We start from the raw sequence: 72089 nt of genomic DNA on the forward strand, positions 1-72089 counted from the left end.
TTCTAAGTGACCCCAAACTTTTAACCGGTAGTGTATATATAAAATTAGAAACAGAAAAACATACTTACAAGTCAAAGAGAACAGGATCCCTGCTGTGTGAATTCTCCCATCACTGAAACGGAAGGGAGGGGGAAAAGCTAACATTCACATAGAATTCAGATCACATCTTTGGCTGTAACCCCGATCTCAACTGTTAGTAATTTATAACAGCGCTCAATAGCCCTCTCTACTGTTTCCAATTTGTAGGGTGTTAGACTGTTATTATCTACATACCACACTACACAAAATAATGAATTGTTCAGTGCAGTATTAGCTAGTCTTTTCTCTCATGCTACAGTACTTTCAATTATGCAATATGCTGCACATACACATAAAATATGACATTGTCATAAGTCATTTTATCTACTTGAACAGTGAGAGGGTCTGCGTCAATATGCAGCCTCAGGTTTGGAGTTCATGGGATTCTCAAGGTCACCTGTAGGCTATGTGGAGTTTTCTGTGTTAAAGTGTAACATGCATTTCCCAATGAGAGCCAACCTTATCTTTGTACCCCCCCCCCCCCCCCCCGCCAACACACACACACACACTCACTCCACCCCCAAATAAACAAAAAGAAAACATCACCATAAGGCTCGCTTATACTTTCTCTCAACACCTTCAATTTCAGTGAGATTGCACCCACGTGTCTGGGAATTTGTGTGGACTGGAGTCCTCTACAAGCCGTACACAATCAAGCTCAAACTCATTATCATAGATCAAACTCACTGCGGCATTTTTGACGAGAGCCTCTCGATGCATGAGGGGGCCGCAGTCTGGTGATTCACGACCTGACAAATCTTTTGTGCACCGGCGACTCCGCAATGTCTCAACGCATATTTCTTCATGTCTGCTGAGCTGATATCTTTGTTTACCTCCACGCTGACAAAGTGCAGCAATATCTTAATAGTTAAACCTTATCTGTGTGGAAACCCATGCCGGACTATCAATATGCTTCACAGGTGTTGTGTTGTAGACTGAAGTTGATTTATGTCAGCACATTTCAAAGCAAACTGCTGATTGTTTCCCATGCGTATAGCCTATAAGAAAACATACTTTGTGAATAATAACTGGAACAACAGAGCAAAAAAACTATGTTTTTTCAAGGAAAACATTCAAATAAGGATGTTATAGGATGTTCTGTAGGCTCCATGACCATCTACAATAGAATAAAAACAGTGCACGGCATTTTTCTCAGAGAAGCTACTAGCATCATATGTAGGCTTATCTTTCATAAAGCAATATAAGATTGCAGCCGACACAAATACTGTTTTTTGAAAGCTGCAGCATGGTTATGTTCACCATCATGCTCCGAGTAAAGTGACTATTATTGCACTACAATGGAGAATTGACTGGCTGCTGTGTTTTGGAAAGGTCTCACTAAGGTCCTCTGAGAGAGGATCGAGGGCAAATGGTCTCAAATAATGCTGAAGGGCTAAAACAATGGCAGTAATAACCAGTGTCAGTGTGCTGTAACAACACTGAGATAAAAGTAAGGGGGAAAGTTGCCCTTTTGGGACACTTTTCTGCGTTGTGCATGCTAAACGCAAGCGACTCCTTCCCTAATCCTCACTAAGCAGAATTTAGTCGCTTAATTAAAATAAACATAGAAAAGAAATCATCTCTATAATCTCCGTGTTCTGAAGCCCATTAAAGACATTTTACCTTGTCCTGACATGATGTTAGAATAGTCTATGATGCGTGGAATCAATTTGCAGCAGAAGGCTACAGCAGAGGGAAAAAGACACTCGTCAGCATCGGCCAGGCAAGGGCTGCAGAGCATGGGCTCAGAATCGCACATGGGAGATGGGGAACTAGGCTACAGCCTTGCGGCGCCGACCCAACCAGACGTGCCAACAGGTGACTTCAGGACAGAACAGTTCATTTTGAGAAGGCCTTCAGCTGAGTAGGTGAGAATGAAACCCAATCAGTGCACTGATCACCATGGCAAATGCAGCGCATACATCACCATGTCAAATAAAACGGCCGCGGTGACTCGAGCGGGCAGATAACATGGTCGCATGCGGGACACTGAATAGCCACTAACTATGACAGTTATTAAAAGGGATCTGGGCAGCATCGGCTGCGCAGGAGCGCTTGATAAATGGTGCTTGATTGCGCCAATCATTTGATGGCCTCTCCTAGGCTACATCCACAGTTGCAACACAGGCAGTGAATGAGACAGAGTAGAGAAACTGTTTACTTGCACTGTGCACAGTTTAATATTAAATTAGGATTAAATGACAAAACAGAGACACTAATGACATTCTTATCATCCCTGCAAAGGCAAGTGAGTTATACTGCAGCAAGAAGTCTATGAGATGTGCAGATTTTCACAATGACTCAATCCAAATTAACACTAGACAGCCCTAGTAAGACATGCATTTCTTAATTCCCTGTTCTTATCAACCTTTCTGCAAAGAGGTCCATGGGGCAATATGATGATAAGGTCACACTGGTAGGAAATGGCAATACGGAGGCAATGTGCCTATGAAATAATCTCTGCAGGGAGACATGCAAAAAATGCATAATGATATCTTGAAAAGTTTTGGGCTTCTCTTGGCAAGGGACCAGGGAGAATGGCATAAAAAAGTCCTCAGTAGTCCTAAAGATGACATGGCTTTGATATCTGGGACAGGTCGCACCTTAATCTGATATGAAAACAAAGCCTGTCAAAACAACTGATAGTGGCAGTCCCCAGATTCTCTGCAGCAAAGATTTCTTGAAAAAAAAAAAAGAATGTCAAAAAGCTGCACACAAAAAAAGTCCTCAACGTAGAGAAGGCTGGATTTGAGACACCTGTTTTAGATTTATTCAGAACCGCCGTTTGAGTGAATGGAAAGCTCCGCTCACAGAGGTCAGTCCTCTTCTTTCCATTCACCTCCCTCCTCCACCTACTCTTTCATTCATTCATGCAGCATCCAAGGCCCCTGTAGTCGTATGAAAGGACGGCCAATACTGGCAATATATGGCAACAGTGAAGCAATCAGACACGCGCAAACACACACACACACACACACACACACACACACACACACACACAAGGACACACATACACTGCCACGTCTAATTAGTTTAAATAATGCATTTACATCATCATTACTCTGCAGCAGATGTAATGGAATATTTAGTGTATATCCAATGAATTGGGCGGTAAATCTTAATGGATTTAGGCTGACATTTGACAAGCTTGAGCCAAGCACACAGCCTCTGTGGTGAAGGAGATTGAGCACAGTCTGACAGAATCCTTTCAAAGTATGCATTCCTCTGCCAGGCTACCAGTAGCGTTTTCTTTAGTGTAAAGTCATTGGTATGGACGCACTAAGTGTGCACTGCAGTGAAGTTGTGGACTGTGGAGCAGTATGACCTCTCCAGCATGCTCCAATAGGGGAAATTAATGACAACGCGAGAGAGATTTGACCTCACTCGGTCGTAACGGAGCCAGCGCCAGCCTCTGCCGTTACATGCGTTTCTGTCCCCCGCTCGCCAGATGTTGCTGAGTGTGAAATTGAGGCTTTGAATAATACCCTTTGTCTTCATTACCGCCTGTCACTCTTGATTTAGACTCAGAACAAATGGCCCTCAGTCTCCACCTCGGACTGGCACTTAACATCACTCACGTGAGCCATGAATAGACCTCTTTCTCCGAATCCACCGGCACTGCTATAATGTCTCATAGTGGTGTAATTATGCACCAAAGGGGAGCTCACTGGAAAAGCCTTTCAGTAATTTCTGAGGTCCACTTGTTCAGAGGTTATTTAACAAAATCTCCAATATAATGATACATAATTAAAAATCACACTGGACAGAATATTAAATATATATTTATATACAGTATATATACGAAAAAGCAACTATATTGACTCTGTGTGCGGATTTACTTTGGCACCAAAAGAGAATGCAGCAGAACACATTCAGTGCCAGTGTTGGAGCAAACCCATTTTCAAGGCCCCTTGGCATTGCTATTGGCAAGCGTGGCGACTTGGCATATTAAGGAATGCTTCTCGCTGTCTCTAGGCCCCGTCGTCAGGACAGGTATGTGCACTTTGATTACGAAGCCCCACACTTGGGACAGATGGGACAGGCATTGCATTGATTTCTGCGATCACTTTGGGGTAATTATGCAGAGATAAAGCTGAATAGGCTCCGGCGGGACCTCCTTGAAATGCTTTCAGTTGTGCTGCCGTATGATCGCAATTCCCCCGGCGAGGAGAGTGCTCTGCACCGCTGCGCACACCGCCATTGGAGAGGAAAGGAGGGGGACAAAAACGTGGTGAGTCAGAAGGCTCGGCGCGTTATTAAATATGTGCGTATAGGGGGAACGCCTTGGAATGCAAAGGAGTCAGAGTTACATTCCGCCGCATCGATACCTTGCAAAGTTTTAGGTTGTGTCTTTGGCAAGAGGCCAGAGGGTACGGAGACAAACCCCCTCGTGGCCCAAAAAACGGTGTTGGCTTTTCGACTATGAAAACAAAGCCTGTCAGAGCAGCTGATACCAGCCATCCCTGAATACTCAGACGAAAAGGGAAAAATATCAACCTTAAAACAAACAGGCAGCACAAATACACTAACACAACTAAAATGGCTTCATGTGTGATTTCTTGTAAAAAAAAATCAAAATAGGTGTCTCCTTGTGTGTGTGATTGTCCTGAAATGGTCTGGTTCAACGCAGTAGACTGACGTGTGTGTGTGTGCGTGTGCGTGTGTGCTCCCTCTACTCCTTTTTAGTTTAAGGGGAATCAATCAATACGCTTGGAGGGACGTGGGATTGCCGCATTGTGAGTGTCGTGTGGGAACGGCTTCCGAGGCGCATGCGGCAGCAGCAGCTGTGGCGGTGGTGTCGGTGGAGCGTCGTCACTGAGGAGGAAGAAAGCCGTCGTGCTACGCTGAACCTGTCACGGCGAGCCTGATGAGGTCTGTCTTGCTGACAACAGCCCAGATTACCTTTGGTCAACCTTCAGTGTGCTTACTGAGATGTCACCAGAGGCAATTTGCTGTTACCAGCCATAAAGGTGACAGCGAAGCTTGGGGATGAACACACCAGAGACTGCATCTTCCTTGCTCTACCAGCAGATGTTGTATAATATACAAACAGCAACAAACAAACACTTCGAGAGAATAGCGTGTTTATTCCCAGTTATAAGGTATCAGTACTTATGTATACTTCCATTGGCATTTACACGCCAATGACTGTTCATTGGAAACTCGCATGCTGGTAAATTGTATATTTCTCCTTCAAAGTACTTGGATGAAAGCATTTTGTGAATATACAATGCAATATATAACTGCAAATCAGCAGAACTTCTTGCAGTTAACAACCTTGCTGTAATTGAGTTAACGCCCAATTAGATTGCATGGCAGTACTCCTTGGGGAACATGCATCTGAACATATGGAAGCAGACAAACTATATGTGATGTTCAATCACATTGGGGGCGAGTGTGCAAGTTGCAGTATGTGTAGCAGCAGAAAAAAAGACCAGAGAGGCTTTCTGTTATAGAGAGACACGTTTAGTAAAGACTCAAAAGCGTTTCGGAGATGTGGATGCATAAGTAGCTGCCTTACTCTTGATGATGTCCAGCAGAAACTTGAGAGCTGATCTACTGGACTCAGAGACTGAGCAGATTTGCACTCTGTTCCCCCTGTCTTGTTTGAGCTGTAAATGGCTGTGAAATGCACGCGGATGCTGGATGTCGTCCTGCTGTTCCTCTACATCTTTCATGTTCCCCTACAAGCCTATCCGTGTCCGTGAGACTCTTAAGGCCTGATTTGCATACGCTCCGAGGCTGCCATGCATATTTTAGTCATACTTGTGTTCTCTCTCTGTAGTTTATCATCTACAAAACACATTTTTAAATGTCTGCTGTCCAACCAGTCGATGTGTACAAGTCAAATGATGCAGAAGACATACATCAGTAAGGTAATGTCAACACCTGAGGCATTCATTAATTGTTGGTAATATATAAGAATATGGATTAACCTGATTGGTGCCATTTTGGATGCTTCTATACATCTGCCTCTCAAGGACAGAGAGTGTGTGTGTGTGAATGTGTGGAATAAATTGCATTACCAGACTTTTGGCTGCTGTGCGTAGGTTCCACATGGCTGGGAGCGATGGCAGTGCAGCACTTATCCTCGAGAGTTTTGTTAGAAGGTCGTCGCTGTCCAAGCTTCGCATCACAGCTGGGCATGGGTCAGCCTGAGGGGAGGAAAGGGGTCGTGGGCGGGTTGGGTGTGCCTCTGATGCACTGAGGAAGATTATGTTTACCCATTAATTAACACACAAAATTAGTGCTGGTCACTGTTAGTCTCCATCTCTCTCCGCTTCGCCCAGGTCAGGGCTGCATAGGGGTTGCATGTTTGTTACCATATATACACTCTGTGTAATATAGTTTCACTATTATTCATTTCACATTTGTTTTGATTGTACTATATACAGTATGTTGGATATATACAGATGAACACATCTGTCGGACCATCTAGCAAACTCAAGATATCAGTGTGTTACTGGTTTTCATATGTCGACTTAAACACTGTCCAATGATAATCATAGGGTTGGACATTACCATTAAGCAAATAGTTGGATATGAAAATGGTGTACTGTTGCATTAATTCATTAATGCTTTGTTGTGAGAACACGTACACACTATATCATGCTCTATGATATCATGCTACCTTGCTCTGAACACTGGAGGGCATTTGGCGCCACAGTGGCGAAGGTGAACCTGAAATGATGCAGTTGGTCCATCAGTCGGAGTTTTTCTTTGGACCATGCTAAACCTTTCCACCAATCTGCATGGAAATTGGGCCTGTATTTTTTGAGTAATCCTGCACACAGACAGAAGGACAGACAAATCACACGAAAAAACACTAAATGCCAAGATGTTAGCATGACTTCAGTGACTACTGTGCAATGGTGCATGGATCCCGCATGTCTTGTAGGCAGACAGACCCCAATATTATAATAAAATGATTGCTTTATTTTGTCTTTCAGCTGTCAACCAGTATATTCTTTCACAAATAACATGTTTGCCAGTAGCATACAAATCTACTGAAATTATTTTTCTGTTCAGAAGGGGATAGTTGTAGTGCCCTCAGGCCATAAATAGCCTACCAGCTGGATAAGAGCTAGGCAGTCCCAAAAGACCTTTAAAGTCGTCTGTTTGTCCACTGAGTGGCTGGGAGAATGAAGAGCAGCGGACAGGTAAAGTCTGGACAGCACAGTGCGAGAGTGGGTGAGATGCAGCTGACCTGGCACAATCCTCCCCACTGACGTTGATGAATGTTGCCCAGCGAGTGGCGGCTGATATTCCCTAATGAGATGCATTTTGTACTTAGCTGCACCAAGGTTGGGGCACTGAGAGAAGAGACAGAGAGAGGGGGGGGGGGATGAGAAGAAAGAAGAAACAAACTGCACAAGGCCACAGTGGAGAAAGAGAAAGAAAGACACACACACACGCACACACAGATGGGAGAGGATGGAAATCTGACCTCCAGAGCACAGCAGCAGACCAAGTCAGAGAAAAGGAGGAGGAGGAAGAGGCCTTGGTTACCTTGGGAGATGTGTCAAGTGGTCACTACATTTGATTCCATTATTAGTCTACCCACACCTTCCATACACCCATCCACACACACACACACACACACACACAATATATATTGTCTAAACTTTCCAAACAGCTGTTTTATGGATTAGCAGCATTTTATTAAATCAAAGTTTTCTTGGGATAGATCATCTCCAAACAAGCTCCTGTGGCATGATCAGTCAGAGACTTTCTAATGAGAGAGACAGCACTCAAAAAATCCTCCATAGAAATGCATGGGGTTAGTTTGTAACGCCAGTTGTCACTTATTACACGGCTCTTTACAAGACAAGTAGAACGCTCCATTGGCTTGAATGGGATTTCCCAAAGTTCTACGGTAAAATATATTCATGTAATTACCGCTGCAAACATATAATTACCGCTGTCAATGGCAACGAGTTTTGTGCTTCTGATACGTCTTTCATATCACTACGCAAGGACTGGAACTTCATTCAAAAGTGAAAGCAGACGGTTGATCAGCTGTGTTCTAAAGAATGTTTGATTCAAATTCAGCGTGTGTTGATGCGAACTATTTGTTTCTCAGCAAATGCCTTGATGAACGGTAACAAATAGGCTAGGCTATGTAGGCTAAAGTCATATCGTGGGGAGTTTATTATTTCGTTTTGGCAAGTAGCCGAGTAATAAGCGGGATAATGTATAGAACGCCGGTCATTACTGGGAAAATAAGTCCCTTCAGGGCGAAACAAGACCGGTGCACCTTGTCGGGACTTATTTTCCCAGTAATGACCAGCGTTCTATACATTATCCCTTACATATCCCACCCCTTCCGTGGCAAAACGTTGACATATGAATACATTGAGCCAAGCATGTGTTGTGTTGTGAATACATTGAGCCAATCATGTGTTGTGATCACGCCGCTGGAGCAAGTTGGTCCTGTGAAGCCTTGTGCACACCCATTTCTGCCGAAATAGATGCCCGATAAGTGCCCAAAAAGTGTTGCAATATGGCCGCCGAGTGGAGGGACTTGCCTAAAAGGACTTTGTCTGAGTTGGCAAATCTACAGTATAAGATAAGTGCATTTTGTTTTTATATTAAGGTTTTTATTTATGTGATGTTCTGGTCATACATGATTAAAACCTGGAATGTAAAATGTAGTCAATTATTCATTTTGCCATTATGCTCAGATATGGCCTTCAAAACACCAACTAATCCAACTCCTGCATAGACACACAAAGCTGAGGGAGTCAGATGGTCCTTCAATGCCTTCTTGTGGCCATTCCTCATATCTTTCCCTCCGTGGGTTCCAGCACTATAAACCAGGATGCCCCTTAATGCAGAGTGCTTTTCTGCCATATATGTCATGTACTGTTCTACAGTATGTGGTATGTTCGTGTCATGTATTGTTTTGTGTAGTAGACACTGTTTAGTATACTTAAGGTGTTCTGTGTGCACCTGTTTGACTAGTGCAATTCAATGAAGAATGATAATATTCCATGTACTAGTATACTAGTGTGTCATGTATTTTCAGTGAAGCACATCCAAGCTCACTTTGAGTTTGCGCTCAACACACAAACTACACACAATCACACTATTACTCTCTCTATAGAGAAGGATTCATGACAGATTCATTCAGCAGTTACATATTGCTTGCAGGTACGGCTCATAGACTTGCAGGTTAAAAGAAAATTACCCCTCAAGTGGCATAACTAGCAGTCATTCATCATGTGTGCACAAAAGCCACACAATCAGCAGGCGTGCAGAAAGGACAGTGGCCTGGGCCTACAGTATGCATATGCTTGAATCAATCTTTATCATGAGTGGGATATCCTCCTCATCACACACACACACACACACACTGCATGCCATTTGATGGTCGGAAAATGAGTTCCTTCGCAGATAGCCACCATTGCTTGACCGCCGGCGTGAAATGCCAGTGCCTCAGTTAAGTGCTTCACGCTCTACATTCTTTCAAACAGTGGAAAAAATAACATTAATCAAAATACAATGATAAATCACCAGATGCCTGCAATCAGGAAAATAGTCTCTCTCTCTATCTCTCTCACGCACACTTTTTGTTAGTATCTGTATGTTCATGAGTGTTTTAAAAAATGCAATTAAAAAGAAACAGTCATTTGAGTTTTCTGATTGATTCACTATGCTGCCAGTGGCTCTGGAGAAAAGCACACTAACTAACTAACTAAAACAGAATGGGGGATGGTGAAATACACCATTAAACCTCAGTCTACTGGTTTACTGAGAATTTAATAACACCACTGGTCGATGAGAATCAGGGTCAATATTAAAACTTTGTTTTATGTATTGCGCCAAAGTGCATTCAACCTCCCCATCCCCCTTTTCCTCCTCCTCCTCACCATCATCATCTGTAAGGTGCGGAGAGTGCTGATGGTTAGTGCAGGTCAGACTTTGAGTCAGAGTTAGAGGCTGACAGCACAGCAAAAAAATCACTGCAGACAAAGGAAAAGCATCAGTTCAAAAAGAAGGTAGCTGAAAAGCGCCGTTATGACCTAGGCTCCCACTGGTCAAAGCACCACATAAAGCTTCAACAGAGAAATGTATTCATCTTTAATGTTGATCAGAAAGCTGGTGTCTAGGGGTCATGATATGGACTACTGGCTGGATGCATAGAAGGATAAAAGCTGGTAGTGAACTAAGAGAGGTTGACGAATGTTCAAAAGATGTTAAAGGGAAGAAAGCAGAAAAGCGGCTTCAGCATCATGCCCCCTCTTCTTCCTGCTTCCTGTTTGCACTCATGCATTTCAGATCGCAGTTCACATTACTCTCACGCACTTACGTTTGTCCTCTTTAATTCTGGTTATGGCCTTTGAGCCAGGCCATAACATTTGTTATGGCATTTCTCCTTATGACTGGGGTAACTATTAGAGCGACATATGCCAATGTAAGTATGGCTCTATTGTCTATTGCAGAGTCACATTATGGACATAAGCAATTGCCATGACAACACTGTCAATGTGTTTCAGCGGGGCTATACTGGACGCACAACTGAAATGTGCCGTTAGCGGAGCGCAACAATTAGCTTCCACCATAATCAATGGAACTGGCAACATCAGACATGAGTGTGCAGCACATATTTTGGAAAAAAATGTATTCCGCCAAAGCAACGCATCAGTCCCTCATTGTAGCCTGGCTGTTTCAAAAGGGGACAAAGATAGATGGCAGCATTCTCATTAGTTTTCATCATTAACCTCAGACCCTGCAGTGAGTCATGTTTTTTTGTTTCATATCACCGGACAGTGTCTTTTTGATTTAGGCCAGCGAATGTATCAAAGCTAGGAGGTGCCAAGCTGTCAGGTTAGTGCTATGATGGGTGCACGCAAGTGGAAATTTGACCAGACTGTCGTAATTTCAGTCAACTTTGATGTGAGTCAAAGCTGACCAGTGCAGGTGGCCCAGCGGCTGATATTCTTTCCTTTTTATCTATTTATTTTGTGTCTTTGCTAAAATGTCACAAGTGTTCATTTCCATTGTCATTAAAAAATAACAGTTGCTGGATTTGCATGTGATGGTAAATACACCGAGTTTAAAAATATAGTCAAGAGATATTGGCCACGATAACTCTTGAAAATAAAACCACACAGCCCATGGCTAGAAATTATGAGCCCCTTGACATATTCCAACCTCTATAGAGTTTAAATCTGAACTAATCTTTACTTCTATACGGCCTGACCTGTCAGAGAACTGCTCTAAAGCCCTCTCAATATATTACCCTTCTCTCTTTTTTAAAACACACACACACACAAACAAACAAATGCGTACACACACACACACTTGCCATACTTCCTCTGTGGAAATCACAAGCATCCCTGTAGTGCAACTACAAAAGATCTGAAAACCTGTAATAGATTTCCTTGAGCTGCTGGACCCACCAGGAGGCCCGGGGAGGCTAAACTGCATTTCCCACTCCTCAAACACAGCACTGACACCACTGTATATCCTCTCTTATTTATCGAGTCCATGAATCAGTCAGGGGATGGGTGTAAAATAGAGCATTATGTTTTAGGAGGAGAGTGATGCAGAGGATCAGAGCTCGAGAGGTGCCAAATATTTTATTGCCCTAAGCATAAGTAAACAGTGGCGTGTTCCAGGCCGTAATGCTTCGCAAGGAAATGCGACATGAGATAAAGAAACAAGCACTACTTGCTGCTCTGTGTGTGTGTGTGTATGGCACAGCCAAACCCACTCCAGATATTATTCCTCGTAAATCCCACAGCAGCCACACTTCACATATAATGAGGCTTGTTTGCACAGGGTGTCTGAGCTGCCGCTTCCTTCAAGTCTCTCTCTCTCCATGTCTTTCACTATCTCTCTCTCTCTCTCTTTCTCTCTCGCTCTCTCTCTCTCTCTCTCCCCCTCTCTGTACTCCTGCAGATCAATGGATCTCGCCTAGGGCACAGGCCTTTACGCTAAAAACAATTGCTCGGCGAGTTCTCCTCGATGAGAATTCCCCCAGCAGCCACAGCTCTCTCGCTCTCTCTCATTCTCCCCTTCACCAAAATAAATCAGCGGTGCCATCCTCAAAATCAAAAGAGCGCATCATTACCTCCATGAGCTGCCGGCATCTGTTGCCTGTTGACCGTGTGTCCTCACATCTCCCGTGTCGGCTTTCCAATCCTAAACATGCAGTTGACACTCACACACTCTCTTTCACATACACACAGACTTATACAGAAACACAAACACGATGCCATCATTGTGCTGTCAAAAGCGAAGTATGCCGAAGTATGCTCTCTCTCTCTCTCTCTCACACACACACACACACTCACACACACATCAAATAGAATTAACCAGTCTCTTCATTTCTAAGCACAATTCAATCAGAACAACAGGTTCTGCTGTTTTCCCTGGTATTTAAAAGAAAAGGACCTAACAACACACACACACGCTCCCACCTAAGAGTAGATCAGGATATTGATTAGTGCATGCTTAGGAAAGGGCCCTGATGTGTTAGACTCGGGGAACCGTTTAGTATGCAGCACCTGCGGTGCGTACTGACTCCGGCACGTTCGTTCTGGTGTGCTGGCTTATCAGCGCGCCACGCACTGGAGCACACCAGCGACCAGCTAAAGGATTTCGCCAAGAGCCTGGAGCGCAGCTACCCTCTGGAGCGCACAGTGGTGGTGGTGGTGGTGGTGGAGGGAGGGACATTTACAGGCGACGCGCCCAGGTTTACAAACACACATAAGTGTGTGTCTGTGAATGAGTGATTGTATGCAAGGCACTGACTTGCAAAGCAGCCCATTTACCTTCCATTTACCATTGATGTACAAATGAAAGAAGGTAGCAACCTAGTCAGTGAGCATGCAGCAGATGGGGGAAAGTGGAGGTTGTAGATTGAATTGGTCGGAGATGCCATATGGTGAAAGACCCCAAAACTGATGGGACTATACAATCCAACAGGACAGTATGCTGAAAGAATTGACCCAGTAGAAATGAGCTCAAATAACCTCAGTGGTGTCAAGGTTTCAACCAATAACCGACGAAATGCGCGTTTAGGAGAGTTTTATTTGCACGGGAGGGAGGGGAAGGGAGTAGCGAACTAGCATTCTGTTTTGTTTGAACATCAACAGAAGTGACGTATCTATCGCTGATACAACCTTTAAGATAGACATGCCAGCACCATACGTAATATACCAGCAACGAGCCCAGCAGCCATAGGTTGGGATACTTCCTGAAATTTACAGCAATGAGATTTCGCCTCAATCGTGTGGTCTGATGAGCTCTTTCAAGTTTGGAGTAAAAATCAGAGCCCTTGCTGAGCATAATAAGCCTATTACAATACAGTCTCCCAGGAGGCTCCACAACAGCCTGATCTTCCCCGAGCAGCGGGACTGGGATTTGGGGAGTCGGGGGGGTAGATGGGCTGACTCTCTAGACTTGGGTTCAAACTGGGGTCAATGAAGAGGCCTTCAGGCGCTCTCTGAGGCTACCCGTCGCGCAACTTTCTGCCTGTCGGCCGACCCCAGACGTTTGTACGGGCATGCCCTCTGTCTGCACCAACGTCCAGTCGGAGGAGAAATGGATCGCTTCAGTGCTTCTGACGCTTACACTCCCGAGCACGTTGCGGTACTTGGCACGCTCGGAAGCCGGCTTTTAGCGCCATAGAGATTAACCTGTGTGACAATTAGCCGTGGGCTTGTCTCGGCCCGACTGAGGTCACCTCCCGGCCCCTCCTTCAGCAAATGGATGGCACAACACGCAGCAGGGCGACAGACGGCAAAGGCCTCACCCTCATTACCACGCCTGCGGAATCGGCAATGGCAGACATTTAATTGCTGGAACAAGGTCCAGATGGAGTGGATGGATAACTCTTAATTAGTCCGCTGAGGTACAACAAAGTTTCTGCAGAATGTCAGACAGCCTGGCCTCTGCCATTGTCACTAATACAGATGTCATTTAAAGCTACAGGAAGTAGTTTTCAGTGAAAAAGGTAGTGAGCTACAGGAAAAGCTTGCCAATAGAAGCTTACCAGCAAGCTAATTGTCTTCTGTTGATATAGTTGATGCAATGTCCTGAGGTAAAAGCTTTTACTATTCTCAAGGGTAGTCTGTACTGCACCATGGAACATCAAGCCTGGCTTGGGTGCTTTGGGGGATGGGGGTCAGGTGTGTTACCATTAAGACTTGTTTATAAAAACATGCTGATGCTTTATTGTGTGGTCTCATGAAATACATACAGCTTTCTGAAAAATATCATGAGGGGCTCTTTCTCCTCCATACATAAATAATTGAAAACAGTGATCTTTGACAATTGCCACTCAACAAAGTTTCTAGATTATTTGTAATATAAAACTAGATGTACCGCAGAGCGGTACAAAATATGACCGCCGCCCAGTCCAGCACATTTTTTCCACAAAAATAAATCACGCTGAAAGGCCTATATGATTCTAACTGTCTCACTAAATTGCATTATCCACACTCAATTCTCACTGATATCTGCTAGACAACAAGTACCAAAACATGATTAGTTCATAGATTTTACATGTAAAATTCATTTTATACAACCCCACCTCCATCTTGCCTGTTCATAATTCTGAGAAATTCTTGATTGTTTGTGTTATGTTTATGTTATGTGTGTGGGTGTGTGTGTGTGTGTGTGGGTGTGTGTGTGTGTGTGTGTATGCGTGCTTGTGTGTGTGCCTGCGTATGTGCCTGTGCATGCAAGCGTACATATGTCTACTGTGTGAGTATGTGTCATACGTATGATTACTGTGAATGTATGTGTGTGTGTGTGTGTATCTGTTTGTGCACATGTGTGCACATGAAATGGGTTAACATGACCCCTGGAGGCAAACATACGGAAAAAAATGGTCATCCTAGGCCCTACAGTTCTCAAGATATTCACAGAGAACTGTGTCTGCCCTACCCTCCTTTTGGGGGGTCCAGTCCAGCGGGGGGGCTACAGATCAAAACGAAAAATGACGGTTCCATGCTATTCATGTGGGGGTACATGCCCACCAAGTTTTGTGTACCCCGGTCTTTCAGTGTCCCGGGAATCCTTGTTGTTGTACGTCACTAAATGTACACATAAATTATTTTATTGTAAGGCCCCCCATGAACGAAAGTACACAAAACTTGGCATGCATTCGGAGGGTGTCATAATGATCCTACACTTTTAATTTCGTGCAGTTTTGACCTTGTCAGCCAGAGATATTGTGATGAAAACACCTAATTTTTTGCTTTTTAATTTTTAACTAGGTGGCGCTATACATGAAATAAGTGGTAATGGGATGGGTTGACATGCCCCCTTAAGACCAACATACATAAAAAAGGTGGACCTCCTAGGCCCTACGGTTCTCGAGATATTCACAGAAAACTGTCTCCGGCCACCTACAGGCCAGTTGGTGTCTAGTAACATAAATTAATTTATTGTGTGGCCCCCCATGAACAGAATTCCACGAAACTTGGCGTGCATACAGAGGGTGTCATATTGATCCTACACTTCCAATTTCGTGCAGTTTTGACTATGTTAGGTCACAGATACCTGCGATTACAACACCTCATTTTTACTTTTTTGTGTTTAACTAGGTGGCGCTATACATGAAATGAGTGGTTATGGAATGGGTTGATATGGCCCCTTGAGATCAACATACAAAAAACAAATGGTCCTCCTAAACCCTACGGTTTTCGAGATATTCACAGAAAACTGTGTCTGCCCTACCCTCCTTTCGGGGGGTCCAGTCCAGCGGGGGGGCTACAGATCAAAACGAAAAACGATGGTTCCATGCTATCCATGTGGGGTTACATGCCCACCAAGTTTCGTGTACCCCGGTCTTTCAGTGTCCCGGGAATCATTGACGGAAATTTGGGCTGCGCGGCGGTCATAAATAAGAAATAAGTCCATAGTACAAGTGGTTGACTCAACATTACCAAAGAATTCCTGTCAAACTATGAATTATAAACAAATAACTGAACTTCTATGAACATTATTATAGCTTGCATGGTAAATCTTTAAAAAGACCTGCAGTGAGTGCATTATATATAATCCTCAAGCTAGATGGAGGCCAAATCTTTTTCTGCATTAAACACTTCTGGTCTTGTGTCTGTGTTTCTTCATAGCAAGTGTGTGTGTGCGTGTGTGTGTGTAACTCTACACCATCATCTGAGTCACTCTGTGTGTGTGTTTGTGAGTCATACAGTAAAACTTTATCGCTTCTGAGCAAAAGAAATCTGTGGAAAACAGTGGTGCCTTTTTTCTGCTTCCTTTCCATTTCTCCAGTTTGAATGATGGCTGTAGGTATAACACTACTCAGCTGAGTGCTGAGCACCAAGAACATGCACAGAGGCTGTGTGAAGACCAGTTCTTGGGACAACTGATGTGTTTACTACCTGTGAGAGCGCGACCGAGCATAAACAATACTTTAAGAGGCTGATTAGGCTCGAAGCCAGCTGGTCACTCACAAGGGAGGACATTTGCATCAGCAAGCTAAAAACAGAAGCAATTTCCATCCTAAACGAGTCTACAGAGAACCCACCAAAAAAGGACCCCTGTAATTGGACCTCTTACTGCTAACAATTTACACTGAATGGGGGAAAATATTACACACAACTCTTGAGATAAAGCTCGCTTGGATACACATTATTCTAGATGTTTCTATATGTGTATAAAAGCATAGCAAATTACTATCTGGCAGGTGTGCGCCAGGTTGTTTAGCATGGGCAGTTATAAATCGAGCGTGACACATTCACAGTGCCACACATAGTGCTACTTGACAAGCTATAGGGCTGCCACATGAAGCAGGCTAAAGAATATCAGAGCACCATAGCAACCAAACCCTTCTCTGGCAATTAGGCTCCATACAGACCTGTGGCTGCAAGGGTGCTGCACATAAAGGTTGGATGTTAGTCTCACATTGTGCGCTTTGCTTTGACAATTGAACACTCATTGGTTTACTTAGTCTATTTCCGATCAGATCAGTTTTGGATTAAATGGGATGGAAGAACAGAATTGACAGATGCCTTCCCACTCCAAATTTGGTTCAGCTTAAGAACACAAACCATGCCACCTAGTGGAGAAGAACAAGCAAAACAACCTACATTCTAGTCAAATCCAGCCAAGAGAGTGGAGGCGAGACTGAATTCACAAGAAAATCACATTGTTTGAAATATTTATGGCTTTAATATGTTGATAGCACCTAGCTGTCCTCTTCAGATCCTAGCCCTTTGTCAAGGACACGCCATCAATAGTAAAAAACAGCAGTCTGCATCCACAGAGGTCCTAGCCTGCATTGAGTCATGCAGCCATTACCATCAGCTACGAGCGAGTCCACACACACAGCTCCCTCGTCATTAACCTGACCCAGTGACTTTGAAGCAGAGAAGTGGTCTTAAGAGGCCATCAGGACTGCAAGGCCCCCAAGGCCGCTTGATCGGTCATAAATGCCTGCTGTGAGGAATTGTCTGTGCATTGTTTTTGAGGGCTGTTCGGCGTGTTAGGAGTCTAGTGAGGCAATGTAGCGGGATGAAGTTTTTGTTAGAGGATTAGAAAAGTAAAAGCCCTTGGTGTGTTTTGGTCCAATTCATTTCCTAAGATTGCCGATTTCATATCACTCTTGGGCTTTGGAAGTCGGCATTAGCAAAGCCAACAGTGTAGGGCCAGTGAGACGGTTCATCAACCATAAGGTCTTTGGAAACGCTACAATACGGAAAGCAGTAATTTACCCTGCTAAATTTGAAAGTTTTACTCCTGAAAATTGGATATGGCCAGATGCACTCTCATAATCACCCCTGGAGGCCCCATCTCAAGCCCTCTCATCTCTGAACAACCTGTTAGGAAGCACAGCCGTACATGGAGCATTTGTGCACTTCAGCCTGGGAACAACACAGCAGTAGATTATTAGGTGTGTGAAGGACGGTGACTTGAGTGACTGGTGTATTGAACTCCGAGGCAACATATGGCGCTTTTCACCTTCAAGAGTTTTCTCTCCCTCAGTAATCTACCACAGAAGCCCCCCCAACAGGCTTGGTATAAGCTAAGGCTTGAGCCTAAAATGACATGAGAACAACCACACTTAAGGTATTCAACCATTCAGTTTCTTTTAGTGACTGACTAGGAGCTCTGTGATGTACATTTTACAACAAAGCAAAATAAATAAATAAATTGCACAGTATTGTATGGGCTCAGGTGTGCAAAATGCTACCACAAGTATTTCCCCTCACCCTTATGAACACACATACACACACACACACACACACACACACACACACACGCATACTCCCCCATCACAGCAGATTTGATCCAGTGTTTTATAAAAAAGTGATAGTGTTTTATAAAAAAAGTGTTGAAAATAGCATTTCCTGCATAGTCAGCTTGACCTTGGGAGGAGAAAAGACAGCTGGGAAATACATTAAGGCATTATCCGGCGTCTTGTTTCAGCTTGCCCATCAACGGAACTGCCACAAGCGGCTTGTTCCAGCAAACGATCTGAGCCAAATGTTCTTTTAACTATGAATCAGTGTCACGGTGTCACCATTCAAGCCCATTTTCATTTGGAAGGAGTCGGATATCTGCTGCTACTGCATGTCACAGTCTCCACCATTAGACCCCTGTTATGGAGTACTGAAAGCTTTACAAAGTGTAACTACATCCTTAAATGTGTTTTTAATCTGTCAACTTCATAGGACTAAACTGTGACGAAACACACAAATGCAGGTGTCAAGTAGAGGTTCACACACAGTGGGAAACCCTACTGTTTGGGCCTTTAAGGAGCAGGAGCAGGAGACCCCCCCCCCCCCCCGATAATACTAATAGGGGGCTCTCTGGGAGCCCTGTGTCAGTGCTGGGCCCTTAGAGTCGTCCTAACCCTAACAGGAGCTCCTGCCAGCACCAAGCTTAATTCAAGCCACACTAGCTATCCTTTTATACTTTTTGTGGGTTGGTAAAACAAGTGTGAGCTTTTGTTGTTGTTGGGATTCATATCCTTAACTTTTGTGAATTAGTATGATGATCAAACTAGAAAACTAGCCTACCTGAACACACACACACAGATCAAATCCCAAAATTATACGGACTGACTTGTGAATGTTGACCGTGTATGTGCAAGTTTTAAGTAGGGAGACCTGTGGGTCTCCAGCTTTTTACAACCACCATCCATACAGATAACCAGCCTACTGAAGAATAGAACAGAACTGCAAAAGAGATTAACTATTGCTTTAATCCACAGAAACAAATTGTCATTGCTTTAAGCCAACATAAATGAGTAAGATGCATTGAAGCCTTGTCCAATTGATTATTTACAAATTAAATGAAACACTGCCTATTATCTCCTAGAAGCAACATGTTTTAGTCATTGAAAATTTAACACTAACATTATGCAAGCAATTCCAACGCACCATACACAGAAAAAAACTGTTAAACACTAATAGAAAACTATTCTTTCTAAATCCAATACATGCAAACAAAACTTCAACATGCTATTCTTAGTACCTCTTACCGAAGTACCTATTGATTTTCGTAACAGGTAGGTAAATATTAAACATCACCAGGAAGTACTGGCCCAACTCTTCCATCCAGATGAGGTCCAAGGAGATTTTGCCCTCCGGGCTCCTGTAACGGATAACATAGGACTCGCCCCTATAGTCGTAGTCCCTGGAGTCCAACCCTCTGGACAGCATGATGGGGACCGGAGAGCATATGCACCAGAAGGGAGTCTGAGACTCGTCCAGCACCGTGACACTCATCACACAGCAATGCTACACACAAACACGCACAGACAAATACACATGTACACACACATTCAGACAGACACAGACAGGCAGGCAGGCAGACACACAGACAGAGACACAGACAGACAGACAGACAACACATACACACACAATCACACAAAAACACTAAGGGTTAAAACAGGGCTTTGTTTAGTACTGTGTGCCGAAAGTAAATCGACAAATTTACACATTTGTTTATGATTCCAAAAAATATAGCAATTAAAAGATGTGGCAACTAGTATCCCACAATATTAATTGCCACTTGCCACTAACAACTAGGACCAAAATGACCAGATGTACAGTATGTGAGGTGCAGACACTACGGAGCCTCTTCACCAATAAGGTAAACAGAACTTTCACTAGTTCGCCCAGCAGAATGCTTGATTTTGAGCACTGATAATGAGCGTGTTTGGCTAAGTAGCTGTCCATGGTCCTGAAACGTCTTAGCGGGGACAGTGAGGGGAATGGAGAGGAGGTGGGAAACTTTGCTGGACTGTAGTACGTGTGGACAGGTAAAAAGGGTTTAAAGAAAACCAAGGTCCATGGGTTTGTCTCAAACGCAGTTTAAAGCAGCACTAAAGAACATTTGCTATCGGAGTCCCTCTACAGTTGAGAAGCGCAATAATAAATGAATTAAATGTGGGTCATTCCACGTCAGTTCAACCAGGGCCCACGCACTTAGGTCTCAAAAAATTCTGAAAAAATTACCAGGTGTATCTATGTTACCCAAGAGACACACTGTAAAATTACTCTTATGTAAGATCAATACTTTCCAAGATGCAGCCAGTTTTACAGGGGGAGGGGGGTGCTGGTACATAAATAGGAATAGTATGTTACACCCAGGATTGGAATTTCACCATTCTGGGGGCAAGGCCACCTGGCCTTCAGTTGGGCATATTTGGTGGGGGGCACAAAGGCCACATGTCAGGGCACCAAGGCCAAAGTTAACTATACTATAGTAGGCTATAAAAATGATCAAAGTTTTATTTAGCCTATTCACTGCAGTAGACCTGCATCACTGTATGAAACATTACAAAAACATGAAACATGACATATTACATAGAACTGTAAATCATCTGATCATCTAATATTTACAGATATCTAGGCTATATATAACATTTATTTTATATTTGGCCTGTTATAAAATCATGTATTGAACAATTCAACCACAGCTCAGCTTTAAGAAACTCAAATAGCCTAGATGCATGCTTAGCATTTTGTGATCATTAGGCTAAGGCTACTTTCACAAACTCAGTCAGCTGTCCTCTGATTTACCAATATCTAGGTGATATTTGTAACATTTGTTTTGTATTTGGCCCGTTATGAAATCATGTGGAACAATTTAAACACATTGTAAAACTTAAAGCCCAAATTTGGAGACATCCATGCATGTCGAAATTTACTGCAAATTCAAAACTGGATTACTCTGGAACGGCTAACTGTACAGGGGACTGCTTTACACCTTTGTGTTCGGTAAGGTCTGCTGTTTATTCTGATATATGGTTTGTCGTGTGTTAAAAGAAGGGTTCGTGAAGTATTCCACCGAGATGAATGGGTTGGGAGATCATGGGACGCAAAACCTTCAGTAGAATGTATGATTAAATTGAATTATATTATTTACTTTTCTCGCGAACCGTTCAACTCAGCAATTATCGGGTAACATCGTTTAAAAGCTGAGAAAAAGCTCTTTCATGTGATACTTGTGATGTCTGTGTGATGAATAGGCTACTTCGCGAGTAGTTCAACGGAGATGAATGAGTGAATTTGGACGCACTTTCTTTCTTGCACTGTCACTTTCTCCACTGCGTAAAAGACTAAATTAATTTGCGCTGTGAATGCTAAGATTATTTTGACAGGCCACTTGCTAAATAAAAATCGCTATTAGTAGGACGCAAAGCAGAATATTGAAAGAAGGGGGCACCAAGGCCACCGTGGCCTGTAAACCTCTGATTTTCAAAGGGGCCTCACGGCCAACGCAAGGGGCTACGACGGCCATGGCCGTCGTGGCCGCCGTGAAATTCCTACCCTGGGTTGCGGCCATGAAAAATTTGCTAAATCTTCAAATGGGAAAATTTGGACTCTCTTGGAAAATATGTTCATTTTGAATTTGATGCCAGCAACATGTCTCAAAAAAGTTGGGACAGGGAATGTTTATCACTGTGGTGCTTCACCACTTCATTTAACAACATTCTGTAAACATTTAGGAACTAAACTAATTGCTCAACAGTATGGGGTATTCATGTTTTTCATTCCATGATACACTGGTCTTTCAAGGTCTTCCCTGAAAGAGACACTGCCTGTATGGCATTGTTGTATATGTGCTCAAAACCTGTATACATCATTCAGAATTGATTGTGCCTTGCCAGATGCACAACATGCTGTATGCACTAATGCACATTCCAAAGTGCTTGTCCCAAGGAGAAGTACAACCTTTATTTACCTATGTAGAAAACGTTATGAATTGCATCCACACATCAGCAGCCTTTTAACTGTGTTACTCACGAACGTCTTATGTGAGGCACTCAATGAGACCTATACACTACCAAGACAATCTTAATAACCCCCCCCCCCCCCGTTGTCCAAGTCAGCTACCGCCACAAATTTAATCCAATTCTGTGGGAAACACTGGATCACTATCACTAAGTTTAGTTATTGAATGACTAGCACACTATAAAGCACACAGGTTAAGTTGTTAAAGTCTTTTAATCATTTTATGTATTTTAATTATTACTTTTTAAACATCTTTAAGCTATTACTCATTATTGCTTTTATGTACTATTACCTTGTGTGTTTTATGTTTTCTTTTTTATTCTTATTGATTTCTTTTTTTCTTTATGTAAAGCACACTGAATGACCTCTGTCAGGGTATCTGCACACTTTTCAAGACATCTAATTGAAAAAAAGACTATACCACGGCAAAAAGATTCATACGACAACTTAAAACTGTTTTATGCAATAGTTTTTTTTCCTACTAATTTTAACCCCCACCCAATTTTGGATGTCTACAGAAGTTACCAAATATATTTTGACGAAAGAAAAATAATTGTGTGAATTACCTTCACAGCTATAAACGCCCATTTTTAGGGTCTGGGCTGCTTGCTTTTGAAGCTGGCTGTACATATTTGGTTGTGCTTACTGGCTGAGGGTGACTGTTCTTCACCTGTGTCTGTAGTAGCCTAGGCTACTTGCCAAAGACATGTGCACTGGACTGGATTACCTTCAATATTTTAGAAAAGTTAGACTAAGCTATTTAAATATTTTAATAGGCCTACTTTATATAATTTACTATGTGCATCTATTGTCCCATATGCAGCACAGCAAATTAAAGTTAATCCACTACTTTACATTTTGCATACCAGTTGTATCTAAACCAACCAAAGCTTGACTGAAACATCGTAAAACCATTGACTTGTTTTAAATTAATTAAGAGACAGGTCCTCCTCGCATGATCCTGCTGAAAACTGCTGGTTTCATCTCAAGCACGCACATATTATGAACGCATGTTTTTTTTTTATGTAGCCAGTCGCCGACATTCAAAAAATATGCGGTTATATTTCACAACTTTTGCGAAGTAGGCCTACTGGGAAACGCTGGCAAGCAAGCTGCTGACAAATATTACAGGTATTATAACTTAGACAGATATTTTCTTCCCTAGGCTAGGCCAGCAACACACTCTGGAAAGATGCAAACAGATCAACTTAACATGTACAGCAAATTATCAGACGAGTGACAGAAGCACTGCACATAATTTGACCAGCAGTCTTCGCGTCCATAGTTTGTGAAACGATTCTGTGTCTGAGCAAAGATTCTAGATGCCCAGCGCAACTCCAAAAAGGAGGACAAATGCGCGTCCGGCTTGAGGCTGTGCCGGACGCCGGAGAGGGCTTTTAAAATCCATATGTCTGGCCTAAATTCGAACGTATGGCCGTATGGTTAACTGGCTTACCAACTCTTTCTCCCGCTCACATAGGCTACCTGCGTATCTCAGGCCTCGGCTACGCCACGAAAATGTCAGGCATATTTGTACATACTGTATTATTACCGTTTTCACATCTTTAACCACACCCGTGAAAAATATCTTCACTCTGCAACCACTACACTTCCTCCCGTAGTCACTTGCGCAATTGCGTTTTAAATACACAAAACGGGATGGAGACATTTCACTCACTCTCTTGCACTCACTGGCGGTCCCATACGCAAATTTAATACCTCCCTTTCGAAAATTCAAGACATCCCAGACAATTTAAGACTTTTTTAGGCCTTAAAACCTGAAAGGATCCGCAGGAACCCTGCTCTGTGTATGAAATCCTATATAAATAAACTTTAAAAAACATCATTACAGCGGCCATACCTCCACAGACCCTTCCAGTCCCTCTGATCTCCACTTCAAGCTGAACTTGTCAGCAAAGGCCGTGTGCTGTGACCTCTTCTCCCTTGAGATGGCCTCCAGGACTACATAATTATTCTTTATGTCTTCTACCAGGAAACAAAACATAGAGAGAATGTCATGTCCAGGTCTCAGGAGACACAGCACCTTTCATACCGCTCTCTAGAAACAAATTGGGAGAACAATGTAAGAATATAGCACCCTCTACTGTCAAAATGGTTTACTACAAGCCTACATTTATTAATTGCATTTAGATTTTCAATTGATACAATGTAATTCATGTTAAAGCCATCTTATCTAAACAGAGATATTTTTATATTATATATATATTATTTAAACTAAAGGGTAAGTCCTATATGAAACAATGAACACAAATATTTAAATTAAATGGAGTTAAATCTGCCAAACCCACTTTAAGTAGCTTTGATCTTCTGGACTCTTTATTATGTAAAATTGAATTCTGCTTTTTTTTCACAAGGCTTGAAAAAAGTAGAGACAAGCAGCTAAAATGCTGACATGCATAAAGAAACAACAAACTGTTGTACGTAGACACTATAATATATTTTCAACAACACCCTGAAGCTGGCACTTACCAGAGCTCACTTGTTAATCACAAACAAAAACACACAATGGTACTCAATATTAGCCTAGAAATCTAGGCGCACACTAGCGGCAGCAAATGTAATTTGCAGCCAGGGTAGTCTAGCAACTCTCCGTTGGCTTGCGAGCTGGAAAAATGAAACTTCTATCAGGCCAATCCCATCGTGTATAGAGTCTTTAGAATTTCCTGCTACTTGAAAACAAAGAAGATGGATGCTGCTGCTGGCGAACAGTGGTCTTTGAATCGCGACTCGCGACTCGATTTAAGCTTTTTTTAAATTGGCAAAAGTTTGATCAACTAGCCAACTAGCATCCATTTAGGAAAATGCATGGGACTATTGCGTGCAGAGGAAATTGCGTTTATCCCGCCCCTCGGATTGAGCACTGCCAATGGTGAGTTCCCAGACCCTACATCTTGATGTGGGTCTGGCTCGTCAGGCTAACTCAATATACAAACATACAACACATTTCTAATATCAAAACTACCCTTTTAGTAGTCATGATCAATAAACTAATTTTCAAAGCCACCCAACACTTCCTGATCTCAACGCTCACCTCTCCGGCAGAAGAGCCCACTGAACTGGCCAGACATAATGAGCTTCGTCATGTCATGGAGCTCGATATGCACCTTGTATCCATGGAGACCGTATTCGGGGTCGACATCATCAAACAGAGGCTTGTGCTCTGGCATAGAGTAGGGGCTGGCAGGGGAAGACAAAGATCAGAAGTCAGAATAGAAGAGAGTGAGAAAAAACACACAGATAAGAAAAAAAAAAACAGAGAGGAAAAAAAAAAGCATTTGGTGGTGGTGGCGGCTTGGCCCTTTAGGCTATTTTGGTTGAAGAGACAGGGGCCAGCCACAAATCTGACCTGACAGAGCTGGCTATTTGTGTGTGTGTGTACACATTTTTGCATGTATGCGTGTGTGTGTGTGAGTATGTATTCGTGTGTGTATGTATGTGTGTGTGTGTGTGTGTGTATATGTGTGTGTATGTGTGTGTCTGTATGTATGCATATGTGTGTGTGTGTGTGTGTGTGTGTGTGTGTGTGTGTGTGTATGTATGCGTGTGTCTGTATGTATGCATATGTGTGTATGTATGCGTGTGTCTGTATGTATGCATATGTGTGTGTGTGTATGTATGGGTGTGTCTGTATGTATGGGTGTGTCTGTATGTATGGGTGTGTCTGTATGTATTGTGTGTCTGTAAGTATGCATTCGTGTGTGTGTATGTATGTGTGTGCATTGTGCTAATGTGTATGTGTGTACTTGGCAGCTGAGGAAGAGCGAGAGTGAAGTCCACAGTCTGTGGAGTGGCCAGAAGATGGAGATGTCACCCACAAAACCAGAGACAGGAGTGGACAGACCATCTGCTGCCTTGTACAAACACATGCGTTGCTCCTACAACTACACTATACTCTCTGGCAGTCACACACCTGTGTGTACACTGATCTCCCCCCCCCCCCCCTCTGTGTCTGTGTATCTATGCAGTTATGAAACATAGCGTACATACACGGTAATTGATCCAAGAAGGCATTTCTCTACGAGCTTGTGAAGATGCAAGTTCGCCTTGACAAACACCACGTCCTCATTGTCCTGGAATACAAACGTGAGATAACCATCTTTCTTTTCAAAAACATCAGGCTATACATAACCATCAATACTATGTATGAATATACCAGTCTGATCAAATTCAATGTGAATGAATGAAATGTGAATATACCAGTCTAATTCTATTCAACTTAATACAACAATGCTGAAATAATTACAGGATATACACAGGCAAAAGGTTTTACATACTTCCATAAAAGACTAGCTGGTTTTCCATTCAACTTTTTAAATGCCTTTTAACTAGCCTTGGGAATGAGAAACTCGCGCACAATCTTTTAGTGCCCATACAATGCTATTTACAGTGTTTCCTCTAGGATTTTTTTAAGCAGTGGGGGCAGGCCCCACAACAAACCCCCCCCCCCCCCCACGACACATACATAACAAAATATTTTTTTTTATAGCCTATAATTTAGTATGAAAAGTATTTCTTTTAAAATATGAATTGCTTAAAAATACTGCTAATGTTATGCAGTTTAACAAATGTATAAATTGTGCACTGTCGCTTTAATTCACGTTTATTTCTCAATGATCTTCTGCCTGCTCCGCTATGGCTAGTGCTGTACCTACGGCTGGGCCCTCTCACAGTTTTTAAATGGTCAGTAGTGGGAACTACTGTTGCCTTCATGATTTCCTTTTAAAAGTTTCTTATAAGAAGGATATATCAATTATCAACAATGACAAGCCAGCTGGAACCTGCGGCTCTCTCTCCCTCTCGTGAGTGCAGACGCTTTCCTAATTAAATGGATTACATAATGTTCACGTTAGATCTGCTGCAAAGGAGTTAACTTAGTTTAACATGATGTTATCTCGATTTAACATGATGTTTTGACATTGACATTGCGAACGTTCTCTAAGGAGAGTGAAAAGCAGTTTGCAGTAAGGCTAACCAACGTCGTCTCTATCGCAGGAAAAAAATAGCGAGCAGCCTGATAACCAAATGAAATGCTCGGCGGGCCGGATGAAAATGCTCGGCGGGCCGCAGTTTGCCCACCCCTGGCCTAGGCTAAGCATTCTGTAGCCTAATTCGTTAGAAATTTTTAAAAAATGGTTGCACTTCTTTTTGCTAATTTTCACATTTAGCAACAAGGGTAACAAACGTTTAGGTCGTGCGGCCTTTGTGCGTCTGTGTAGCCCAAATTATTAAAAAATAAACTTTTCCTATTTATTTTAACATCATTACATCTATTACTACATCTATAGACTATTTCCAATTTGTATTATATTAGTGACTCACTTATCGTTTTAATGTTTCCAGATGTTTGATATCAGGACGTGAGCTGTCAGAACTGACAAGTTGAACTTTGTCTTATTAAAACGGACCCACCGCTGTGACGTTTTTTTTTTTCACTCAGAAGAAAGCAAACGTTTGGACAATAAGCACATCCACACACTATGTGGAGGTAAACTGGACAGCCCCAAACCTCTGAATAGTTCTGCTTGTTGTTAAATTGCAATGTTAGCGGCTGCCAACGGGGGGTGCATAATGTCGGCAGGATCATTTAAAAGGCAACTGCGACTATTGTGCGTCTGTCCCATTTCTGATACCGTGGGGGAAGAAAATTAAACCGTGGCGGGCCGCCACTACCAAATCAACATAGAGGAAACACTGTATTTGCTAAAGGAGGGTTGATTAGGGAGAGAAGTATACATATATGAGCCAGCAAGATATACTTCCAGCACATGAATAAGGGACTAACTTTACAAATGGTAAAAAGTACCTGGCAAGTCAGTGCCTGAACAACAGAAACATTTGTTTATGTCCACAGGTTAGAGCTGTAGCTAAAATGAGCTGGCTGTCGCTAATATCCAAACATTATGTGAATGAGAAAACAACAATAACAACAAGTTGTAACAAGTTATAAGACAAACACAGAAATAAACATCTAAATAAATAGATAGATAAATAAATAAAAACAATGGTGACTCCATACCCTCCAGATCCCCATGACGAGGCCAGGGAAGCTGACACAGTGTCTCGCCCTCACCAGCATGCAGGAGCCAAAGAAGCGCCAGTTGTACTTGCTCATATCCACCTCAAAGATCAGAGAACGCCAGGCTGGTCTGCGCACAAGGACACACACGCCCATACAAACACAGGAGGGACAGCTATAGGGCTTAGATAACAACACAACTGCATAAAGGGCCTTAATCCAAGTGGCAGGGAAAGTGCATGTTCATTTTCAGTGTGCAGTCCTACCCGGAATATGACCATATAGACCAACCATCAGAATGAATTGGAAGATGATACCATATGCGTAATAAATGCATACCTCAATAGGCGACAAGTGCTTTATAACACCATGAGCAAGATTCTGAGCACGGAGCATGGAGGTGCAATTATGCACCAATTATGATCCTAGTGAATGGCTTAAAAGAGTGATTTACTTTAAAGTAGCAAAGCTGTCCCCAATGGCTATGCTATATGCAATTTGTAAAAGTACATTCCATTTTTACTCAAAACTGCACCGATTGACGTCGCTTTGGTGACAAGCAAAATGTATGACTAGATGCAATTTAAAAACAGGCCCCAGGTTGAAGAATACTGAACTTCTCCTTTAATTCACAAAGGCACATTTTTCATGAGATAAGTCTCTTGTGCCAAATAAGTTTCTAGTGTCTAATTCTAGCACATCCAAAGCTGAGTGCTTGAAAAAGCACATGTCTATGATTAGCAAAGGTAACAAATCCTTCACCTCAAGACATTGAAATAACCGATCACAGTAGCATGATGTAGTCGTTGATATATACAGTTGGATTTCCTTCTCTAAATGTAAGCATTCCTTTGTTTTGCAGTGCTTGTTGAGCCACCAACAAATATAATCAGAGTGGATCTGAACTAAAAAAGCATAAGAGACCAAGTAAATCCTTTTAATGTACACTAACGGTCAAAAGTTTGGGGTCACATGGGGTTTGCAGGGATTAAAGTGAAAAAAAATCGTTTGACTGAACTTTTTTCAGGCCATAAGTTGTTCATATCTACCTATAGAGATAGCACCCCTTTTGCGGTCGCGACCTATTGGTTTTTAATGTACAAAAAGATGCAAACAGCAAAGTAAAGGGAGTATTCGCCTTATTCACACAGCGGCCATTGTTTAAACCAAAACGAGGCTACAGGGTACACTTACTATATAATTAATGCCACCTACAGGTGAATGCATAGAACATAACAATCCTGTAGCCTCGTTTTAGCCGCCAATGGCCGCCATGTGAATAAGGCGAATTGAGAGTGTTCTTGATTGAGATTGAGTTTTCCTGATGAACAAAAATATATTTTAGTACCATCCCTGACCATTGCTGATTAGCCATTGCTGTTCTTTTCTACTGCAGCAATATTGTAGAAAGGCTTTAACACACTCTTATTTAATTACTTCAGGCCAAAAGTGTTTAAAGGGGAGATTTTTTTCTTGTTAATATGCAATTCAACACCAAGTAAAATCTATAAAATCAAGTTTGCAAGACTTCCCATTTCCTCATCAAAGTAACAAATCAGAACATTCTAGATATTGTTCATATTTCCATTTGTTGCCTCATCCGCATTTAATGATAACATGGTAATTTTGAGTTTTACAGACAACTCAGTTTTCCAATGAGCAGCAATACTGTGTGTGCTCATGCAGGAGGTCTGCGCATTTGTAACGACAATCTGGAGACGGCGCTTGTTTTCAGCAACAGATTGTAGAAGGTTGACAAGAGGTTGCGATATGGTTAAGGACAGGTCGTGTTGCGCTATGAAAGAACATGCGTAGCCTACTTTCTAAACGTAAAAACGGTCAGCCATAGATAAACGTAGCCTACCTCTGTCGTGGTGGCTAGTTGCACCAGGTAGGGAAGATGTCCTGAAGTGCACGAACGTTAACCTTATGGCGGTCTTCTGATTGGTGGCGAGCTAAAACATTTTCCTATTGCATCCATAAACAATTTTCTTGCAGCGAACCGCGCAAAAGCAAACTCCTGGCACTTTAAATTTCTTTACACCATGGCTTGTTAGTTCTCCCCCGTTTCCTACAGCTGCTCATTTGCATTTATTTTTTTACTTTTGACACCTGCCTTCCTTTAGCAACAACGCATCCATGACAGCTAGTGGCCTTGCCAAATAGACGCACACAAATCATGACGCTAATATGCGAGGTTCTGGTAGGCCCACTGGTTATGGTTTTGTGCTATAAATTAATAATATTTTATAGCAAAGTTTTAAGTTGACTATTTTAATTGTATGGTTATTTTTTGTCAACATACACTCACAACCTATTGTCGTTAAAAGTGAGGCCTAAGCAAAATAGGCTACAAGGCTGTCTGTGCGTCACAAACACGACTGACCCCCTTACTCGACACGCTCAGTCAAAACCTTCCGTCGCAAATTGTGAAAAACATTGTTGTATGTCATAACAGACGGGATAATAAATTGCATAGGCTACGGTTTATATTGCGTCGCTTTACACATAATGTTAGTTGCATTGATTAAAAACTGTAACAATAATAGTAGCCTACATCGGGTGGCATAGCAGGCTATCTGTTCAAGTCATAGGTGACACCCAAAATGAATGACCTCCCCTGACAAGAGTTCGCGATAGTAAGTGTCTACATTGATGCACGGAAAGAACACAGCCTCCGAATTCGCACATAGAGCTCACAATATCATATCCAAAAAAGTTAAACGGATTGGCCAACCTCATCAGCTGTCTCGATTGTCACTATAATCCAACTTTTAGACCGTTATAGTCCTCCATACGTGTTCTTTTTTTTAAGCAAACGCCCGAGACAAGTGTGTAGCTACAACATACAAAGCGAAACTCATGGCTGACGTAGGCCGTATAGGACTTGAGCGGTCACGGATTGAGACACAGAAAGTTCTCAAGAACACTATTAGGTCTTTAAACATTTACCTAATATTTGTAGTTGCCTTAAAAAAGGAAAAGCAAAGGTGACAGTCCCCCCCCCCTCCTATTTTTTTTCTCATCGGATCTGCATCGATCTCAAATATGACATTTCTAAAATCAAATTGACGGAAATCCGTCCTATGACGGAGAACTTTAATCCTTGGGTTTGTCGCTGCTGCTTGCCGCTGGCTGATGTGATCCCTGCCTGAAGATCAGCCGCCCATTTCTTTCTACAACAGTCGAGAACCCTTTTGCAATTATGTAAGCACATTATGTATTCTGAAAACTGCTGCACTGATTAAAAAACAATGCAACTGATCTCAGCTGGTATTCTGTCTTATAATGGAGGGGAATGGAAATTTCTAAGTGACCCCAAACTTCTGACCGGTAGTTTACATGAGCCCAAACATGCAGCTATCTTTTTTTTTTTGTCAGGCATCCTTCTGGGACACCTTGCACTTGTGCAAAGGCGAGACCCCCTATTACCTGCAAGAGGCCGTGCCCCGGTCTAAGGTCAGGGGAACCACACTGTGGAGCTGCACCGACTTAATCCACAAGTACTGGATGGTACCCAGGCCAATCCAGGTCAGGTTCAGGGAGCACTCAGAGAAGAACGTGTGCGAGTGCTTAAAGGTTCTCTGATGTCCGTATGCATCCGTCACCGTCAACTCCCACGTCACGCCCAAGCTCCTGCCAGCCAAAAGAGAGAGACCAGACACAAACCCATTCTGACATGTTGGTTTCAGAGAAGATTTAGGGGGAATTTAGATAAGACTATAAAGAAATAGGAAGATAAATAAATAAATAAATAAATAAATAAGTTAAAAAAAACAAATCAGGCTCATATTTTATGTATATGACATTCAGCTTCTGGCCATGATAATTGAAGACAGTAATATTACCCTCTTCACAACCATCCTGTAATGAATCTCTATGACAAATCAAAATAATGCAGAGTAGGCCTGTGCAATTTATCAATATTGAATTTCAATTTCAATTCTGACTTCCAACAATTATGAAAACATAATCGAGATTCAACGATTATTTTGCAATATTCTGTTTTGCAGCGATGCAGAGTTTAGTTATAGATCCAGCAAACCAGCTCTTCTTTATACTGGTAACTGTTATACTCTTGCATATTTACATTTGTACAAAAAATATTTTCAGTTTAATTTCTTGAAATGGATGGTGTTTTCCAAAATCATTGCATAATTGTGTCAAGTAATCATGATCTCAATATTGACCAATGAAATTATGATTATGATTTTTGCCATAATCAAGCTGCCTTAGCAGAGAGCATGTAATTTGAAGATGCACTGTTTAAAAGGTACACTATGCAGGTTTAGGTATTTTTGGCGACTGTAAAGCTCCCTCTAGAGTCGCAATATATTTATATTTTACTCTGCTGTTGTAAATAGCAAACTTCTCGTGACTTATCCCCCTGTACACAATGTTGTGGAGATGAAGGATTAACAACAGGCAAAAACTATCTCCAAAGGGCTATATCTATGGACAAAGTAATGTTTCACGATTCTCGCGAGATTTGTCTGGCCGCCGTTCTCGAAGTTGCATGGCTGGTTCAGTGTTGTGTTGTGTGTGGCAAACTATTTGCTACTCAGCAGAAGCCAAGGAACAGTAAAAGGCCAACAAATCGATTTAAAAGACAATTTATGAAGTTGTTTTTTTTCCTCGTTTTGGCTTCACGCCAGGTTTGCCCTGTCGGGATTTTCCGGCTAATGATAATCTCATGATCCTGCTGATATTGACTGACTACTAGTTTTCATAGTTTTGCCCACAAAGCCTGTTTAAGCATAGGCCTACTACTGTAAATAGTTTAACACATTGCCATTTTACATTTGTCCAGCCCTTCACCTCCGTGAACCAGGCGCCCCATGTCATCCAAAAAATATTTCGGGAGGGCCTTCTATAACACCGTGAGAAAACGTATGGTGACAGTGCTAAGAGTAAAAAAAAAAAAAAAAAAAAAATTTGGCATGCTCGGTAAACATCAGTCTTGCATCAGTAACATTGAGCTGAATTTTTGTGAAAACATAGCCTAGGGCCTAGGCCTACTATAGCATTGTGCTGATATCAAAAGTTGCATATTTAAAGGGACACCAGGCAAGCCTGATGCTTTTTCTCTATGAAACTCCCCCTCGCTCGGTCTGAAGCTCTTTTCCTTTTCTTTGCGTCTTCCGTCAAGGGTTTTCGTTGCTTCTTCGCCGGCTCTGCCATTATACACACGTTTGCAACAATCTCTAGCGTTTCGTTAGCCTGCCTCTGTGCTGTAAACTGATCCTGCTTCGGTCGGCGGGTAAGATACACCGAACTTGCAAGTGGGATATTCTTCCTACAGGCAGTAGGGGCAGGCGAGAGAGCCTACATTCGCCCCGTAATGAGTCATTTAACCATATACCGACTTACGAAGATGATTAATTAACACGAAAACGTTGCCTGGTGTCCCTTTAAAGGCGCAGTCTGCATTTTAATCTTAGTTCTCCTTTTAGTGTGTGCGCTTGTAAAACTAGTGATGTAGCCTACACAATCCTGGCGCAGTATAACAGTATAACAGTGTGAATGAAAACAATAAATCTTACTCAAAGCTGTAGTTGAGTAGTATTTAACTATATTTAATTACGTTTCTTTTAAATTGTATGTCTAATGCAATATGGGAAAAGTAACTATATAATGCGAATCGTTTTTTGAATCGAGAATCGTTTTTGAATTGAAAATGGATTTTGAATCGAAAATCGATTTTGAATCAAATCTTGAGCCTAAAAAACTTTATTGAATCGAATCATGACATTTTCTGAAACGTGCAGCCCTAGCTCATTTGAAACTACACAACTTAATGACCGTGTTTAAGAATGCTCATAGAAACTATGGCGTTGGAAATCCCCTGTATCGCCTCACAATGCATCGGACTACGCAAGTGGCACCTCCAGAGTTCAAACTATGGTTTAGGGAAACAATGGTCGCTACTAGCATAAGTTTCAATGGCTATGTACTTTGCATCACTAAAAACCCAGGGCGAACCCTGAAGTGACCTCCCTAACCAACCCACTAACTCTGCCTCGTAGTATACCCCTCTGGTGTGCTGGGGCACAGACACTCTCACACACACACACAAAGTATTTGGGGCCCTGATTGCACGGGCCCAAGTGGTAACCGGTGCTTTGAAAGACACACCATTCTCCTGTTCACCACCAAGCGTTCACACAGGCCTAATTCCTCCAAGGGCTATGAAGTAGAGTTCTCAACGGACCTGAAAATTACAACCCGACCCAACCCGGCCCGGAACCGATGTAACCCGACACATCAACATGAATTATCTGCCTGAACCGCCCCCCCGCCCCCTTTTTTTTTCACCTCATACATGTATTATCATGACCAGCAGACGGGAATTCAGATCAACCTTTAATGTTTTGCTTCATGTTTTGTTTTAAGGGGGACATTTTTGGCCAGGAACTTCGTCATTGATTGCTGCTGCTGCGTGGTGGTGGTCGAATGTTTAAATGGCCACAGTTTAATGTATGGCAGCTCAGGCTGGACGACCCTGTCTTTTTGCTGTCATACTTCATCAGCACCTTGCATTTTGAGCATTGCACATAACCTGTAGAATTTCCATCAGAATCCAGCACCACTGGTTAAACACTTTCCAGACCTCTGATTTTCCCACTCCTGTAGTAGTGACGGTGAATTCACCTGCGGCAAGTTTACTTTTCACCAACTCCATCTTCTTCTCCAGGCTAAAGGCGTGCACGCAGCGGCGTTAGGTCTGCCCCCGCCCCTCTCCATGATGCACGTTGCACGCAAAAGCCAGACTTTCTTTGCGGTGAACAGCAGCGATGATTAATAAATGTTTTTTTTCTTTCACTGAGCGGAAAAGATTAAGCCTGAGGTCCGACCCGACCCGAGTCATTTGCTTATATTTTTGACCAGAACCCGCGGATCCCGTGGGGTTTGTCGGGCCGACCCGACCCGTTGAGAACTCTACTGTGAAGATAGTTGTCTCTATGAGAAACGGGAGTGAGGGGACTCTGACCTGAGGACATGTACCGTCTGCTTTGGCAGCCCTGTGTAGGGGCTGACGACTTTGAGCTGGCTGATCCACTTGCTCTGGTTGAAGCCCACCATCTTCTTGAAGAGGAGCCTCTTCCAGTGACCCTTGGGCTTCTCGTGTATGGTTGCGAGGGTAAGCCTATCGGCCACCTCGTCCCCCAGCTTGGCCTTGAGCTTCTGCTTTGTACACTCTCGAACATATAGCCTGTACCACAGAGCACTGGAGGACGATAGGTGTCAATGTATGTTAAACATGGGAGCATAACACAAGACGTAGACAACATTTAATGATCATCCATTACTTTATAGGGACTAAAAGTAACCATGGTAACTGGTGGAGCTGTACTGTCAAGGAACAGTAAGCAGCTTTGAACAAAAGGGAGGTTTTTCACTCATCTGATTATTGATGTCCAGTCAAATCATTATTATTTATGGATGAAACAGGTTCTCAACATTTAGCCAAGTTAATGTCTAATCCAGACGTGTCAGGTAAGATCTAAGATTTCAACCGGCAACTCACTTGTTGTTGGCAAGCTCATGAAGCTGTTTGTTAACATAGCCAATAGAGTACAGAGATGACGCATCCAAAAAGGATAGGATCTTCAACAGGACCTCAGGAGGGAGCCTAGTAAAAAATGAATCAACCAATTAATCAATGGATGATAGTAGTATTCCGTGGATCTGCCCAAGGTTTCTTCCTTGGTAAGGGAGTTTTCCTTGCCCCTGTTGCTCTTAGGTGCTCCTTGTTGGTCCCCCCCCACCCCCCAATCCTCCCCCACCTTTATGCAGCCCTTGTCACTTGTGCCCCCATAAATGCACAAATAGGCTGACACCAGACATAATTTCACTGCATTTCTTACTTCAAGTAACTATATGCATGTGACAATAAACGTCCTTGTATCCGAGTAAGAGATCTTTATTTCACTCATAAATCACCCCCAGGTGTGCGCAATATTTTTCTACTTCCAACTACTTCGGTGCCCTAGCTTTCTCCTAACGCACGTGGTAGCTAGCCAGTATGAGTATCATAGCAGTTTGATAGACAAGTATCCCAAGCAAATTAAGTTTAGGTAAGATAAGAGTATACTAAAATAATACTGTAATTGAGAGGCATTAAAGGGGCAGTCTTTGCAAACATAGGCAAGATATCGGACTTACGTCTCAATGTGATTTTTGAGACTAGGGGGCCGACTTGAAGACCGACCGCATGGATTTTTCTTCTTGGGGTTTCGCCTGCAATTCAAAGACATTAAACGTAAAATGAATGTAAAGCCACTAACATTTTACTCAACACTATGCCAATGTCTGGTTAGCATCTTAACTTAATAGTTTAAATTAACTTAAAAGTTAACATGCTAGTTGGCAATGCAGCGTTAAACGTAGCCTAACGTTACAACATTCAAGAGGTGTGCACTGACAGTCTTTTCAGTTGTTACAAAATGCAAATGCAGTCTCTTATCATTAATTAACGTTACCCTTGTTTCTTGAGAAATTCGGTTGGCATAATTTGAGACAGCTCCAGGACCTTCGCTACTGTAATATTATGTCAGTAAGCTGTGGCTGTACTCGTGTCTACAAGAAGTAGACGAGAAGTCCTCACCGCGTCCTGTAGCTATGGCAACAGAACAAAAGCTTCAGCTGAGAGCCTTCGTTGAATGCTGCTGAATGTTTTCAAGTAGCCTAGGCCTAAAAACAACGTGGTTGCTTTTACTCCGGCTACGTACTGCTCTCGCATGGAATCCAGATTAGAACATAGAATCTAAACTCTGATAAGAAAACGTTAACATTCCATAACGTCTACCAACAGGTGCGCAGCTCCACTAACAGAGTTCTGCATGCATCCCCCCTTAAACACTTTAGAAACGCATACTGACACCTTCTGGTTTGGCGAGGTACGTTTACCATTAGAGGGCACGAACATTAGCCGAATCTGGCTCACTCAAATGTGCATGATTAGGCTAACCTAAAGCTTTCCTGCTCAAGGTAACAAATTAGCCAGTATATCATTTATCACAATAGAATATGAGCTTTTTGAACACATTTCCTCTTGCCACCTTAATCAGGCTACATAAAAAAAGAAGTGGCTCCTCCATCACCTTTCATTTCACTCCAGCAACAAAGTGATCACACTCCCAAGAGCTAGGATACTGTGCTCTGCTGCCTGTCAAAGTAAATAGCTGTAACATTCATAATATTATATGTCACTTCGCATGGTTGACTAGCAGCTTGTTCAGAGGGGACTGCTGTTGCCTCAGGTATCTTAATGCAGGCTCTGTTGACTGCATTCACAACTTGACATTTCATCTCTCTCTCTCTCTCTCTCTCTCTCTCTCTCTCTGTGTGTGTGTGTGTGTGTGTGTGTGTGTGTGTGTGTGTGTGTGTGTGCAAGCATGTCTTGCTCTACATGTCCTTGATGCCTATAGGTCAGTTACTAGTTGCAGGTCACTTTAAGTCAGCCATTCCTGGCTTGTCTGTCAATGCTGACTGTGTGGGTTTTCTTCTGGGAGAAGAGGCAAAAATGAGACTTATCAGTCATAAAGAGCATAAAAGGAAGGCACTGTGATAATTAAGATCCATAGCCTAGCTGGCTCTGATACGTTTGCCCCATGTCAGAACCAGACCTGTTACATTTCAGCTGCTTTTTGTGTAATCACTTCAGCTGTGTCTGAATATCACATCCATTTACGAGTCTTACTTTTTAAAGCCTTATGTACACATGCTGCAATTGAATTATTTCAGTTGTGAAATATGTGTAAAGTCAACTTAAATGATTTAAAAGATGCTGTTTCATCCCATTTTATGGATGGCCAGAAAAATCCCAAATGTATTTTGAATTAAGTATGGTATCATTGCACTGATATAGATTTTATCACCTAATTTCACCTACACATTTCCACACAAACACTAGAGATTTCCTCTCATTAGTGGTAATGTATCATTTCTGAAACTAACTGAAGCCCACTATCTTCCTGGGCTTTGGGGAGAACAAAGTCATTTGAGCACATCGGTGTGATCAGGCTGTATAATATTCCCAATTAGCTTTTTTGGAGAATGGAGTCTGACAGTTCATTAGAAGCCTTCTCTGCAGCTTGACTGTTTCAAAACCTCACGGTTTTAAAACGCACTCCTTTAAGACCCGTGGAGCAATGAGGTTGCTCTCAGCGTGCTGTGCTTTGGCTCTGCGGGTCAGACTTGAAACTTGAGGCAGATCATAAGAAAATAAGGACTTCTGTTACAGTGTGTCTAGCCTGCCAGATGCCCACACTTACACAACAGAATGACTCTGCCGTACCTTGATCTTACAAAGAGGGCAAGGGCGAAGAGAATTATTACTACCTGTTCTACATTGACAAATTGTACATGTATACGACTTTGTTTCTCGTGTAATGTGTAGCTTATGTGTTAAAAAAAAAACTATTTTTTCCCTCTCATCAACCATTTTATTATTATTATTATTATTATTATTATTATTATTATTATTATTATTTGCTATGGACAAGAGATACACTATATTAACTAATCCCTGAAATAATATCAAACTTTGAGAAACGAGAGGATATTGAATCTCAACAAATATGGACCTAAAACTATAACATGTTTCATCCACTGGATGGAGCAAAAGTATCTCGTGTGTCCTCCAGTTACTGTCACTGCAACATTCAAATTAGTAGCATGCACCCTCAATTACCCGAACAAGGAGAAAACCCTATCAGATGTTCCACTCCCATCTATTCTGATTAATCTCCACATAACACTGCACCATATCAACAGGAAAAACATTCTCGCCCTCTAACAGGTGAACATGCTGTCCCGGGGGATTTCGCTTACAAATCAACTTTGATTCAACTGGTTATGCAAACAGTGTCATTAATCTAGACGGGTGGCCAGTCAGCGGCGTGGAGTGTGGAGTGCTTCTCCTACCAGCGTGTAAAATTACACTGTACTTGAATATAAAGGATGGGCGGGAGTCATTCTCCAGAGGGCACGGAGGGGCGATTCTTTTTCTCTCGTCAGACCGCAACCTTCGCTCACTTACTCTCAGGACTGCCGTGCATGCAGAGAGGACGGTCCCAGAAGAGCGCTATGGATTGAACAGGTAAAATATGGGACATATAACATATTGCGGGGAAATGCACATTAACATGAAAAAGTATATTTGAGGCACGTTGTTCTAGTGATAAATTCGTTCTTAAGCGCGAGTCTGACATTCAAAGTTGAATAAGAACATTTTAAGAGAGGCATGGGTGAACAAAGACCATCACAATTACAAATTGTCTATTTGTCATATCATGCGTGTGCGTAAAATGATAGCCAAGCTGTTCAGTGCGTTTTCATAGCCATGTGTTTTGATTGAGAATTTTGCTAATGATCACAATTGATTTAAATGTATTTTAAATCTGTTCATCATTTCCTACTGCTTTCCAAAACATTTTGTTTCTTTCTCTCTAATTATCAGGAACCATCACACCAGCAGTTTGAAGATCTTCCTGACATCTGCTAAGGCGCATAGGAGGGAGAGAGCTAGAGAGGAAGAGAGAGAGAGTAAGGGAGTGTGAGAGCGTGTGTCAGTGTATGTGTGTGTGTGAGGGATAGAGACGGGGAGAGAGGGGTTAGGTTGGACCAGGTGATAGAGCCATAACAAACCTCCAAGGAGCTGATCGTTAAGATCAGTGTGCACAGGATTCCTGCTCCGATCATGGTGCCAGCACGCTGCCCCGGACCCCGTGCCATGCTGGCACTTACTCTCCTCTTGGGATGTGGCATTGGGCTATGCCACGGCCAGAATGAAACGGAGCCCATCGTTTTGGAGGGAAAGTGTCTGGTGGTGTGTGATTCGAACCCTTCCTCCGACGGAGGTGTCACCTCTTCGCTGGGAATATCTGTCCGGTCTGGGAGCGCTAAAGTAGCTTTCTCCGCTGTCAGAGCAACAAACCATGAACCATCAGAAATGAGCAACACTTCAATGACGATCTACTTCGACCAGGTGAGAAACCTACTAGATAGTAGTAGATATAAGTATATAATGCTAGCCATATATATATATATATTTTTTTTAATAGGTACTATTGTTCGAAAACGTTGCGGAGATATTTCAAATTAATAATAATATACATTGGCAAACGATATGTGTATTATATACCCCAGACGAAGCGCTATGAATGAAAAGAGACGCGTCTGGTCAGTATACGTCTGTAGTAGCCCGATTTGAACGAGCCGCATAGTGTTTTTGCAATCACTGTTGAAAATACAGGGGAAAAACAGATGATTTTATAGATCGGAGTGAGGAAGTCCATGGGTTTAGTAAATAAAGCTGGTTTATGTTTCCTTTGCCGTTCAATCCTAACACAGGGACCAGAGTTTGAATTCGTTGGGACGATCCTCACAATTTTCTTTTCCAACGGGACTGTTTTAATGGGTCCGTTTTCGTTCACAGGTGTCATTTATTGCGTATGCTTTGTTGTTGTTGTTTCAGGCTTTAGTGAACATCGGTAATCATTTCGACCTTAAAGCCAGCGTATTTACGGCGCCAAGAAGAGGAATTTACAGTTTCAGCTTCCATGTGGTTAAGGTGTACAACAGACAAACCATACAGGTGAGCATTGACTAAATGCGCACGGGCGTTTTCCCGTAAGCGCTGCCTGTTAGTGGATAGACAATCAATGACTGCTTTAGTGAAAATGCACAATGTCTTTTATTACTTAGGTCAACCTGATGCAAAATGAATATCCAGTCATCTCCGCGTTTGCTGGGGACCAGGACGTTACGCGAGAAGCGGCGAGTAACGGAGTTCTACTGATGGTGGAGCGAGAGGATCGTCTCTATCTCAAACTGGAGAGAGGGAATCTCATGGGCGGATGGAAGTACTCCACGTTTTCTGGGTTTTTGGTATTTCCTCTATAATAACCTTGCCAAGGCGCACCGCGAGTGACTCCTCTGTGGATGGATGGGGAACCACGCAAAGGTCAGTTGTTCGAACATGTCACCGAAGTGGACAAATAGCTTACACGTTTAAAATATTCTTCAACGGACGAATCTATGGAGTTCATATTTCCAACCCATTGGCCAATGCAATCCCGTGGATAAAGGAATCGATCGGTCTGTGTGCTTCTACCCAAGACGGGCTACTGGATTTTATTGTTGGGGGGAAACCACCTTTTGCCAAAAGACTTATAAGAGTGGTCTAAAAGAGAAGATATATAAGAAGAATAAGTCCCGAACCACATGTATTTATTAATGCTTTATTTTGTGTTTGTATAGCCTTAAGAAATCTGGCCTCAGTCAAATGAGATATATGGAGTGACGGACGTACATGTGTCAAGAAGTGCTTTTTCGCCCAAAGCATTTTTGCACGAATGGGAGATCATGTTTTTTGTGCTGTCCATGGTGTTTCGTTTGGATGCTGAACATATTGAAAATATGCGAAATGTAGGCCGCCTACTATATTACAACAAAAGTCATATAACAGCCAATGGAGACATTTTAATAAAAAGAAAAAAACTTTTACTAAACATTTACCTAATTTATAAAATACATATTCACATTATGGTGTGTTCTACATTCCGGATCTGCGTAGCTTTGACTGATTTAGTGTTCAGTGACGTTGCTCACAACTGTATATTGTGAAATAACAAAAGAAAAAATCCCTATATGTCCCGCCTAATAAAAAATATTGTATTGTACTTCTATCTATTTATTTTTTCACGAGCTACAGTGTCATTTAAACGTTTTAATGGGAACATATTTACCAAACAACCATAACAACTGTCAGCACTAGTTTACGTATTAGCCATGGATATCAAAATCAATTTGCATTTATGTAATGATACTAAGTTAAAAAAAACCAATTCAATTCATCCTGAATCGGAGTATTTTGGCTGACATTTTGGTAGAGGATGTCCTATCCGTTTCAGTATGGTCTCGTATAAGGCCCGTTGACGGGCCTTGTCCATGGTACTGAATCAAAGGCCTCCATGACTGGACTGACTTCATCTCAACATTTGAAATTCCAACAAATGTACTTCCTTTGTCATATAGAATGATTTCACCCTGTTTTGAAAGACAAATAAATATTACAGTATTTCCTTATGTTTAACATAGTAGTATTTTCAAAAAAACTCAAGCATATTAATACACCCACATGCATGGACACATTTTTACACAAGAACACACACACACACACACACACACACACACACACACACACACACACACACACACGCACACACACACACACACACACACACACACACACTAGGTAGACTATATTTCCATGTTGTTTTTAAAATCTTTTTTTCAGTTGTTCTATTTGTTCAGCCTTTATTTATCTGGACAGCTAAATTGGAAATTTCCATGGCTGAAAAAAGTATAATTGTATATATGTCTTTCTGGAGACAGAGAAGGACAAGCAAAGCAGCCAATAATTTGTGCATTATGTATGTGCATGCAATACGTGTGCAGTTGGAGTTAAGTCACATAAGTTACTAATAACTTAAATTTTAGGAAACAAGACACACATTTAGACAAACTCTCCACACCAAACTATTTGATTTTCTAAATATTAACCATTGATAGGGCCACAGATCACAAATCAAGTCAGGTGTGTGTATAAATATATCATGCTATATCATATGGGAGATGACTCTGGTAAGTGTTGTCAAGTACATCTTCATTTTCAACAGAGTGAGTTAAACACCTGCAGATAATTTAAAGCACCCAAACCCAGACGTCTCAGCTGACTAACTCAGAATAAATCAGTGGACAGAGTAGACCCCCACGGTACTCATGCGCCATGTCTAATGAGTGCATTAGAATCTGTGCACTCTTGTGCAAAGTGTAGTTTTGTCTAAATATGTGCAGAGAACACAACCTTTTCTAAAGCTGAGGATAACAACTAATACTACGCTCAATAATAAAGACTGGCCTCAAACATAACAGAGCGTAGTGTGTTTCATAAGTGAAGTACAGCGGTAGTAAGGGGGCATCAGTAGACTTTATGTCACTGATGTCTGAATTCTTGAATTGTGTGTGAGACAGACGTGTAAGTGTTTAACTGTATAGGTACTGTATGTTTGTTTATGTTTTCTGGATAGCATGTCAGGTGCCGTGAGTGCCTTAAGTTGTCAAGTATGGGGGGCTGTAAAATAAGGTTAAATACTCCTCTCAGACCTCATCAGGCCATTTACAAGATGGATGAGGACACTTTTTGAGGGTTTCTAGTCAGATTCCTCGGAGAAGGTAACCTGCATTTGCCAAGAGCCTGAGAGAGGATTGACATAATTATGGACCTAAAACACCTGAAATTGAATCGATCGCAAGTGCACACTATGCCACACAAGTGTGTGTATATACCTACAATTTCTTGAAAACGTGAAATTATAGAATTACAGTAGTAGGTGATATAGTCATTGAACTTACTTTAATTGAAACAATAAGTGTGTCCTCTTTAAAAAAAACAAGGAAATTCAGAAAATTCCAAACTTTCCAAAGGTAGTGTACAATTATTTTAATTAAAAAAATGTTGGAATGTCAGAAGTGCTTTTGCAACTCAACTGCTATACCAAGGTGCCAATGACAACCAGGCCAATGGGATCAGTTCCTCCTGGAACATGCATACTAGTACATACCTACCTTTCCTGGAAGGGGCTTCATCTAAAAGCTTGTAAATGTTTGTGTTTTAGACTAATGTAAAAGCAAATAAGACAAAAAGGAGGAGTAAGGAATTCAATACTTTAAGCAACAGGCAAACACTCTGTTGGGGATAATAGCAAAGCCATAAGACTGGCTACAGTATCCATGGGATTGAATGTAATTCAAGACTATAATAAGCCTTCAGACTGAGTCATTGATCAGTTCTTTATCCAAAAGTACATTTGCAATTTATTTATTCACAAATCAAAGCATGTACAGACATTTCAAAAGGTCTGTCCATATATTATATTGAGTGTTTTATTTGAGTCACATTGTTTTAGATTATTTTGCATTACACACTATTTTTCAGGAGACCATCATAACTGGGTTTATGAATGGAAATAATAAACTTCAGCATTCTTACATCCCGGATGTTACAGAGTCCACAGATTTAATTGCCTTTGGCAAACCCAAAATAGTGCTCTGACAATGAACCTCTCGTAATGCAACTCTTCACAATAAGCAAGCAGTCTCAGCCATACTGATAGTCGTATTTCCCTTGACTGCCATAAATCAAAGTTGCTCAGACATAAAAGAAACATGAAAACCACCACCACAAAACAAAACAAAAATGTTGTAAATCCTTGCATATAAAAACTCTTTTATTGGCGCACAGATGTCAACACAATGTGCTTTGCAGACATTATTTATGTCTGCAAAAAATAGCACATCCTCTTAATAGTTTTGGATTAGATGAGCATCTTTTCTTCTAAATTTGGGGATGTCTTGATTCAGTCTCCTCCAGCCAGACTCATTGTGGGCTAATTTGAATGCTTCTGTTTCACCCACACCACAGAGTGGTCTCCCAGCAAGACGCAGCGCAATACTTCATGCATTAGTGTCGAAATTGCACATTAAAGCAATGCGAATGACATTATCTTTGGGTGTTAGGATTCATAAGTGGTGTCGGTAGCAGTTATTCATTAATCTGTGCGATCACATGTCTTGAGCACTGGCACTGCAGGGCTTCCCCCTACAGAGACGCACAGCTGTAATTTCTGCTCAGCCAGGCTTGAACAAACTCCCCTACACACAGCAAGTCTTTTTATTCCGTCTTTTCTCTTTGACGAGATTCATTCGATTAGATTAGACTCCACTGGCAGCATTACGCCTCAGTGTTGTCATACAAGAAGCAGTGCTGCTTTCAGCTCCTCAAATTAGAGGCTCTTTGCTTCTTGCTTTGGTTTTGTTATGTGTTGGATACTCTGTGATTGTTTTCCTGACTAGGATAAAAAAAAAGTTCTGAATGCCGTGTTTATAAAATGATTTTTATTGTATCAGGACTTTTTTTTCTTTCAGGATCAGCAGCTACTTGGGCTGTTCTGACATGCTGTTCACACAGAATGTAGGAGAATGGAATCAGGAGGTATAGAACCAAAGAATTAAAAACCAAACTGGAATTCTATGGCTAGATAGATACTATGGTAGCCCTAGTACTCAGTATAATTGTTCCTGTTGGATAGCTGAAACCTATTGAGCAGTTTGTGCCTTGTTTGTGTTTTAAACCATTTGAAAAGTCTCATCCTGTAATACAGGTGCCTAGTGAGGACCCTAAGACAGGAAATCACCAAGCATGAAGCCATTACCAGATCAGGGCCCATCATTTCAGAGGCTGATCAGGCTGGCGCGTTGAGGGAATTACTTTCACTTCCTCCTGAGCCTTTGTTTTTCCCCACCAGAGAATAGAACACAAACTCACCGTGACTTCAGGATGTGCCACACACACACACACACACACACACACACACACACACACACACACACACACACACACACACACACACACATACATACATACAAAAATCTCAAATAGCTTTACATAAAATAGCAGTGGCAAACAATTTAGAAAACAATTTTAGAATGTCTTTTAGAATGTCTGTCAGAACAACAGAACAAGTTACATCTATAAATAAATGGACTATCTTTAAACGAATACCTGTATAGTATAAAGTATAATTTAGACATGATCATGGTGGTGAGGCATATCCCCTTATACATTACCAAAAAAATCTATCAATAACTGTGTTTGCATTTGAAATATATCATTGGAATTCTGATTGCCTGACCTGATAGCCTCTAATCACCTAACCAACACACTGCCCTCTTTAATGCTCATCGTTGGTGTGATTTGAAGGGCTTCTTTGACATCTATCTGCCTGAATATCATTAAAATACTTAATTGCACAGCCATCTTTCATATCAGTTTCGACCGCCTTTTCCAAAGGTTTCTGTGCAAAATGTACCCTCTTTACTGCAAGGGACTTTGCGAGGAGAATATTAACGGCAAACACCAAACCTCCTTGGCAATTCAACATGTGCACCCAGCAGATCTCTCTTTCCAATGAAATAGATAACTACTGAAAGCCGTATGTTAGCATGATAGGTAGGCAGCCATTTTATCTTAAACACATCAGACTTGATACTAGAGTGAAAACAAGAGCGGGAGAGTAGGAGTGATGGGTCTGATAAGAATGATGAGAGAAAGAGAGAGTGAGGGAGAGAGAGAGAGGGAAAGAGAGAAACATATTAGACCAGCAAGGAGGGGGAATAGACCAGCAGGGAGGGGGGATATTACAATGCACAACACATTTAAAAGTGTGCAAACACCGGCACTCTAAGAACATCAATCAAGGGGTGTTTCTATGAGATGGGCCCATGTCACTTGACTGTGGGAAAAGAGGAGAAGATAAGAAGGGAGGAGAGGAGAGGAGGTGTGGAGGGGAAGGGAGGTGTGTTTACTTCTCTGCATGGCAACTTGTCATGAGACAATACCATTCTGCTGAGACAGCCGATTCCCCATAGACAGAATAATAAAATAAAAAGGGGGAGAAAAACTCCTACTTATGCTGCAAACATGCACAGCAAGGCATTCCAGCCTTCCTGGGAGGCCTCTGTTATGTAAATACCACACACACACACACACACACACACACACACACACACACACACACACTCACTGTCTGCTCGCAGGTTGTATTTGGGTCTGCTTGTTCTAGGGCTGGAGGAGGGGTGGGGTGGGGTGGGGGGTGGGTAGTAAGGGGGGCAGATATGGTGTGAATAGATTGTGCTCACTGAATCTAAATGTATCTATTTTGCCCCATTAATTCATATACATTTGTCTCCTCAACTTGACATATAGTGCAGAAGCACCATTGCACTGAATGGTCACGCTGCGCCCAGAGTTTGGGCACCAGACCATACAGCTCCAGTCCGGTGTATTATTGTGACATCCGCTGTTCCTCCTCTGCCATTAAGTGGCACTTTATTTGTTAAGATCTGAGGCCTGACAATTACAGTGTCACACCCCACTGGCTACAGCACCGTAATGAGCCTGAGGCGTTTTCTTCGCTTGACATGTCTTTGTTTTGCAAGCCGTCAGCCACTAAACACAGACCGGCACAAACAATGGGCATCGAGGGCTCCGTGCATAAGCCCATGAGTAATTCACTTACACTGGAGATTATTTGCCATGTCTCAAACAGGTGAGGTTTACACATAATTGTGGAAATTGATACAAACAAACCAGTCATTTTAAGTCTTGGTCTGACACAACAAGCCATGGTTTGTAACTTATTGAATGCTTTATAAGCATGAATAACATACAACACAATCACACCAGTATCTTAATAGACCAAATTTCATATTTATTCTATATATGGTAATGCAAAAATCTGCATTCAATTGGTAGTTTCAAACAAAAATAACATCGTCTTGCTGGCACACGTTTATGGATTGCACAATCTGCAAAAATATCTATGCCAAAGTAAAAGTTTTTTGCTATTTGGGTTCCTACGATCACTCTGATCAGGAAGAGCTCTAAAGTAGGTGCTCCTGGCAGACACATTATATCACCACCATATGGATAAAACCTTTGGCAAAAAGATCAAGTTAGACCCATGGTTACTGGAGTGGTTTCTGCCTCCAGCATTGAAATGAACCTTGAGGAGTGCTGCAGGCGTGTTTAAAACCCAGGCACTCATCTACGCCCAGCTCAACTGCAGCCACAATCAATCCAAACCGCAGAGACCAATAGAGAGTGAGACAGAGAGAGGGGGGGGGGGGGGGGGGGGTGGGAAAGAGAACAAAAAATATATTTTTTTACCTCCTCTGTTTGAATTACACTCAGCTGTTCCTTTAGCTCAAACCACCACTAAGCTACGACACAGTGGATATTGTGGATATTTTCAGATATTGTGGATATTTAAAAAAAAAAAATGCTTTATTAAACCAAGAATATAACAACCCCCACTCACCTAATTGCATGACTCCTTTCCTACCATATAATATAAAATTAGATAAAATAAAACGAAGAAAAAAAAAATCAAAGGTTGCATGCTAATAACGCAGAGGCAGGTGCTGCCAGAGGCGCTGTAATAACAGCAGGGCTGTGCAAAACGGCGGCCCAGTCTTGGGAGTTCCTGCGAGCTCTAATGAAACGCCAACGAGTGCCGGCACCATTAGCACGGCCCCTGCAGGACTCTGGCGTGGAGCGGAGGCAGCGCTGCTCTGTACTGCACTGCACTGCACAGGGCTGGAGAGTCCCGAGCCTTTTGAAGTGCCAGGGTTGGGGCTGGGGGTTGGAGGGAGTCGAGCCCCAGTTTAGGGAATCAAGACAACCCTTCATCCTGTGCGGCCCCCTATGGGCATGAGGTGTGTATACTAGTGTGTGTGTATGAGAGAGAGAGAGAGAGAGAGAGAGAGAAAGAGAGAGAGTGAGTGTGTGAGTGTGTCTGTGTGTGTTGGACGGCGGGCAACCACAGATTCGTGCACTGATTCCGTGAACAGCATTGAAATTCAGGCTGGTTTGTACGCAGGAGGCCCCACATCCTTTGGTCCAGTGGTGTCGGACCTGCCCTGGTCAGGGTTCTCGTTGAAGCCTCTCTGCAGCTTATGGTGGAAAACACTTCAGCTTTTTACATCGGGACTTAATCAAACACTTCCACACCCTCTAGCCATTGCTTTCTCTGTTCCAGCCTAACAACCCCACTCACTCACCAGTGGACCCCTAAACATGGGACCAATTATACAGTATGCTGCGCTGTGTATGTGCTGGAGAGAGAGATTTCTGCACCTGAGTATTTAACTGGTTTTCTCTAGCTTGTTATTCAGAGACTCTGGAATATGAACGCTGCATAACGCAGCATGTATGCTTGGCTAATTGAATGACTCAGCATAGCCATGAACAAACTGCTAGCCATGACCCCCCAGGTAGTGTACATTGGGAGGATTTCAAAGATGCTTATTCTCTCTGTCCGAACACATAGTCAAACTATGGTTCAGGAAAAAGGTGTTTTTTTTTATTTATTTACTTCTGGAGTTTGTTGACGCAGGCTGAGAGAGGTGTTGGATGGGAGAGCCATTCTGCCTTCATCAGTCAGAAGACTGCCATGTTTGCCTAATCAAAGTCCCACCATCCATGTTGGCCTAGTTCAGGGCGAGCCTCCCATCTGGTTTGACAATCTGTTTTGGTAGAAATCCGTTGTTTTCGCCCGTGCTCTCATCTCTGCTCTGCGGTGCCGCTTCATGTCTCAGATTTCTCCTGCTCAGAAGACGAGCTGAGACTGGGGAGTGATCACAGTCCTCAAACATCAACACACACACACACACACACACACACACACACACACATGCAAGTCACACTCATCCAGGCAGACACTCTCATACATACTAGTGCGTACAGATACACACACACACACACACACACACACACACACACACACACACACACACACACACACACACACACACACAAACACACAGAGATATAAGAATGTACACACACAGAGAGACACAGGCACACACACTCTCACAAGCAGACACACACACTCTCACAAGCAAAGACAAACACATACCCTTATCCACAAGCGCTCTTTAGAAAGAGGCTGAAACTGGGGAGAGATCACAGTTTCCCAACATCAACACAACTCTTGGCATCTCCAGGGATCGTGCCGCACATGAGAGGCAGTTTGCACACGGAGACAAGAAGAAACGTGGGCCCAGCTCCAACAGGCACCTAGTCCTACCAAATTGTCAAAAGCATACAAAATGTGATTTGTACTCATGTATAATTTACCTAGAAATATGTATTAATATGTATTAATAGGGCAATAAATATATCTGAGAAGGCACTGCACTTAAGCTATCCTGCCTTCCCTAGCAGAGAAAAAATGCTTTCAGTGGTTGGGTTTAAAACATTCACGGGGATCAGGCACTGCTAGTCCTCTAGAATAGTTTCTTCATGTGCATTTGAGAAGTAAAATGAGAATTTTGGAGCCGCAACCATAAATGTCATAATTATTTTCGAGGGATGAGCCGAGCCCCTCCCCTTTCCAGGCTTGCATACAGACGAGGCCACTCTGGCAAAGTCACACTCCCTGTGTGTGTGTGTGTGTGTGTGTGTGTGTGTGTGTGTGTGTGTGTGTTTGTGGGTGGGGGGAGGGGGGACATGTTGAGCAGAAGTTCACTCCTCTCTCTGAGGGATATGAGTGGCAGTCTGCATCGTTTCTGTCAGCAACTATGCTACTGGCATTTGATGTTGAAGCTTCTCCCACTACTCTTCAGCTCACTGCGAAGCGAGCAGTGTGTTTGTGTGTGTGTTTGTGTGTGTCTTTTTCTCTTTGTCTTCGGGAGCATTGTGAATATTTCTTTTGTGTTCTGGGATGCAGGCTCACTTTTTTACATGAGAGTGTTGGGTGTTGTGGTGTGTTTGTATGTGCGTTTTAAATGCAAAGATGGTGAGGATTGGTGGATTTCACCCCACTGAGAGAGTGCATGTGAGGGAAAGAGAGCAAAGGGGGTAGGGAGAGAGAGTCATGAAAGATAGATAGATAGAAAAAGAAGGACAGAGAGATAGAGAAAGAGAGTGATAGGGAGAGATAGGTTGAGAAAGAGAATATAAAAGAAAGGGAGAGATAAAGAAACAGAAAGAGAAAGGAGTCACACTGTTCTCTCACTCCCACTCTTTCACCACTCGTTCTCAAGATATCTACATATTAACTCCCCACTTTCTTCCTATTCCATTTTTTCTGCACACTTTCCTGTCCCTGACTCTTGACAGAACTTTGGAAAAACAGACTATTTTCCCCTCTCTCTACTTATGTGAGTGCACACTGAATGGACACACTGAACTAGGCCTCCATGTGCTGAAGAAGTTAACAGGTACTCTGTGCTATGCTAAACCACACTCAAACACACACATACGCATGCACGCATGCACGCTTGCACGCACACGCACACGCACACGCACACGCACACACACACACACACTTCCACGCATGCATTCAGACACACACAGACACACCCACACCCAAACACACTCTCCCACAGAGACACAAGAAGAGTTCAGATGCAAACCCTTCTAAATCCATCTGACTACTTTTCTTTTTAGCATTTTTTGAGTATTATAGTTTTTTGCCAATAAATCGACCAGGAATAGGGTGGTATTTATTTTTGATTAATGTATACTATGTGTGGCGAGCATTCACTTACCATTGTTATCTAATTTTTGACAGAGGTGGCATTTACAGGATTTTGTGTCGGAACTGTTCACATACTCAAACACGCAGCTCTTGAATATTCCTCTCCGTAACTTACCTCTCTTGTGAAAAACAGACCCTTTATCTATGCCTTCATTCAGACAACAGTGTTTGAGAGAGCTCAGTGTTTGAGAAACTGACTGGCTCTGTCATGAACAATTTGTTCCGGCCTGCGAAAAAGTTTTGGATGGCGTAATAATGACGTTCCAATCTCGCTTTTAGTGTTTATCATAGAATCCTGGCATCGTTGCTATGGTTGCTATAAGCGCTGGGCTCACGGATGACAGAAGTTTCATTTACCTTCAGGCATCAGGAAGGCAGCCAAGAGCTACTGTCTTTAAGGCAAACAGTATTTATATACAGTTACTAACAGTTAACATTAAATGACATGTTTCACTGTAATTGTGTTCTGTTAAATAACCTATCCTAAACGCCAAAGTGGCTTAATTAGGACTGTTGTGAACAGCTAACTTAAGCTTCTGGAAGATTTAACGTTACCTCAGAACCTGGCGACATTTTCCTCAATCAATCCCAGTCTGTGTGAAGATGCATGGCCATGTTAAAATCATGACAGTATGATTGCTGTTGAATGTAAACATATCTGTTTACATATCTAAGGTTCCCATCCTGCCATCTCTCTCTCTCTCTCTCTCTATTTTCAACTGTATCCCTAGCTCACCATTTCTGCAGTGATTTAATAATGTACAAGGGACAGGAAAGACAGGCCTCGTCTAGGCTCCCGATCGCCTCGGGCGCCTGATATTTTACAGCCATTACCATTCTTTTTAATATGGAATCTAATCCGCCTTCTCCATGCAGAACGCTCTCCGCAACTAACAACTCTCCCCACTGAATCAAATCTGTAGAATGGAAGAACATGCAAACAGTCCAAATTGGCTTCCAGGAGTGGTAAAATCAATCTAAAATGAAAATTGCAAAGAGAAGAGCCTTGGGTTATTTGGTAAAAAACGTAAACCAAGGCTGTCGAGTGGGTAAAGCAGAGATGATGTGAAGTGCCATTGAGAAGTCTCTCTTCATGACTGACAAATGATTCAAATGTATGCCGGGGTGGGAATTAATGACCCAAACACCGGCTCACCCCGGGGCAGATGTAGTCCCTTTCTGGCACAGATCTTGCATGTTCAGGTCAGATTAGGTGTAGCATGAAAGGGAATGGTACTCGGTAATGTTGCTGACCAATGTTGTGTTTAAGCTATATCACAGATATTTGACCACAAAATCTGAAGAACTTAAATCATCATCACTTATCGTGATCATCCAGTCAGAACATGGTTCAGGTCAGGTTTATAGGCCAAGTATACTTGTGTATACAAGGAATTTGGTCTCTGCATTTCTCCCATCCGTGAATTAGTGAACACACAGAGCACACGGTGAACACACAGTGAGGTGAAGCACACAATGAGCACACAGTGAGGTGAAGCACACACTAACCCAGAGCAGTGAGCTGCCTTGCTACAGCGGCGCTCCGGGGAGCAGTGAGGGGTTAGGTGCCTTGCTCAAGGGCACTTCAGCCATACATGGGCATGGGAGAGCAGTGCTCAACCCCCCCCAAACACACACACAAATGTGTCCTAGTGGTCAGGTAATTTAACCCTTTGCAACCCTTCGGTTTCAAACCGGCAACCCTTCGGTCTCAGACCGGCGGCAACCCTTCGGTTTCAGACCGGCGGCAACCCTTCAGTTTCAGACCGGCGGCAACCCTTCGGTTTCGGAACAAAAAGTTTCAGAAAAAGTATCATGCCCGACAACATTGCTCAAAAAGTTGCCCTGTGTGTCTTCCCCATCAGAATATAATTATTAGCAAAACATGCAGCGATTAAACTTCAGGCACCATTTTAAAATTACATTGTTTTCTATACTCTATACTAGACATTAAGGGACCTTATGCAGTATTGGCAATTTCTTCACTGTTTTCTTGCTTTTTGCTCGCAGTTTTCTCTACAGAGATCCCCCTACTGCTTCAGAGTATATATTTTACAACACTGCTCGCTCGGTCAGCCTGCCGTTTCCTCTTTCCCTGTTCCTCCAACAGCGGTTTACTCACTTTCTGCTTCTTTTCGCTGACTCTGCCACAACGAATGTCTGCGAAACTCCATCGCTACCTTGTTTGAGCTGGTGCCTGGCGTGTATGTGTGTAGTGCCGCAAACCAATTTGTTACATCGCGAGACCGCGAGACTTTCTGACTCTGAGGCCGGAGGCTCGTTCAAACAAGGACAAGAACACAGGACAAATCAAGCAACTTACAAACATTAGGGAAGGACATGGATAAATGGAGGGAAATGGAGGGAAACAAAGAAAGGAAATGAAACGATACACATACAATACACACACTGGCCAGCTGGGCAGCCAACAGGGCAAGTTCAGGCAGGACCCTGACAACATATTTGCCATCCCAAAATATCCGCTTTATTGGTCAAATAGCTAAATGACCAGGCAAGATGCGTCTGAGGTGAGGGGTGTAGAGCAGAGAAAGGAAGGAAGGCTAAATAGTATTAGCATGCAAGCAGCACTACTGAGCAAGGGTTTACCAACACCAAGGTCAGGGTCTCACTCCTCAGGGACCACACACACACACACACACACACACACACACACACACACACACACACACACACACACACACACACACACACACACAGGTGAAAAAATCTGCCAGATAAACACATGCAAACATAACATAACAAGGAGCAGTATCTGGAGTAATTGTGCACCAACCAGCACATCTGCCCTGTGACTTGATGGCGTCCTCGACCTTTGGTAATAACCCCTCAATGATTGTGCAAGGAAAATGAACAAACATCCACTTGTTTGACCTTGGCCAGTCGCTAACAGAACACTGCTTAGTTAAGACTGGGTGGTGGAGAGCCTCTGGTGATTAAAACCCAAAGCGTGCCAGGCAAACTCTGGCAAGGTCTTAAGATGAGCTGTTACCATTTTCCCAGCCCTCCGGCGTCCAAAGAAAGTTTTTTTTTCTGTCTTTCTCAGGTAGCTTTCTTTCTCTCTTTCTCTCTCTCCTTCTTTGTTGGGCTAAGTGACGGGGCATGGCAGGGTTGATGGGCTCACAGTAGTGCCACATCATTAGGAGGAGTTCAGAAAGCCCTCTTCGCCTCTGGGGAAGAGATGACAGTTCATCAGAGCCCTTTGGGGTTACCTCCCTTTTAAAATATGGAAATCAAAAGGGCTCACAGAATTTGAATAAAATAAGATGAAATGCTCCTACCTCTTTGAAAAATAATTATCAGCCGATCATCCATTTTCTGTCCATTCTGAACCTGAGATGATTAATCAGTGTGCCCGAGCCTTTCACTACAGGAGCTTAAAAACAAACACAAAAAAATGAGAATTGAAATTAATTGGTACATCATGATGTGAAGGGTGGAAATATCGCAAGCAAGATCTGGTGGGAAGCAATGCCATAGGAATTGACTTGGGACTGAATCAGCCCCTAATCTGGAACCGCTCGGCCAGTTCCGGTTCACATTCAGTACTTTGAGGAGTGAGGCCTGGCTATGTTCATCTGTTGATCAGGTTTTAACATATTAAAGTGGAAAGATATGTAGTAGATGCCTTAGTACATCCAGATTGACACAGGCTCACAGCAGTGGGTTCAGGATTGAAACCTGGGCCAATCTCAAACCACTGCTCCACTACACCCCATTCATATTCAAATGGTTCATCAGAATACAACATACTATTTATTCTTGCTGTATATGACTGTTTACTATGTTAGTTTTACTGAGGATGCAGCATCAGTGCACAGAACATAAATGAATACATTACAATCGATTCAGCATGCTTTAATTTTCTACTATTTTTCTACTAAACGATATTTCAAACACATTAACCTGCGGTCGGTTGCAGATGCTGGGCTGATATGTAGTTTTTCCACCATACATGTAAGAATCTGATTGTCATTGAAATTGTGGCTGAAATGGGTAGGAATGGGAATGTGATTCATGTAATAGCAGCCTTTCAGGTCCTTGCCTATGAATGAAACCTCTCTTAGTCTTGAGTGGAGCTCCTCAAATGAAATAACTAAAGGAGAGATAGAGAAAGAGAGAGAGAGAGAATGGAGAGACAGCAGAGGGAAAAAGGGAAAAAGGTGGGGGGAGAAAAGAAAAGAGAAAACGAATGTCTATTCTCTGTCTCTGTTCTTTCACTTTCTCACTTTCTCACTTTCTCTTTCTCTCTCTCTCTCTCTCTCTTTTCTCCCTCTCTTCCACACATGCTCACTCTCACATAAAACACAAGTCGAGGTCTCATATGGATGACAGCGTTTAGAAACACAGCACTGGGATCTATTTAGATGCTCGACTCTCTTGGCTTGGGTATATGTAAAGCACAGACAAAACGGAAAGAGATAAAAAGAGAGAGATAGAGAGGGAGAGAGGGAGGGAGAGATAGAGAGAGAAAGAAAGAAAGAAAGAAAGAGGAGAAAAAAAAACAAAAACCAAGAGCGTTACTGGCACATGAAGTGAAAATATGGCGCCTAGGCGGAGTGTAGGGAATACTCATGGGAGTCTTTGTCAATGCTAATTGGCCCACCAACCCATCAGTGAAGTGGAACAAGACTTTCCAGCGTACAGAACACTTGTTAGCCACCAAATCCTCTGCTGCTGATCCAGTGCTGAACAGTACTAAGAGAGGGAAGGGGAGGAGGGAGAGAGAGAGAGAGAGAGAGAGAGAGAGAGAGGAAAGAGAGTGAAAAAGAGGAAGAGGGGGAGAGATGGAGAGAGAGGCAAGAGGGAGAGAGACAGAGAGATGTGGAGGAGAGCAGATGGAGGGAGAAAGAGAGAAGGGAAAAGAAAAAGTAGGAACAGAAGCAGAAGGAGCAAAAGAGAAGAAGAGGGAGGAGATTCAGTGGAACAAAATCAATGTGTTATAGCCGGAGCCCTAGAGACATTAGAAAAATCATCTGGTAATATTCCACGATCATAAACAATCCTGCAGCTACGGCTTCAGCCCTTTCCCCCCCGACCATCCTGGATATCACCCCAGGCAATTAATGCACTGTCATAACCACACAGTATTCACCACTGCCATAACACACCCAGTATGTCATACATAATGGCACATCAATGCAGGAAGAAAAAACCTGGCAGTAAAATTGGTTGTCAGAGGCAGTTCAGACATTATTAGTAATAATTATTTGAATAAGGGTTGGGCTCTCATCAAAATAGGGCAGACGTTGGAGTTGATTGACGTTAAACCATGTGGTGTATAATCTGTATGATGCCATTAGTATAGGGGACACATAGACACACACAGCTCCACAGGCTGTGGGTATCTCCTGGTACATGTATTACCATTATATGGCATTTTGCCATATTCTGTTGTCTTGTTCCTTATTAAAATGCACTTAAATTCCCTTTGTTCTCTGAAGTGCTCATTAAAGAATACTGTGTCTTCTGATGTCTATAGTTTACATAATTAGAACCCAAGAGGGTTTTTGGCACTAAAGTTCTCAGTTTGCTTTATTCTGCATTAAAGGAACAATTTGTTTAATTTCTCAAGAGTTTAACCTTGCTGACAGTTATGGAAGGGTTGTGGAAAATTAAAACAAATAAACAAAAAAAAAAATGCTCAATGAGGCTGACGTGCACAAAATGAAGAAATTGAGAAAACAATTCATCCACCCTCATGGATATTTTTGCTTTCCAGAATGTGATTATTGGAACGATTTCACCTCATTAAAATGGGAGATTTTGCAAAACCCCTAATGAAATAAAAATCAGTGAAGTTCTTTGCGAGACTGTGATACCACTCATTGCAAGTGCATATGCAAATCTGCTCCTATACGTTGTCTGTTTTAACATTATATGATAGGTTACCTACTAAAAAACATAGGACTGATCTATCACCAGATTATAGTCTTGTTGTACATGCTAGCTAAATTCATTATGTTACCCAAAAAACCTCAAGGGGTTTACCCTTGTAAATTGTATACAGTCATATCACTATCGTAAGAAACACATTGAAGGCCTTGCCTATACATGTCATGAGGCAAACGCTGATCCACAAAGGCCGTGCATCAAACAGCTGGGAGGTTCTCCATGGGCCATTGTGGCACACAGACAAATTCCACTGCATCTTGACTTGATGCAACTCCGTCTGCTGTTTGTCAGAGGATGGGGTCACTGGACTGGCATGCTCAAACCCCCAGCCACCACCCCAGCCCCCAGCACACATGCAAACCCTGGTGCACTGCACTGACTTCAATCCACACCCATCCCCAGACTCCCTGACATGGAGCGCTGTTTACAGTCTGTGAGCCAAAGCACAAGAGAGAAAGGGAAAGAGAGGGAGGGGGAGAGAAAGGAAGAGAGAGAGAGAGTAGAGGGGTGAGAGAGAGAGATGGATGTAGAGAGAGCAGGAGAGAGAGAAAGAGGGAAGGAAAGACTGAGGGAGAGAGAGATAGAATGAAAGAGATGGAGAGAGTAAAGGGCTGAGAGAGATGGATGTAGAGAGCAGGAGAGAGAGAAAGAGGGAAGGAGAGAGAGATGGAGAGAGAGATAGATGTAGAGGGAGAGAGAGAGAGAGATGGAGAGAGTGAAAGACTTTCCCTTTGCCAGATCTACCCAGTTGAAGAGACTTGGACGATTTAACCCCAGGGAGGTCCTCTTTTCCTCAGCCAACATCCAAACCCAGTCCCCTGGCACACTTCATGGCAGGCACACATATACTCTCCCATTTGTGTGTGTGTGTGTGTGTGTGTGTGTGTGTGTGTGTGCGTGTGTGTGCTTGTGTGTGTGTGTGTGTGTCCCTCTCTTATTGCTGGCACTCCCACACAGTACCACAGAGGGCCCATGCAGCTCTCTGAAGCTCCTCTCTTCCTCTCCTCCGTCCCCTCCACACTAGAGAGGAGGGCGAGGCACCTCCACCAGCCAGCTCCCTGCGCCTCCCCTGCCTTCTGCCTGACTCCCTCTCCTCCTCTCACCCTGCTGCCTGCCTCTAAGTATCTCATCCACCTCCATCTACCTCAGCGTCTGTTTCTTAACCCCGTTTCTCCCTTTCAGCTTACTCCCACCGCCTCCCTCTCTCTCTTCCTCCATCTCCTCTCTCTCTCTCTCTCTCTTTCTTTCTCTCACCACCTTCCTCAACCTCCTCTCCTCTCTCAGCTTATTCATTTGCTTGACTTTCCTTCCTTCCCTCTGTTTACATCTCTTCTCATCCTTCCCCATCCTTCTCTTCTCCTCCTCTCTCCTCCTGCATCTCAGCCTCTATCCATCAGCTCTCTCTCGCTCTCTCTCTTTCTCTCTCTTCTCTCTCTCTCTCAGCATGATCCCCCTGCCTCTCAGAACCTCCCTCCCTCTCTATCTTTCTGTCTACATCTCTGAGCTTTCTTTCTCTCTCTCCCTCTCTCTGCTTCTTCTCCCTCCCTCTCTTCTCCCCCCCCCCACCCCCAATGTCACACATCTCATGACGCGGCAGAGCCTGTGGCTGCACAGAGGAATTCCAAAGAACAACATCGGTGGGAAGGGCTGGAGTGTGTGCGTGTGTGTGTGTGTGTGAGTGTGTGTGTGTGTGAGTGTGTGTGTGTGTGTGTGTGTGTGTGTGTGTGTGTGTGTGTGTGTGTGTGTGTCTGTGTGTGTGTGGGTGGGGGGGTTGGTAAGACAGTAAAACACAAATGACAGGAACAGATGGTCTTCTTTATTGTTCCCCTGGAATGCAAACACTGAATATCTTTACCGGGAGGGATGGAGGGAGGGTTCATTGTTCCCGAGTTTTTTGGTTATGGCCTCCGATTGACAGCCACCTGGCGTTATGAATGTGCTCACTTGACAAATGTCATGGAACTGGGAAATAACGAAAGGTTAGCCAGGACCTTGTGTTTACATACAAGAGATACGTATGTGGTGACAAAAGCACATTCATTCATTTACATCAGATGTAATTCCCTCTCAATATAATGCACCTGAGCATCCACTATTAGAGCACTTCAGCTGGATGTACGTGCATCATCAAGCTAGTTATTGGTTTAAAATCACATCTTTAAATAGGCATACCTTCATTTTCATTTATGTTACACCAAAATGTTTCATACAGAAGTATAGAAAATCACAAAGCATCACATTTCAAAGGGCCACAAGACAAAATCTCTAAGGCAAAGCACTTGGCATTGTTTGTCGCTGGGATCTTTCACAACTCTCCTCATCCTTCCACCCCATCTCTTTCTCTACCTCCCACACACTTTCTCTCCTTCTCTCTCTCTCTCTCTTTCTTTCTCTCTCAAACTCGGCCCAGTCTTTCTCTTTCTTTCTCTCTCTCTAACTCATTCTCTCTCTCTAACTCATTCCCTCTCTCTTTCCCACCTCTCTCTCTTTAGCAATTGTGCTATCCTCACCATAATATTTCCTGGCCAGTTTTGCCTGAGCTCATTGCTCTGCTCCTCTCTCTGATAATTCCTCGGTATTAACTGGCTGCGGTTATTACCCTCTCTATGAGATGTCTCTGTTGAGAGCCCTTTATGAGATTCTGCTCCCACCAGGGAGCGAGACGGGGGCCGTGGCCGCCGCCTGTCATCCGCGGCTTTATAATAGCTTCAGCTGGGAAATACACAATGCCATGGATTATTGATAGAGCCATATCTGTAGTTTTGCTGACAAATTTGAGGCCCTCATAGACAGCCACGTATAATCTTGAAAAATATCTCTGCTAATATGTTTGTTCCATACACTTCTCGATTCTGTGTGTGCGTGTGTGTGTGTGTGTGTGTGTGTGTGTGCTAAGGTATAGCTGTGTGTGTGTGTGTGTGTGTGTGTGTGTGTGTGTGTGTGTGTGTGTGTGTGTGTGTGTGTGTGTGTGTATTTTATTGTGCTGGTTGTGGATGCATGCTGGGCGGGTGGGTCTTTTGCACTTCCTCTCTGATGACAAATGAAGAGTCACAAGGTGATTGCTCTGCTGCACACATGATTGTCTGCAAAGGAAACACTTGAATTTCTCCTTGACATTTTTGGCAAGAGACTTATCTTGAGGCTTTCAGCCTTGAGCATAAAGATTCTGAATGAACTGCTAACTTTGTCCTTTTATGCTGAAAGCGAATGTGCAGTTATAAAATCTAAAGTGAAGGAACATGGGGCATTTGGACCCATATGTGGTCAGCTCCTGTTAGCTGGAAATATCACCTGGGTCGAAAAGTAAATTCAGCCAACAGTCAATGGGCAAACTTTCCAGGTTTATTTTTGATGCAAACTGTAAGGCAAGTGAATAACACAGTTTTTGGGTCTATAGTTGTATAAATGTAAGTGTGTATGACATCGTGTTGAGTTAGCTATGGTCCTGAACAAGATGTATGTATAATCGATAACCTGACATGTCAGCAAATATGCTTCATTCTTTCACGTATTAGTCCATGTCCCCTAAAGAAAAGGAAAGGTGTAATATGGTGATAGGTATGAAAAGGCAGTATCAGGCTGATGGGGTCTAGAGTGACCATGTACTCACTCTTAGCCTGATGCCACAGCCTAGTGACATGGCAAGTGAAGATGTTTCAGTATATTTGTTTCCATGGCTCACTGCCTAACAACAGTACAAATTGCATAGTGGATGCTGGTGAATTCGTCAGTATCAGTTTCACTGTAGATCTAGTTGGACTGCTGCCTAATTGGTTTCGTTTGGGCCAATTCTACTTGATTTCTTCTATGTCTTTGCTGCCTAGCGTCTGTGCAAGAAAGCACAGCAATGACCTAGATTTTATCGTTTATGCATAGCCACATCTTCCTCTTCCTCCTCTTCTTCCTCTTCTTCTTCTTCTTCTTTCTTTTTCTTTCTTCTTTCTTTCAGAAGACATATCAAACAAATCAAATGGTGTGATATATTAAATACACCCCTCAAAGCCCAAAGCCCCTGTGTGTTGGTCGCACGTCTGTTCTCATTGAGCTCTCCTCTCTCTGTCAACTCAGGCTTGCTGAAGAGAGAGAGCCCAACAATTTAGCACAAATGAAGTCCAGGCTGTTTCTATTTATGGCCGTTAGCAAAGCACAACGCAACGGCTGTCCCTGGTAAGGTAACGGGGGTTAGCAAAGGAACACCAAGCCTGTGCTGCAAATTATAGCTGAGAAGTTCATGATTCACAGATCTGATGGGGGGCACTTCTGAAGTGCTTATTAGTCATGGCGTGTGGACCTCTCTGCCCAGCATAGCTGAAGCTAATGCAAGTGACTAGTCATAAACTGTGCCCCCTTCTGCTGTAAGGGTGCAGTCTGGTGTATCACGTTAGATGTGTGTGTGTGTGTGTGTGTGTGTGTGTGTGTGTGTGTGTGTGGGTATGGCCCTGTGTGTGTGTGTGCGCATGTATGTAGGGGTGTTGATTTGGGGGGGGGGGGGGGGGGGTTAGGACAATTCTAAGGGCCCAGCATTGACAGGGGGCCCCCAGAGAACACTTATATATTATCATCAAGTAGGCTAAATAACGCTGTCTACATTTTACACTTTGTGTTGGTGTTATAAATGTCATTGTTGGCAAAATGATCATGAGAGCCTTTATATTTTAGCCCTCTCTTTGTGTAGTAATGTGTAGGCCTATAAAGGCTACCTTGTTCTTGTTGTGTTTTCTTTAAGCCTAATAGGCTGTACTGTAATATGCTTTTATGTATGAAATATATTTATTTTTATTAATTTATCAATTTGTTTCCACATAATTCACCATGTAAGCATTTTTTAGGTTATTTTTTCAATTTTTTCAATTCCTAGCGGTGCTTCTGCATGTACATATGTGCATACATACATGTTTTGTCTATGTCATGTCTACACACTCATCTGTGTTTGCCTCTGTGTGTGCGTGTTTCTCTACATCTGTTAATGTTTACATCTGTTTTTGTGTCACTCTGTCTGTATCTGTGTTTATGTCTATGGCTCTTTGTAGGAATGTGTGTGTGTGTGTGTGTGGGAGAAAGAAAGAGACAAAAAGTGGGGGAGTGTGATGAGTGTGTGTGGGAAAAAGAGAGAGAGAGAGAAAGAGAGAGAGAAAGAGAGAGAAAGAGAGTGTGCGTAGTAAGTGTGTGTGTGTGCGCGCGTGTGTGTGTGTGTGTGTGGGTGTGTGTGTGTGGGTGTGTGTCTGTATGTGTATGTGTGGTGTGTGTGTGTGTGTGTCTGTGTGTGTGTGTGTGTGTGGTGTGTGTGTGTGTGTGTGTGTGCATGCATGCGTGCGTGCATGTGTGGGTGTGAGTGTGGGTGTGTTGCTCCTCATTGCACTCATTGTACTGTATTACAATATAGAGCCATGATGAGCCGCAGCGTTCAGGGTCTTCCCACAGTCCTCCCACTACAGTGGAGACAAGGGGCTGGGGGGCTGCAGAGATGCTGGGAGTGCACACCAAGTGGAAGTAATTGGCGGGAGCATTAACTCGCCTTCTGTTGTACAGGAGGGGAACGTACACGCGGTGCTGCACGTGCCGGTCAATGTGCGGCGGGCCCATCTCCGGCACCGGCAAGCGCACCGGCAGCCGCGCCTCCGAATTAGCTTACACCGGTAGAATTCCTCCCCACCTGGGAATAGTGCGCAAGCTTCATCCTGGCTAAAGCAGAGAGTGTAATTACAAACAGCCAGTCGTCACCATGGGCACAATTAAAAACTTTGCAGACTGCATTGTTTGATTGCAAATTGAATAAGCTACCAAGGGGTGGGGGAGCTGTTATTTTGTTAATTACTGAGACAGACATGCTAAACAAGTATTAACGGGGCCATTTGCTTACAAAGACCATATTACCGTTGTTGCCCCAGAGGAGCTGAGGATTCCTGTTCTAAATATAACATTGCAACAGTACAATATAATCTACATTGATGAAGAAAGTGTTCACGCGGTGAGTGTCACATGATATGAAATGTACGGTCACTGAGCCTATTTATTACTTTGCAAAATAGTGCAGGTTAAACAGTATGAATACTTATTAAAGTCTTACATTCAAGCCACAATAAAACCTGTTCTGTTCTATTTTATGAGCCTCTTACTTTGTAAATATAATACTTTGTGATATTTTGTCCAAAATGGGGCAGCCGTGGCCTACTGGTTAGCACTTCGGACTTGTAACCGGAGGGTTGCCGGTTCGAACCCCGCCAGTAGGCACGGCTGAAGTGCCCTTGAGCAAGGCACCTACTGTAACCCCTCACTGCTCCCTGAGCGCCGCTGTTGTTGCAGGCAGCTCACTGCGCCGGGATTAGTGTACAGTATGCTTCACCTCACTGTGTGTTCACTGTGTGCTGAGTGTGTTTCATTAATTTCACGGACTGGGATAAATGCAGAGACCAAATTTCCCAAGTTATAATGCAAAGATTATCAGAGAGTTGTTAGTCATACACAATGTGGGCTATCATGCACTACAGGCTATTGTTACAGTCTATCATGGCACAGGTTTTGCTACAAATACTACAAATTAACTCGTTCTAAAGCATGAGGCTTTACAAAAGCTTGACATTTCAGTGACAAGAAACGCTAAAAATTGATACACTACCAGTCAAAAGTGTGGAGACACTTAGAAATTTCCATTCCACTCCATTATAGACAGAATACCAGCTGAGATCATTTGCATTGTTTTTTTTTACTCAGGGCAGCAGTTTTCAGATTACATTATGTGCTTACATAATTCCAAAAGGGTTCTCCAATGTTTTCTCAGTTAGCCTTTTAAAATGATATCAGATTAGAAAACAGAATGTGCCTTTGGAACCTTGGATGAATGGTGTCCAGTGTTGGGAAAGTTCACTTTCTACATGAACTACTTCAAAGTTCAGTTCACACATTTTAAAATGAACTAGTTCAGTTCATCAGTTCATATTTCATAATTCAAAGTTTCACAGTTCCAAAAATGAACTAGTTCATAGTTCTTTTTTTCCATATGTTGCTGCGAGCTATTATTTTTTGGCTGTGATTGGCTTGAAGGTGTTTTATGAAAGCTGGGCTTTCCACTTTACTTGAAAGTCCTTGAAAGTCCTGCATCCTGATAAAGTTCCTATGGCCTTTGGAATTAAGCCCCACATCATCACTAACCTTGAATTTCCCCTTGGGGATCAATAAAGTATCTATCTATCTATCTATCTATCTATCTATCTATCTATCTATCTAACCTTCACACCTAGAGATTGGCATCAGTTTATTTCAGTTAGCCTAATAGCTGGTTTGATTTGCATTGAGAGATGATCTTATGGAAAGTACACCATGCCAATCTCTAGGTATGGTTAAGGGTATGTGATGATGTGGGGCTATTTTAATACCAAAGGCCAAGGGAACTTTATCAGGATGCATAGTATCCTGGATCCATGAAATAACCGGCCTTTAAAAATAAAAAATCCTGCCTGCCTCTATGGGAATTTAACATAGGGGTGTGTATACTTATCTCCAAAAGATGATTCCCCCCTCTTTTTAGTCAACATTAGCATGGGTTCACATACTTTTTCTTGCCACTGTACCTTGAAAGGCTAGCTGGGTGCTTCAGCTCAATTTTCTTTTTGAAAGCTGACGGGCAAAGTTTGCACAGAAATGTAAGATTTTTCTCATCCTTACCGATCTTGTCATAAAACTTGTTTAAATGATCATACGACGCCTCCTTGCTGCTTTGTCGCCTACATTCTGCCATGCTGCCTTTTGTTTTGATGACGCATGCGGTGATGCGACACTGGTGGCTGGTGTTGCCAGATTGTGTGTTTTTTCCGCTACATACCTGTTTACGGTGTGTTTTAGCCGGGTTTTCGTCTGGAAGGCTCTATAGAAATCTGGCACACTATTAAACGAAGTTAAGCTGAGAGAGCGTGCTGTTCACAGACACCAGAATGAACGAGTTCACATTCTTCAGGCAGTAATACAGTACGTTCAGTTCACGTTCGCCCAAAATACTATCGTTCAATGAACGCACTCAGGCACAACACTGATGGTTACTGATAATGGGCAATGTAGATATTGCATTAAAGATCAGCCATTTCTTTCTACAACAGTCGAGAACCCTTTTGCAAAAAAAAAAAACTGCTGCCCTGATTAAAAAAACAATGCAAATGATCTCAGCTGGTATTCTGTCTATAATGGAGTGGAATGGACATTTCTAAGTGTCTCCAAACTTTTGACTGGTAGTGTATATTGTGTCATATTGATTAGGTTGTGTTTTAGAATCCATGACTGTTATATAGTGGCCAGTTCATCCTTTAACTGAATTTAAATCGATTTTCTCAATTATTCAACACTACCTCTAATTTGACCCATGAACTTGTCAATTGTAATATTACATACTCAGACAGCACAGTGAATCACACAGTAGTCACACACACACACACACACAAACACACTGACACTCACACTCACACACACACTAAGAAGGGAGGTCACTGCCATGAAAAAAAACGACAGAAGAAAGACAGAAAAGGAGATTTAATAAAGAAACAGTGTGAGTTGACTTCAGGTGGTGTTTGGCCATGGTGGTCTTAGTCAGTGCTCTGACCACAGCAGCCCGTGTCTTACTCAGGCCCTGAGCTCGCTCGCCTGAGCGGACCACAAGAGTGTTCTGACTGAGCCTGACTCGGGCTTGATTAAAGCAAGGCCAGAGGCTAGGAGCTGTCCACATCTTTTTATGAACCGACGTTTCTTGACCTTTCTGCTTAGCAAAGACTCCTGAGAAGCAGGACTTTACACAACTCGACATGTTGCCAGGTCACTAAACACGGCGTTTGGGGAACAGACGGGGGGAGATGTGGGAGCACCTCAAAACATTTCCCCATCAGCGAGAGGAGTACCTTCCTTTTATTTTCTCACGAGCCGCGACTGTTTGTTTGTTATTGTTTTATTCGTTTCTCACTGCCACAGTGCAGAAGTCTTTTGTTCTACATGAAACAGACGTGGCAGAATATATAGATGAGAGTGTTCTAGAAACACAGAGATTCTTTTGAATTGCAAAATAAAAAAATAAAAAAATAATCATGATGTTGACACTTCGGTACTATGTAATTAGCTTTTTTGCAAACTTTTTAGTTTGATTCTTATTTTTCCAGTTTCCATTCAATGGCGGGAATCTTTCTGCTCAAACAAAACGTAATATATGTGATGGGAACAACAAGCAGATTGTTTTGTAACAATAAAACAGTTAAGACTTTTGATCAGTTGAGAAATGGTTTGGCTAGCTTTGCATCTGCCACAAATATAAAGAGGACGTGCTTCACTCACAAGGCAATTATATTGAAGAAATAGAGATAAATAAATTCTAAAAATACCTAAATTAAATCATCCTCACCCAGTGCTTATTTTTATGCAGGCATCTAAGCACCTTCTGCCAGGAGAGGGACATTAAAACAGAGTTTGGAGCAACTGTCTGGCATTGTTCTCAGAAGAGCCTCCACGTGCCAAGTCCAGCGTGCAGTCACAGATGCCACCCGTTCATGCCAATCCAGCCATGCCCACCTGAAACCCTCCATCTCGCCGTCTTATCACTGCCACCATCGGCCACTTGGCCCAGATTTAATAGAGATTCTTTTTATGGCTTTCTCAAACCTGCCACCAACACCACCTCCATAACCAGCACTGACACACACACACACACACACACACACACACACGCACGTGCACACACACACACACACACACACACACACACACACGCACACGCACACGCACACACACCACCTCTATAACCAGCACTGACACACATACACACACGCACGTACGCACACACACACCACATCTCCGGCACTGAGAATGTGATGACAGCTGTTAATGACGGTCTTAAGGCTAGAGAAACACGCGTGCACACACTAGTTCTGGAAAAACAGCACTGCCATCACGCTGTGTGATGAGTAACGTCACCGGCTTTCATTGAGACCTTTTTAGAAGAGATACCAACAATGGTACAAGCTACAAGCAACAATGCTCTCTCTACTCAAGGATGTAAAAACAAGCAGATTCTTCACAGTCTGTTGTAGTAAAATCCTTTTTAAGGTATTTATAAAAAACATACTTTGGTTCAGCAATCTAGTTAGCTATGTGTAGTTACACTCTGATCTTGCCACACAGATTTACTGGACTCTGATGCACCACCTGAGAGGAAATTCTGTGTCACAGATATTTTTCACCATAAGCTTATATATTAGTTCATAGTACCAAACACAGACTGAAACTATATCAAAATCAGAACAAACATACGGCTGACATAGAAAACATCCTCACATACGTGATAAGCCCCTTTCCAGTTCCTTTGGGTGATTTTTAGTGAAGCACTTAAAAATCAATCCATCCCTGGGCATCCACGAGCACTACACTTGCTCAGATAATTGCTACAGAATGCAGAAGGCTTGCGTTCCTTCATTCATGGCACAGACGGCTTGTCATTCCAAGAAAAAAAAACAGAAAAAAGGATCCATAATCCCTCGACCCTGGGACTCTCCTTAGTGAAACGGAGAGAAGGCCTGGGGATGATGAAAGGTCTGAGATGTTCAGAGGCTTTGTGTTATGCTTCAGCACTGCAACATATAGAATGAGGCATTTCTAGAAAAATACCTAGATTAACATATCCTGTCCTTGACAGGATGTATAGATAGATAGATAGATAGATAGATAGATAGATAGATACATACATACATACATACATACATATATACAGTAGTATCAGTATCTTGCATGTCAATGGAGTGTCTACTTTTTACATACCGTACACACCTCTGATGTAGTCATCAAATGCAATGTGACAAACGCACTAACCCAAGCCTCACAATATATGAGTGTATACCAGGCACAGAATGTGTGTGTGTGTGTGTGTGTGTGTGTGTGTGTTTGTGTGTGTGTGTGTGTGCGTGTGCATATGGTGGGTGGGGTGGCTAATAGCAGGGGGACAGTCATGTGCCAAGTTAGTGTTATTTTCCTAACATCTTCATGGGAATCATTCCTATGGCTAGAACTGGCATGAGGCATGGAAAATAGCTTCGCGCTTTTGACAAGTCTTTTACTCATATCACACTAAACACTTTTCCCCATTGTAGTAATACTAGTAAATTACAGTGTAAAACACCAACCTTCACTGTGTGACATTAATTGGTGAAGCTTCATTAAAATGATGCAGCATATCAGCATCATCAGAGTATGAACACACACACATACACACACACACACACACACACACACACACACAAAAGACCGGACTATGAAGTTGCTAACATACACAGACGCAGGACAAATCCTGAACCATCGCTAACACACACACACACACACAGAGGCAGACAGTAGCTTTGGCCAGCGTTAATGAACAGTTTCCCACTGCTCCCATTATGCACATAAAGTATAACTCATGGACCCTCCCCGGGTCTCTGTAATTTGCAAACAGCTGTTGTTGAGAAACACACTTCCCTGGTTTCCTCGGCTTTGTCTCCTTGGTGTGTCCCCGGAGATACTCACATAATATTTTGTCGGGGAAGCTGGGGAATGAGAAGACAAAATGGGGCAGTGTCCGTGTGTGTGTGTGTGCGTGCATGTGTGTGTGTGTGTGTGTGTGTGTCCAAACTTGTGTGCAGGTGTGACCGTGCGGGTGTGGGTGGTTTGGGGGTCTTTGTTTTCACAATCAAAACATTTGAAACAAGTTCTGGTCTTGGTCACGGTGTGTGTGTGCACAGAGACACTCATCTGAGGCCTGCCGGTGTGCGTCCTCCCATTTGGGGAAATCAGGTAGTTAACAGCAGCAGTGTTGTCTTGAGTACCTGGCCGCGTCTATTGTGCCGCGTCTGCTGTGGTGTGGATTTCTCTGACGCATTAGTGCCAAATTGGTTTGAAAATCTCCAGAACTGTCAGATGAAATTGCACAAGAAATATTACCTGACCCAAAATTGTGTCAATATCTTTCATTTTGTTTGCACAGTGAACTCCCATGTATTAGGACTTGTATAATGTCCTTTGGCCTCTTTGAACAGTTAGGGTATGTTCAGACTAAGCATCATATTCACAGCTGCCGGCGTTTTACATTATAATCCTGTGGACCGTGTTTTCAAAAAAGGCTTCGGCTTTTTTTAAAACGTGATCACGGCTGTCTTTTTCTGCAGCTCAGAGCTGTTTTAAAAGTTGATAAATATTCAACTTCTAACGGAGAAACGCCATACGTCACGCTGATTACCGAGACCTGTGGTTTCCCATGACAACAAGTAAAAAATGGAGAAGGTGACAGAACACCGTTTGAACCGTCAGAACACATTTTGTAACCACTTGTATCAGGGTATAGTTGTAAGGGTATAGTTGTCAATAATTGTCACCATCTAAACCATCTAATGACCATAAAACTTTGTACCCCCCCCCCCCATTCTTTACTTATACCTCAACTTATTATTCATCACCTTTACTAGGAGCCAAGCAAAGCTATATGAACACCCCTTGTGATCTTTTGTTATTATTTCACTTAAAATTGTAAATTGTAATTGCAGGTGTGGCCCTAGAACCATATAGTAAATCTTTTTTAAATGTAGTATATTTATAGGGACTCTTCATCCAAAGTTGATTTGTCATCCATTGTGTTTTTGCCTTACATACTGATTAGTTCAACAGTTAGTGGGGGGCAAGCAGATTACTGCATAGGATATCATTGTTTTTCTACCTTTAGTTATTTTCATTACCTTTTTACTAGGGGGCAAACAGATGTGAATGCACCCATAATGTTTCTACCTTCTCTTACTAGAGGCCAAGCAGTAAAGCTACAGTGTTTCTACTCTTCTGACTTATGTTTTGTTAATAAATCGAGGTGTCCCAATATACAGAATTAATGGACAAGGCGGAGGCTTAGGCAGAGCAGGTAAATTACCCCCAGAGCTTGAAAAGCTAGATGATGGGACTGGCATAGAAGCCACACTCAGGTAGCCTAGAAATCTAGACGCACCCTAGCGGCGGCAAATTAATTTGCTCAGCCTGTACGTCTAGTATCGAACCATAGGAATTTCTATTGGCTTAACACCGTGGATGTTCTCCAATCACAGCGCTCTATTTCGTTAGAGAGTCTTAAGGCGGGCTTAACAGGATAACGACAGTCCTGTGACGCTGAACAACAAGGAAGGTGGCTATGGCGAACGAAGAGCGGTTGTTTGAATCGGCGTTGGCGTCAACTTTGGAGGAGTTGGACTTGTGCTTTTCTTTGAAAGTTGAGCAACACAATGCACTTAAGTCATTCCTTTCTAAGAAGGATGTGTTTGCCGTTTTGCCTACCGGATACGGATATGGTCGTAGCGCTGGCCGTTTGAAAGGCCTAGGCAGTTTGAAAGACAATTCTCTGCCCGCCCCTTGGATTAAGCGAGGTGAATGATTCGATGCCAGACTATACATGTCAATGATATAGGATGGCCCCGCCAGGCTAACACTCAGGAGCAATGGGACAAAAACCTGCCGATTAAAGTACAACCAAACAAAGCTACAGCGACGGCGCAAGTCATTAAAAACGGTGAAGGAAGCTGTGCCCATGCACCAATGGTCTGGTACAGTTTACACAGAGCATTTTAGTCCAGGAAGATTTTACCCAACCCAAAACTAATTGCAACAGAACATTTTTTGAAATCCATGTGGTGGAACATTGTCAAAATTGGCATCATTTGTGCATCTAGGTCAAAGGCCAAAAATGTTATTTATGGCAGTTATACTAAACTTATTGTACATTGTGATATGCTAATTATGTCATTTTTTCCATAAAAGGATGTATCTTGGTACACTTGTACAGTTCGGATTTTCAGATATAAATCCATTTTCAAAAACCCTAAAGGTCGCTGAAGTAACCAGGGACGTATACAGTTGAAAATACCGAGCACACCCAGTTACAGGAACATAAAAAAGAACTAATTTTGACCTCATGCTACGTTGTAATTGTTAAAAGACGGAATGCTGAGATGGTTGGACAATGTGGGAGTCAGCAAAAGAGCTTTGAATGGCAGGCAGCATTGAAAATAAGTTGCTGCAGTGGTCTTTGACTTGTATTATTATGACCGCCGCGCTAACAAAGTGGCGGTCATATAGGTTTAGTCAGATTTTTTTTTCTTTCGGATTAATTTTTTCCTTCAATGAATTTCTGTCAACGTTTTCCGGGACACTTTGATCCGTTGCCCCCCCTGCTGCACTGGGGGCCCCAAAAGGAGGTAGGCCGGACACAGTTTTCTGTGAATATCTTGAGAATTTCTCCAGTGTAACTTGCTCTATACCAGACCTAATGCAAAACATAAAAACATTTCTACATATATAGCAGTCATACCCTGAAAATTAACGTTATTAGTTTTACAGTTGAATTGAAAACTCATCTCACGCGACTGCTTTTGAAATGTTTGTCTTTTCTTTGCAAATTAATCTGAAGCCTCTGCACCATTAGAACTCAAATAGAACGCTTATGAGCGCTCATGCAATGTGTGCGTCCCTGCAGCAAGTGAAACTGGAGGTAAGGTGGACTAGAAGCAACAATAGTTTAAACTACGTAGCCTAGCTTCCTGTAACCATCAATGGAAAAAGCATTGAAAACTGCAAATCATAATCTTTAAATTTACATTAATTAAGCTGGCTATATGCAACAGTATTTAT

At 42.6% G+C, this 72089-nt stretch overlaps 2 protein-coding genes across 2 annotated transcripts; one reads left to right on the forward strand and one right to left on the reverse strand.

Moving 5' to 3' along the window:
* Positions 1 to 19532: 19532 nt before the first annotated feature.
* On the reverse strand, positions 19533 to 35988 carry fbxo15 (F-box protein 15; the record flags this gene model as incomplete). Its single annotated transcript, XM_076291166.1, has 8 exons — positions 19533 to 19805; positions 24169 to 24293; positions 25360 to 25505; positions 26316 to 26398; positions 28345 to 28474; positions 31777 to 31980; positions 35336 to 35572; positions 35873 to 35988. Coding segments are annotated over 8 exons (1314 nt in total), but the record flags the coding sequence as incomplete, so codon positions are not given.
* Positions 35989 to 40048: 4060 nt separating this feature from the next.
* cbln2b (cerebellin 2b precursor) lies at positions 40049 to 41253 on the forward strand. Its single transcript, XM_076291352.1, has 3 exons — positions 40049 to 40336; positions 40826 to 40945; positions 41056 to 41253. The coding sequence occupies exons 1-3, from the start codon at positions 40049 to 40051 to the stop codon at positions 41251 to 41253; spliced, it is 606 nt and encodes a 201-aa protein (XP_076147467.1).
* Positions 41254 to 72089: the final 30836 nt, after the last annotated feature.

The sequence above is a fragment of the Alosa pseudoharengus genome, unplaced genomic scaffold (genome assembly GCF_046254945.1).
Source record: "Alosa pseudoharengus isolate Yale_2024_CS ecotype anadromous, Long Island Sound unplaced genomic scaffold, YU_APseudo_1.1 YU_APseudo_1.1_scf_18, whole genome shotgun sequence".
Taxonomy (NCBI): domain Eukaryota; kingdom Metazoa; phylum Chordata; class Actinopteri; order Clupeiformes; family Clupeidae; genus Alosa; species Alosa pseudoharengus.

Coding starts and splice junctions, on each gene's coding strand:
- cbln2b (XM_076291352.1), top strand. CDS start 40,049: ATGGTGCCAGCACGCTGCCCCGGACCCCGTGCCATGCTGGCACTTACT. Junction 40,337..40,825: donor TGACGATCTACTTCGACCAG/GTGAGAAACCTA, acceptor TTGTTGTTTCAG/GCTTTAGTGAACATCGGTAA. Junction 40,946..41,055: donor ACAACAGACAAACCATACAG/GTGAGCATTGAC, acceptor TTTATTACTTAG/GTCAACCTGATGCAAAATGA.